General features: G+C 40.0%; 1 protein-coding gene and 1 non-coding gene across 2 annotated transcripts; both read right to left on the bottom strand.

The window, feature by feature from the left end:
* Window positions 1-26818: 26818 nt before the first annotated feature.
* LOC122641387 (L-ascorbate oxidase-like) lies at window positions 26819-42558 on the bottom strand. The gene is made up of 5 exons (XM_043834597.1): window positions 42258-42558; window positions 41991-42083; window positions 41699-41911; window positions 41270-41464; window positions 26819-27798 (listed from the first exon to the last, which is right to left on the bottom strand). Exons 1-5 carry the CDS (start codon window positions 42516-42518, stop codon window positions 26839-26841), a joined length of 1722 nt encoding a protein of 573 aa, XP_043690532.1. The 5' UTR covers window positions 42519-42558; the 3' UTR covers window positions 26819-26838.
* Window positions 42559-51828: 9270 nt separating this feature from the next.
* LOC122644397 lies at window positions 51829-51935 on the bottom strand. Its single transcript, XR_006330328.1, has one exon. It is a non-coding gene; the product is annotated as a small nucleolar RNA R71 (small nucleolar RNA).
* Between the last annotated feature and the right edge of the window lie 20154 nt (window positions 51936-72089).

The raw sequence follows: 72089 nt of genomic DNA, 5'->3' as shown, positions 1-72089 counted from the left end.
GATTCACGAGCGGAGTCGCGACAAGTGGATCCGTTCGTTCGTCTGTTCGTAGAATTTTAACAAAACAGAACCACGAGTTTTAAAACTTACTTTTGGCTCCAAGGAAGGGACATAACCGCAGGGAGAAAAAAACTCTATAGGGACTTCCGTTCAAGCTTCCCTTGGGTAGTTTTTCTTGTAATCTCAAGCCTCAAGGTTCAACTCTCAGTTGTTCAAGATATGGCTTTCTTCCCATTTCTACTTCCTCTTTTCTTGGATTTGGGATGAATCATTTCAAGGTGTGATCATGTCTTGATTTTGCTTGTAATCCCATGGCCATGTACACCAAATCCATACCAAACCGATAGGAACTAGGGTTTTTGGGTATAAATCATGTCCTATTTGATCGATGGCACTAAGTTTTTTGATCCTTGTTTGATTATTGCATCTTTTATAAATTTTCAAGTCTTTGCAAGCATTTTAGAGATTGTTGCTATGTTCGTCAAGTCTAGTTGAATTTTACTTGGATTATGTTCAGGTTTTGGTTGTGGTAAAATCCTCAATTCACAATATTTTGGGAAAACTCTCCAAGTTCAAATCTAATTCTTTTACATGCCATACAATCTCATAGAAAATTATCACATTGTCTTATCTTCAAGCATATTCCCTTGTATATATGATTATTGATAAAATCCTTAGAATCTGTCCTCTTCTCTTTAGATAAATAATTCTTGTCTCTTGTTGAGGTATTTTCATCCAGTAACTTGCTTGGTTGTCATTGCTTGGAATGTAAGGTAGCCAAAAGTACATGTTGTTCACATTGATCTCATTATTCACATCCACGCACTAAGAATCTCACATGGATTTTACATGTGCATTGATCTTATTCATTTCTCTTCACTCCAGACATCTTCCTATGGTTATCATGTCTCATTTTCCCTTATATACTCTTGTCACGATACAGTTTTCATATCTTGTAGACATTTCACTTCTATAATTTTATTTGCCAAGTAAAAAGCTTAAATTACCGGGGTAAGATATGCCACAATAGGGGCGAGGGAAACATCAAATGAAGGTAACAAACACCTAAAATAGGTTGGTTAAACCAAACAGAGCCAAAAATCCTTTCTGGCTTGGGCGGTTTTATGCCTGGTTTTACTCAAATATGAAACCACAGGTAAATCCGCCTGAGACTAAAACTAGAATAAACAGCCCCGGCTAAGCACGGATTTTCAGGTGGTTTTTACCTAGGCTGAAACCGTATGTAAAACTGTCAGGCCTTTTTCTTTAAATTTAAAGTCCACGATTTAAAGGCTCATTTTTTCCCTTTCAAAATACAACTCTAAAGCTCTAGAGAAACCCCAACTGCGACTGTACTTGCTCTCTTCTCACTCCTTGGTGGATTTTAGTGCTCCAAATTACTCCTCAACAACATCCAATCGCATTCAGGTAAGATCTCTCTCTCTCCCATCGATTTCTTTCTCTTGGAGAAACCCCAAAACACGATTCAGGTTTTGGAAACTTCGGGTTTTTGCTTCCTTTTTGTCTAATAGGCTGTTTTTGACCTAATCTTAAACATTTTCTCACCATATACAGTCTATGTAAGGGCTCGAACACAATCTTGGCATCAAATCCAAAGATTTGGGTTAGATTTTGGAAAACCCAACCCTTAGACCAAAATTTTTGTTCTCTTTTGCCACATTTGAATTGGTTTTACTATGTAGGCTTAGTCTACACTATTTGAATTGTCACAAGCCATTCTTACCTTGATTCTCAAGATTCAAAATCCCAATTACAAAATCTGAAAATTCTTTTTGAAGCTCAAGGCATGCTCAATGATCGAACAAATCTACTTCTTGTTTGAACTTACTACTTTGTATAAAATATCATGTCCTAGGCATAATATAACCATGAATCTTCATTATTTGTCATTGCATTCACATAATGGCCATGCCTTTCCTTTTTCCCCAACTTCTTAGATCACAATTTGATAAAAATCAGAATTTTCTAGCCTAAGAATCCTGCTGTAATTTAATTTGCTTTGAAAGGAAAAATAAGGGGCTAGGTTTTGAACTTCACAACCTTACATTGATCATCTACTTAGGCCTTAGCATTCAAGGTACTAATTTGCTATCAATCTTGGCTTTTAGCTGCAGGTTAAATAATCAATGGCTCCAAGAACACGGTGTGCATACGTTGAACAAGTTGCACTAACTGTGCTAGATCCACTATGGTTTCAAAAGATAGAGGACCAAGAGCTTTACCAAGACTACTTCCGCTTAAAAAATATAGTGGAAGGAGCGGAATGTAGTGTTGGATGATCTCAAAGCATACAAGGTGGAACAGAGATTCGAGGCATTGGGGTGGATCAACATTCTCAATCTCCCTGAACCATATTACCCAAAACTCATCCGACATTTTTGTGCAAATCTGGACACCAAGAACCCGAGCACACAAAATTATCGGGTAGTCTCATATGTCAAGGGGGTCCCTATTGCCTTCACAACAGAGCAACTAGCAAGCATTATTAATGTGTCTATTGCGGGAGCAAAGACCTATTGTTCATCGGGAAGGAACCCATATACCTTCATCAAGCGGGAGGTATTGACATTCTGACGGCTATCAGGCAGCTAAACCTGCGAGTGGTGGATGGCTTTGATGAGGTCACAAAGCAACTCTCCAACCAGACTCGGCACCTAAAGGGTACCGAGAGGGGTAGATGACATCAACACCTTTCTTGGTCGCGGTGGTGGCAGTGGCGCAAACAACTAGCGCAGCTTTCTCTCAACAAATTGAAGTTACCTCGGATCAGTTCTTCTAGTTTCTTGTCTTAGGATAGATATTTGTGGAGCTCTTTTACTTTTCTTTTTTTTTTAGTTTTTTTTTTTTTCTTTTGGAAATGGTGGACTTGTATATTTAATCTGAGATAAACAGAATGTTTTGATTTGGAACAAATGGGATCTTGCATTCTGAGTTGGGAAAGGCACAGTTATGCCCAAACAGAGAATCTGAAACAATTATGGTGTTTAGATTGGTATCTTTTGATTGAGCAGGATGGAGTCATATATTTTGTTAGAATGGATGAAATCATGAATGTTGAAATGAGAAGGATATGGTTGCCTTCTAGGAAGATTTGGAACAACTGGATATTTGTAATTAATCTTATATATATATATATGTATTTGCTTAATTCTCTCTTGTTTAAATCATTGTTGATAATTGTTGTTGGTTATGATTGATTCATTATTGTTTATGAATTATAGCATATAATTGCCCATCTATGACCTACTTAAGACTCAACCAAGCAATTACATAGTTGTAGCTTAACAGCCTATGGTTCAAGTCCTAAGTTCTATGTTGCCTATTATCTTTTAAGTTCTTGTTTCACCACAACTAGTCTTCTCCCATGTCTGCACACAATCATTTATGTTCTTGAAGATTTTTTTTTTGTTTAGAACCTAATTGTGGAGAGTAAATCAAGAGTCTGCGAGACTATGGTCGGTGCAGAGCATCATTGCTCTGATACCACTCTGTCATGCCCCCATCCCAACGAGGAATAAAATACATTATAAGGGGTGACTAGGACGACGCGTGTCATCCCATTAAGCTATCAGGATCACTGACATAGTGTCCCAACGCACAGTCATAACCAATATTAAAGCCATATAATATCAGAGTGCGGAAAGGGAATATTACATTCCAAAAGATCAATAGTTTTGCGAAAGCGTATAAAATCAAATAGTTACAAGATGTTCAAAGGCTAATGATAAATATTGTAATTAATACATTTCCCAAGACCATCTAATAACTATCAATAAGGGTATAACAGTAAATGTTTATACATGGGCTTTAAGCCCTAAAATAATAAAAGGGGAACAAGTCCCAAGTATCCTCACGCCATAGGTGCAATCGTCCCAAGGACACCCATCGTCATGTTCCTCAAACACAGCTTCCTGCTCCTCCGTACCTGCACCATAATCTAAAAAGTGTGTACACGAGGGGGTTAGCTCCATTGAGCCAATGAGGGGATGGGGATGCACAACACACATATCACATAGTCCAATGATGCATGCATATGTTAAATAAAATTTCCACCTATCATCACAACTAACTCAAAGGTATATGCTACTATGACAACTTGGGAAATACTGTAGGTCACTTAACTTATCTCCACAATGAACCTCAATTGTCACTAAGGGGTCTACGTCGGTCGAAGCCACAAAAACCACCCAGGGGCAGACCCCGATAACCATTACTACCATGACTGGCCTCTCCCACCTCCACAGAATTCAGAGTTCTGGTTACCCAACACCTAAACCCCTGTTGGTAAGGGTCGTAGCATAAGGGTGCAAAAATCCTAGCCGCAAATATACTACATGCAAGTCCTAGCATCCCGAGAGGTATTCCGGGTGCATCAACTTTTCATTTGGTTTAGCACCCGGGTACCAGTACAGCACGGCACATACAGTTTAATATGAAATTCAATCAAAGATATTATATATATATATAATCCGAGGCTCCGGCACCGGCGTTCACCGACACCGTAACCCAATAAGAGATGGAAAGCAACCACAACATCATCATATCAATCATTTAATAAAGTATGCAAATGCACAAACCTGCTTAATAAATTATACTAATAGCATGATACATAATGCAAATATTAGTAATAAGTCCAAACAACCAAACCCACTCACAATATATGTTATGCTCTGATGTTATAAGTTATCGCCGCGATTAAGTAACACATCACAAGATGGAAATTTAAACCTAAAGAAAGAGTGAGAATAAGGTTAAATAAGTAAAGGAAAGGATCCCCAAAAGGTATCTCATAAATCATTTAAGTATAAGGTTTCAAAGGCAGGGTGGTTTTATGGGTGGTCTCATGCCCAATTCCTGCAACCACATGTAAATCCTAGCTAACCAGGGGCTTAGGAAGGTCTCTAACAAGGGTGATTTTACGGGTGGTTTGTTGATGAGCACATTTATGTGTGAAATCTTAGGGCATAAAGCCTACATTTTACCACATTGGACAGAGTTACTCGGTGCTTTCTTGTGCTTTTCAGGGTTTAGTGAATTATTGTGAAAATGGATGAGATGATGCTAAGGAGATGTTTTAAAGCTTTTTCAAGGTGTTAATAGTATGGATGCATAGCCCATCGGATCAGCTTCACAACGGTTCAAACGACACTTGATTCCGAGTTGAAACGAAGAAGTTATGGTCGTTTCCGTAACGACGCGCGACAATGGTGTACAGGGGTTTATTTATAATTATTGACAGTCGGACGGGGACAAAGTGAAGCGGAAGTTCGGATTCCAGGGGCCTTAACACAATTATCAGAAGTTACTTTACTGTACCCGAAAGATTCCATTTGGAAGGCTCGGGACAGTCCAACTTCAACTTGAGATATCTTAGGCTCCCTAACTCCGAATTGAATGAAATTTGGGTCTATTTTGGGTGATTTTTCGCAAGGAACACAATGGTGAGGCCTATATAAGCACCCCATGCTCCACATTTTTTGAAGGACAGAATGAATATTTTATTTATTCTTGAAGGAATTCTAGTCATCACCCTTACTCTCTCTCTCCTCCAACTTCTCAAGGGCACTTCTGAAATTCTACTTGGGATAGATTTATATTTTCTCATCTATGGAAGGTTGAAAAATCAAAGATGCTTTGATTTTATTGCTTGGAGAAGATATCTACAAAGAAAATGAAGCACTTGTTAGAATTGGAAGTTTATTTTTCTAGAAATAGAAGGTCTAGTAAACAATCTTCTTTTCTTCTTCTTTCTTTTTTTTTTCTTTTTTTCTTAGGATTCAAGGCATTGTAAAAGAGGAAAGAGAAGAGAATATTTTATTTTCTTAGGGAATATTTCTCCTACACTTCCATCTTCTCTCTTCTCCTCTCTTCCACCTATAAATACCCCCTACCTCTCTTATAAAAATTGCTCATTCACTTAGTGAAATTTCTTCTCTTCTTCTCCTTCTAATTTGTGATTTTTGGCTTTTCTAAGTTCTAGTTTGCTTTTATGATTTTTAGTTAATGGTTATAATAGGTTTAGTTTATGCTTTAATTTCAATTTAAGTCTTCCATTGGGTTGTAATTTCTTAATTCTAGTTTAGGTTTTAAGCCTTCTAGTCTAAGTTCTTAAGTTGATGACAAGACTTGCAGATTTAGAAGAGGAGGCCATGGTAAGTTTATGCAAGTATTCAAGATTTTCAATTACATTCATGTAAGTACATCCAGGTTTTACTATCTAAACTCTCAATCTCATTCTCCATCTCCTCTATCTCTCTCTGTCTTCTTCTTCTTCCCCCTTTATTTCTTTTATTTTAATTTTATATGGTTGTGGTTTATGGATGCATTTTTATTCCCTTATTTCTTTTTATATGGTTAGTATGTGTGGCTGTAGTTTTATTCCTTTCAATTCGCTTTAGTTTGATAGGTTAGATGCTCATGTGTTAGGACGCCGATTTAATCCCTTAATTTTATTAGATGCTTATGAGTTAGGATGCATTGATTTTTGTTAGTTTAATTAGTTTAATTTAACACTTTAATTTGGTTCACTTTGCATTACTTTTAAGTTAGTTAAATAGAGTGGCGTATATCTCCTCGTGTTCGACCTGTAGCTACGATTGACCTGTATGCTTGCGGTTTTATTTTAACTCAAATAAGTTTTTGGCACCGTTGCCCGGGAGATTATTGTCTATTTTATTTATCTGATTTTTAAGTAGTTTGAAATGTTTTAGTTTATTATTTTCTCTTCTTTTTTTTTGAAAAAAAAAAAAAAATCAGTTTTTGAAAACCTCTTCTTGTTTCTCTTCTGTTTCAAATAGTGTGCGCCCAATCTAAAGTCCTCCATATGCTTCAACCCTCCATCTTTTGGTGTCCCTCATAGGATTAAGTTACCTATGACGCTACATCTTGACTTGGTTGGGTGGATTGACATGTGACTTATCTTTAGAGGTGACCACTCTTGATAACAGGAAAACGACATAGTGAGAGTGTTGGAAACATAAACGTATAGTAGACTTCCGTTCTACATCAGAATCCATATTGGAGTCGCACATAGGTGGCTATAGAAGACTATACGGGTTCCCTTGCTATCAACCTATATGGCATCCTTACAGCTTTTGAACCATTGTTTCGCTTTTTGAGGGATAGAGATGCACTATCTACCTTGGGCTCCCTCTTGTTTCTAGTTTTTTTTTTTAAGTGTTTTATTTTTCGTTAATTTTTCTAAAGGAGACCTCATATCTATTTAGGTGGCTAAGGTGTGGACTCGTAATTCAAGTAATCGTCTTATTAGAAGACCACCTTCTCTATCACCTTTGACCATGGGTGACCAACAACCCAAGACTCTTAAGGATAGGTTTTACCCCACTAGGGCTGCACAACCCTCATGCATTAGTCTGCCTGTTGTTACAGGGAATAACTATGAACTCAAGACCAACTTCATCAGCATGCTACCCCATTTCCATGGGATGGCTAATGAGGATGTATATCTCTTCCTTAGGGAATTTGAGGAGGTCTGTGTTCTAATTAAGGTCCAGAATTTGACTGATGATGCAGTTAGGCTTAGGTTTATACCATTTGCCCTGAAAGATCAGGCCAAGAAGTAGCTCTATGGACTGCCAACAAAATCCATTAATACATGGGATGAGTTCACCATTGTCTTTTTGAGAAAATTCTTCCCTCTTCACAAGACCAATAAGCTTAAAAGTGACATTCTCCAGTTCAGGCAGAAACCACATGAGTCCTTTTCTAAGTTCATGGAAAGATTTAAGGACCTCCTCTTAGAATGCCCTCATCATGGTTTTGACTTGTGGCAGCTATGCCAAATTATTTATGAGGGTATTGATTATCAGACCAAGCAACTTGTAGAGTCTATGTGTCCAGTAGGCTTTACTTCTTTTTCTGAGGAGAATGATGCATGGACATTCTTAACCAACTTGGCTGATAAGACTAGGGAATGAGAATCTTCCTAAGAGGCTGTAAGGATCACTAAAGGGTATCTCATTGAGGGTATGCCAGCCAAGGAGGCTAAACTTGACAGCCTCATAAAACGGTTGGAGTCCATAGTTCTTAAAGAGTCTATACCAGTTAATCCGGTCAACCAGGGCAACCATGTGTCGGTATGTAGTGGGTGCCAAACCCCTGGACACCTTTCTGAGGAATGCCCCAATACCTTGGTGGGCAATTTCAGCACTGAGAATGTAAGTGCTCTCAACCAAAATAACCCATATAGCAATACTTACAATCCAGGATGGAGAAATCACCCAAATTTCTCATGGAATCAAGGGAACCAAGCAGGCCCATTCAACTTTAACCATCAAGGCCAGGTTAGTGCCCAAAGGCCCAACTATGCACCACAAAGCCAAGGAATGTCTCCTAACCCCTTTCCCCCTCGTCCTCATCCAGGACCTTCTATTAATTCTGCTAGGCCTCCTCTCCTTGCACCTTATCAGCAACCCCCAGGGTTTACCAATACAGGAGAGGCAACAAGACTGAATGAGATGGACAACAAGATAGCTCTTCTCATGACAAGCCACAATAACATGGAAAAATAACTCACCCAGCTTGTCACAATCCTGCATGAGAGGGAAACAGGGAAGTTACCTAGCCAGCCTGAGCCAAATCCTAGGCATCAGGTTCATATTCAGCAAGGTACCCAAGCTCCTCCAACCAATGTTGCACAAGGCCAACAGCACCAAAGGCCCTCCAGACAGGTATATGTTGTTTATGCTTTAAGGAGTGGCCATGAGTATCAACAGGCTAGTGCACTTCAGTCTTTACCATCTCATACTCCTGTTGGCCCTTCCCCTTCTGAAGAGGCCATTAAAGTGCCTACTATTCCAGGTTCGTCTGATGAACCTAAAGATATACCAGATGATTTGGTTGAGGAAACCGAAGAGGATTCTATTGAGGAAGTTAAAAAGATCAACCCTGAAAGAATTTATATCCCACCTGCCCCTTTCCCAAATAGGTTGGTTAGCAAGAAGTCTCCTTTTGTAGAGAAGATATTGGATGTGTTCAAACAGGTTCAGGTGAATATCTCCTTGTTGGATGCTATTGTCCAGATCCCCGTTTATGCTAAAGTCCTCAAAGACTTATGCACCCAAAAGCGGACCACCAATGTGCCCAAAAAGGCATTCTTGGCTGCTAACATTAGTTCTCTAATCTCACAGCCAGTAGCAGCCAAGCATAAGGATCCTGAAAGCCCCACCATCTCTTGCACTATAGGCCATACCACTATTGATCATGCCTTATTGGACCTTGATGCAAGTGTGAACTTCTTACCCTTTCATGTCTACTAACAACTGGGATTGGGAGAACTGAAACCGACCAAAATTACTCTTCAACTTGTAGATCGCTCGGTCAAAGTTCCTAAGGGAATGATTGAGGATGTCCTGTTGAAGGTTGGGGAATTTATTTTTCCTGTGGATTTTATTATTTTAGATACCCAACCCATTGTCAACTTCAAGGATCAAATCCCAATCATATTGGGTAGACCATTCCTAGGTACCAGTAATGCTTTAATCAATTGCAGGAATGGTCTCATGAAATTATCTTTTGGCAATACTTCTGTTGACTTTAATGTGTTTAGGTTGGGCAAGCAGCCTGACATGGATGAAGAGGTGCATATACTTCAAGGATTTCCCGATGATATTGATACGTTCTTTGAGATTGATTTTGATTCAGGATTTCAAGAATGTATGCAGGAATTGGAGGGTGTTGATGATACTCCCTTATCTGAGGTCTAGAGCATCCAACGACCTTTGGAGCCCCTTGGACCCCTATCCACTTCCATTCTCAAATCCTCTATTATTGAGCCTCCCACATTAGAGTTGAAGGCATTGCCCTCCAACCTCAAGTATGCCTTCTTAGGACATGATCATACTCTTCCTGTTATTATTGCTTCTGATTTGACTTCTATTCAGGAAGAAGAGTTGATTAAGCTTCTAAAGGACCATAAGGAAGCCATAGGTTGGACCATGTCTGACATCAAAGGTATTAGCCCCTCCATTGTTCAACATCATATACATCTGATGGCGAGTTCCAAACCTTCTAGGGAACCCCAAAGGAGGGCTAATCCTGTGATGAAAGAGGCAATCAAGAAAGAGATCCTAAAATGCTTGGATCATGGCATCATTTATCCTATTTCTGATAGCCAATGGGTGAGTCCTGTGCAGGTTGTGCCTAAGAAAGGAGGAGTCACTGTAGTTGAGAATGCTAATAATGAGTTGATTCCAACCCATATCCAAACGGGATGGAGAGTGAGCATTGACTATAGGAAATTGAATGCGGCAACTTGGAAGTACCACTTCCCCTTGTCTTTTATTGATCAGATGTTAGAGAGACTAGCTGGCCATGAATATTATTGTTTTCTTGATGGTTATGCAGGCTATAACCAAATTTCTATTGCTCTAGAGAACCAACACAAGACCACTTTCACATGCCCTTATGGAACCTTTGCTTACTGGCGTATGCCTTTTGGGCTTTGCAATGCCCCTGCTACATTCCAAAGGTGCATGATGAGTATCTTTTCTGATATGGTAGAGCACTTCCTAGAGGTGTTTATGGATGATTTTTCTATTCACGGCTCTACTTTTTCTAATTGCTTGCATCATCTCTCTTTGGTTCTTAAAAGATGCATAGAAAAGAACTTGATCCTGAATTGGGAGAAGTGCCACTTCATGGTAAAGCAAGGTATAGTTCTTGGTCACATTGTGTCCAAAGAAGGGATCAAGGTTGATAGATCTAAGGTGGACCTTATTGCCAATTTACAACCACCCAAGAGTGTGAAGGACATTAGATCTTTTCTTGGCCATGTAGGTTTTTACAGGAGATTCATCAAGGACTTTAGCCAGATAGCTAGACCTCTCACTTCTCTTTTGGCAAAGGACTGCCCATTTGATTTCTCTTCTGAGTGTCATGATAGTTTTGAACAATTGAAAAGAGCTTTGACCTCAGCCCCCATTATTCAAGCTCCAACTTGGACAATTTCATTTGAGTTTATGTGTGATGCCTCTGATTTTGCTATAGGGGCTGTTCTTGGGCAAAGAATCAATAAATTGTCCTATGTGATTTATTATGCAAGTAGGACTCTTAATGATGTATAGCTTAATTATACCACCACTGAGAAAGAATTTTTAGCTGTTGTGCTTTAGAGAAGTTTAGGCCCTACTTGGTTGGATCACATGTGATTGTTTATACTGACCATGCAGCTATCAAATATCTTGTGCAGAAGAAAGATGCCAAGGCTCGCCTCATTAGGTGGGTTCTTTTGTTACAAGAATTTGATCTTGAAATTAGGGATAAGAAAGGGTGTAAAAATTTGGTTGCAGACCATCTATCCCGGCTGCCTAATTCCTTGACTGTTGATTCTCCAGTCAATGAGAATTTTCTTGATGAGTATCTGATGGCAGTGTCTAGTGAACCTTGGTTTGCTGACATTGTTAATTATCTGGTTGCGGGTGTGACACCTGCACATTGGTCCACCCAAGATAAGAATCGTTTCTTTTCACAAGTTAAGTATTTCTTTTGGGATGATCCTTATCTTTTTAAGACCTGCCCGGATCAAGTAATCCTGAGATGTGTCCCTGATCATGAGCAACAATCTGTCTTATCTTTTTGCAATGATCAAGCTTGTGGAGGCCATTTTGGGCCTAATAAGTCTGTTTAAAGACGCTTTTACTTATTGCAGGGCATGTTCTTCATGCCAATCCTTAGGGCGTCTTACTAAGAGAAATATGATGCCCCTCAACCCAATTCTAGTGGTTGAGGTGTTTGATGTATGGGGTATTAATTTCATGGGGCCTTTCCCTAACTCTTTTAGTAACCTGTACATATTACTTGCTGTGGACTATGTGTCCAAATGGATTGAGGCAGTTGCTTGTAAGGCCAATGACCACAAGGTGATTATGATTCTGAAGGAGAACATCTTCTCCCGTTTTGGTACTCCCCGGGCTATCATTAGTGATCGAGGCAAGCATTTTTGTAATCGGCCTTTTGAGACCCTCATGAAAAAGTATGGTGTCGTCCATAAGTTGGCCACACCCTACCATTCCCAAACCAGTGGCCAGGTTGAGGTTTCAAATAGGCAGATCAAGCAAATTCTTGAGAAAACCATCAACCCGAACCACAAGGATTGGTCTAACCAGTTGATAGATGCGTGGTGGGCCTATATGACAGCCTTCAAGATCGATCTTGGTCAATCTCCGTACCGTCTGGTGTATGGAAAAGCATGTCACTTATCTGTAGAGATTGAGCACAAGGCCTTTTGGGCTATCAAGAAGCTTAACTTTGACCTACACACTGCAGGTGCCCATAGGAAACTCTAACTATCTGAGTTGAAAGAGCTTAGGAATGAGGCATATGAGAATGCCTGGATTTACAAGGAAAAAACCAAGGCTTTTCATGATAGGCACATTTTGAGAAAATCTTTTGAGGTAGGCCAGAATGTTTTGTTGTACAATTCTCGTTTGCATATCTTTCCAGGTAAGCTGCGTTCTAGATGGGATGGCCCCTATATTGTTCAAAAAGTTTATCCTCATAGGGCTGTTGAAGTCCTCAATCCAAGTACAGGAGCTACTTTCAAGGTCAATGGCCAAAGATTAAAGTCGTACATAGAGATGCCTACTCCAGTTGAAGAAGAGGTCATGGATCTCCATGAGCCTCTTTACCTTGACCCCTAATATCCTGGTATGTATCCCCTCCCTTGTCCTTATTCTTTCTTTTCTGCATGCATTGAGGACACTGCATGAATTAAGTGTGGGAGGTGTGTTGGACTTTAATTGTGAATTTTGATTGTGGCGATAGTTTTTGGTTATGTGCATAAGTCTCTTCGATTTGCAAAGCGAGAGTGAGAGGGAATTAGGTGCCCTCCTAGCATGTAAAATAATAAAAAAATCCCTTTTCAAGGATGGTAGTTGGTTTGTATCCGGTGATGGGGATTGAGTTTGAAAATATGAGTGCTACTTCATGTGATGGTTAGATTCCTCTATGTGTTTATGGACCCCTTTGATCTTTTGGCTAGTAGTTGAGACCAATTTGTTTGTGGCAAGGCATGAAAGTGAAAGTGACTGAAAAAGAAAAAAGAAAAAAGAAAAAAGAAAAAAGAGAGAGAAACAGAAAGAAAAGTGGAATTCCTTGGGACTAGACAGGGCACTGTGCCTCATGAAGCAGGGTGACTTGATCGAAATTCCTTGGAAGGAAACTCAAAAAAAAAAAACTCTTACATCAATGTCTCAATGTCTTATGGATACATGCAAAAAGCAAAGCTACCAAGTATTTGGGTGTCTGGTGTATGCTCCACCATGTCATTCAGAGAACAGTAGTAGAATAGAAAAAGAGTTTGTTGTTGAGAAAGAAAAAAAAAAGCTTTTGCCTTAATGCCTGAAAAAGAAAGTATGGTAAAAAATACTCAATGCCTAAGTCTTTGGTTCCATCAGTGCTATGAGTGGTTTACTTGAAGGTGAGTAGTGTTTAGAAAATATGAGGAGATCCCTTGACCTTGATGCATGCTTGTTACTTGAATTGATGTGGGGTGATAAAATTCAAGTATGGGGAAACCTTTGGCTCCTTAATCTTTAGTTGAGTATTTCTTTGAGATTGTGTGCCCTATCTTACTTATGCCATGAGAAAAATTTACACCATTCTTTTTGATTTATTGAATTTTGGGTGTATATTCACTGCAAACACCCACGAGACACAACTCGTCCACTAGGGGTAGCCTAGGGGTTGAAAGGCTTGTTGCACATGCTAAGTGCAACCGTGATTCCTACGAAAGTGAGTTAGGATTATTTTTTTGCATTCTAGGTTAGTTTATCTTTTGGTTTACTTGAAGACAAGTAACGTTCAAGTGTGGGGGAATCTAATGAGCACATTTATGTGTGAAATCTTAGGGCATAAAGCATACATTTTACCACATTGGACAGAGTTACTCGGTGATTTCTTGTGCTTTTCAGAGTTTAGGTGAATTATTGTGAAAATGGATGAGATGATGCTAAGGAGATGTTTTAAAGCTTTTTCGAGGTGTTAATAGTATGGATGCATAGCCCATCGAGTCAGCTTCGCAACGGTTCAAACGACACTTGATTCCGAGTTGAAACGAAGAAGTTATGGCCGTTTCCGTAACGACGCGCGACAATGGTGTACAGGGGTTTATTTATAATTATTGACAGTCGGACGGGGACAAAGTGAAGTGGAAGTTTGGATTCCAGGGGCCTTAACACAATTATCAGAAGTTACTTTACTGTACCCGAAAGATTCCATTTGGAAGGCTCTGGACAGTCCAACTTCAACTTCAGATATCTTGGGCTCCCCAACTCCGAATTGGACGAAATTTGGGTCTATTTTGGGTGATTTTTTGCAAGGAACACAATGGTGAGGCCTATATAAGCACCCCATGCTCCACATTTTCTGAAGGACAGAATGGGTATTTTATTTATTCTTGAAAGAATTCTAGTCATCACCCTTACTCTCTCTCTCCTCCAACTTCTCAAGGGCACTTCTAAAATTCTACTTGGGATAGATTTATATTTTCTCATCTATGGAAGGTTGAAAAATCAAAGATGCTTTGATTTTATTGCTTGGAGAAGATATCTACAAAGAAAAGGAAGCACTTGTTACAATTGGAAGTTTATTTTTCTAGAAATAGAAGGTCTATGTAAACAATCTTCTCTTCTTCTTCTTTCTTTTTTTTTTTCTTTTTTTCTTAGGATTCAAGGCATTGTTAAAGAGGAAAGAGAAGAGAATGTTCTCTTTTCTTAGGGAATATTTCTCCTACACTTCCATCTTCTCTCTTCTCCTCTCTTCCACCTATAAATACCCCCTACCTCTCTTGTAAAAATTGCTCATTCACTTAGTGAAATTTCTTCTCTTCTTCTCCTTCTAATTTGTGATTTTTGGCTTTTCTAAGTTCTAGTTTGCTTTTATGATTTTTAGTTAATGGTTATAATAGGTTTAGTTTATGCTTTAATTTCAATTTAAGTCTTCCATTGGGTTGTAATTTCTTAATTCTAGTTTAGGTTTTAAGCCTTCTAGTCTAAGTTCTTAAGTTGATGACAAGACTTGCAGATTTAGAAGAGGAGGCCATGGTAAGTTTATGCAAGTATTCAAGCTTTTCAATTACATTCATGCAAGTACATCCAGGTTTTACTATCTAAACTCTCAATCTCATTCTCCATCTCCTCTATCTCTCTCTATCTTCTTCTTCTTCCCCCTCTATTTCTTTTATTTTAATTTTATATGGTTGTGGTTTATGGGTGCATTTTTATTCTCTTATTTCTTTTTATATGGTTAGTATGTGTGGCTGTATTTTTATTTCTTTCAATTCACTTTAGTTTGATAGGTTAGATGCTCATGTGTTAGGGCGTCGATTTAATCCCTTAATTTTGTTAGATGCTTATGAGTTAGGATGCATTGATTTTCGTTAATTTAATTAGTTTAATTTAACACTTTAATTTGGTTCACTTTGTATTACTTTTAAGTTAGTTAAATAGAGTGACGTATATCTCCTCGTGTTCGACCCGTAGCTACGATTGACCCGTATGCTTGCGGTTTTATTTTAACTCAAACATTTGTCTCAGAACATGAAATCGCATCTAAAATCGACTTTAACAGGGGCTTATTTAGGGGGTTGTTGCAAGGGTGATTTCTCGTAGGTCTTGAAATCGCATGTAAAACCACATACCTGTAGAATCAAAAATTAAAAGGTTTCTCACTAGGGGTTCCTTTCTCAAGGGGTTTAAAGGTAAGGAGGCTTCAAGGAAGCTTCCTCCTAGGTCCATTAGGGTTCTAAGACCTCACTAGGTCCATGTATCCCAAAGGGTTCAAGAGGAAAACCAAGGAGAACCTAATCTATAGCTCAAATAGGGTAGAAATCCTAAGTCTTTCAATTAGAATGAGATTGAGAGCTTTAGAGCAAGCCATGGAGTAAAATAACTCCACAATAACCAAGGCTTAGAGATTCCATCGATTTCTTGGGTTCCAAGAGAACCCTAGGTCAAGTCTTTCCCATTTCCCAAACCCCAAAATCCAAAATAAAAGAAGAGAGGTGGGTTTTAATGGCTTACCTACCCTAAGGAAGTGGTGCTCCACGTTGAAGGCTCCAAGAAGTGATCTTCAAGCCTCCAATCAAGATTCTCCACCCTTCTTCCTCCTTTTCTCCTTCCTTCTTTCTTCTTTCTTCTTTCTCCTTTCTCTCCTCTTTCTCTCCTCCACGATTTAGGTTAGATGAGAGAAGTAAAGAGAAATGAATGTTTCTCCCCCTTTAGTCTTATTTATAGAAAATGGGCCTTGGGTCCTTTAAGTTAAATGGGTCAAGGGCTAAATGGGTCGATCCAAGTTAAATGGGTCATTAAGCCAAATGGGTACTTTAAGTTAAATGGGTCACCCAAATTAAATGGGTACTCTAAGTTAAATGGGTCACCCAAGTTAAATGGGTACCTTAAGTTAAATGGGTCAACCTATTAGTTCTAAATAGGAAAGAAGTCTATCAAAGGGGGTCTATTAAAGGGTGGGGTCCACGTAATAATGGAACACAAGTCCCTCACACTTTCCCTGAGGTAAGTGGGACCCACAAATAAAATTTTCCCAACTCAATTAAAATAGCTCGGGCAGTCCAAACCTTGACCCGCACTTCGAGGGCATCAAGGGAAAGGGTAAATAAATAAAATTAAGGGCTAGAACTTACTTTTTCCTTGTCATGGTTTGTCCCCTATGACCCCGAATAGTTTCCTCACAGGCAAACCCGTACTGTGGTCAATAATTTTGTAACTGGGTTTGACCATCAGTGCGAACAGCTCACCAGCATACGTGGCAGTGATAACTACACGTCACGGGGAAGAAATAATAATTAATTATGATCCGGGGTGCGGGTATAACATCCTTACTGTGGTTCGATACACCCACAAGACGCTTGGTAGTTCCTCGACCCACTTCCCTTTGGCTCCCTCTAGCCTTTTCTTAACCCCTTCTGGCAACGTTCTGTTTATCACCTCCACCTGACCATTGGCCGTGGGTAGGCTACTGAAACAGGTCGATAGTCAATGTTGTAGCTCTGGCAGAATGCTCTGAACTTAGGGTTATTGAACTGCTTCCCGTTGTCTGAGACTAGTATCCTTGGCACCCCGAACTTGTAGATGACGTCGTCACGGACGAACTTCTCCATTTCATTCTCTGTTATTTTGGCCAATGGTTTAGCCTCGACCCATTTGGTGAAGTAGTCTATGGTGACCACCAAGTACTTACGATTTTTAGATGCTGCTGTGAAGTCGCCTAGGATGTCCACCCCCCATATGGCAAAGGGAATGGGGTTAAGGATCGATGTCAATTTGGTGGCGGATAGATGGGGTACTAGGGCGAACAATTGACATTGCTCGCGAGTCTTGGCATACTGTATTGCTTCTTCTTGCATCCGTGGCCAGTAGAACCCCTGGCGGAGGACTTTGTAGGCTAGAGCTCTCCCTCCCATGTGGCTTCCGCATATCCCCTCATGGACCTCTGCCAGGGCGTACTTGGCTCCCTTGGGTCCTAGGCACCGGAGTAGTGGTGCTGTGACCCCCCTCTTGTATGGTACTCCATCCACGACAGTGTACTTTACAATTCTCATCCTTATCTTCCTTGCTTCGACCTTGTCTTCTGGTAAGACGTCATTCTGTAGGTAGTTGAGTATAGGGTCCATCCAGCTAGGCCCCTCTTCAATCTCATTGACCTGCTTCTCCTGATATGTTGGCTCATGCAGTATTTCAACATAGACGGCACTGGCCAGGTTTCTGAGCTCGTCGTTGGCTAGCCTGGATAGGGCATCGACGGTGGCATTCTCGATCTTGGGAACCCGAACCATCTCGAACTTCATGAACTCCCCAATCAATGCTCGAGCACGTGCTAGGTATGATGCCATTCGTTCGACCTTCGCCTCATACTCTCCATTCACCTGATTCACTACAAGCTGGGAGTTACTCCGGATGGATAGGTGTGTGACTTGGATGGCTTTGGCTACTCGGAGTCCCGCTAGTAATGCCTCGTATTCTGCTTCATTATTGAATGCTGGGAAGGTGAATCGGAGAGCATACTGAATTCAGAATCCCTTGGGACTGGTGAGTATGAAGCCAAACCCACTTCCTACTGCATTACTCGAACCATCCGCGTACATCTCCCATGATCCCCGATCATGCTCCTCTGGTTCTTCTGCTTCTAGCTCGATCTCAAATAAAGTGCATTCGGCGATGAAGTCTGCCAAAGCTTGGCCTTTGATGGCCGTCCTTGGTTGGAACCTGATGTCATGCTCACTCAACTCTACTACCCAGGCTATCAATCGTTCGGAGACACCTGGCTTGTGGAGTACCTTCTTCAGCGGTATATCGGTGAGGACTATGATAGTATGGGCTTGGAAGTATGGTCGTAGCTTCCTAGCCGTGATCACCAGCGGGTAGGCTACCTTCTCGATCCTTGTCTACCTGGTCTCTACGTCAATCAGGATGTGACTGACATAGTAGATGGGTCTCTGTATCCTACCCTCTTCCCTCAACAGTACTGCGCTTACCGCGACCGGGGTGGCGGCCAAATAGATTTGCAGCTCTTTATTGGGTTCTGGTTGCCCAAGTAGTGGTGGATTCTCCAGGTACTCCTTTAGTTCCTCAAACAATTTTTGACACTCCTCCGTCCATGCAAAGTCTTTTGTACTTTGGAGGTTCTTCAGTGTCTTAAAGAATGGCAGGCACTTGTCTCTCAATCGCGACATAAACCTTGATAGGGCTGCGACCCTTCCATTCAACTTCTGCACTTCTCTGACTGTCTGAGGTGGTGCCATCTCTTGGATGGCCTTGATCTTGGATGGGTTGGATTCAATTCGAAGACTAAGACCATGAACCCTAGGAACTTCCCTGACGTTACTCCAAAGGCGCACTTTGTAGGGTTTAGCTTCATCTGGTTCCTTCTCAGTGCCGTAAATACTTCCTCTAGGTCAGCCAGGTGTTGGTGGGCTTGGACGCTTTTCACGAGCATGTCATCCATATACACCTCCATGTTGTGCCCAATCTGTTCCTCGAACATCCATCATCTGATCGGTGGCTCATGCGTTCTTCAATCCGAACGGCATGACGCGATAGCAGTAGTTCTCCTTATCCATCTGGAATACGGTGTAAGACTCATAATCCTCATGCATGAGGATTTGGTTATACCCAAAGTAGGCATCCATGAAGCTCAGCATCTCATGGTCGACAGTTGCATCGATCAGTAGGTCGATCCTGGGTAGTGGGTACTCGTCTTTCGGGCATGCTTTGTTTAGGTCAGTGTAGTCGACGCACATTCTCCACTTCCCATTGGGTTTGGGTACCATGACCACGTTCGCGAGCCAGGTTGGAAACTTTTCTTCTCTGATGAACCCTGACTGACTTAGTTTCTCGACCTCTTCCTTGATAGCTGCCTATCGATCGAGGGCGAAGTTCTGCCACTTCTGTTGGACGGGCTTTTTGGTCGGGTCTACGTGTAGCCGGTGCTCTGCTATGGATTTGGGTATGCCTAACATGTCAAAGGTCGACCATGCGAAGACATCCATGTTTGCCTGGAGGACGTGCCCCAGCTCTTCCTTCTGTTTCTTGCTCAATAACGAGCCAACCTGTATGACCTTGAAAGGGTCATCCTTGCTGAGTAGCCATGGGACGAGGTCCTCCACTGGCCTTCCTCTTCTATCTGTTAGTTCATCCCTCTGGTCGCTGACCAGGTTCTCCACGCACAGTGCCATTCCACGTGTGTTGCCATTGTTTTTCTTGACAAAGGTAGCATAGCATTGTCCAGCCTTCTTCTGATCTCCTCGGACTTCTCCTACCCCATTCTCGGTGGGGAACTTCATCTTCAAGTGGAGTGGCAATACGACTCCTCTAAGGGTTATCAGAGATGGTCGCCCTAAGAGGCCGTTGAATGACACCACGAACCTGACGACTATAAAGTTCACCATGATGGTCACTTGTCGAGGGTGTTCTCCGAAGGTGACAGGCAGCTCTATAGTACCTCTGATGGAGGCGGTGGCGCCCGAGAATCCATGGAGGTAGGTGGGCTCTGGCTTGAGTTGATCGTCCCCGAACCCAAATTGGCGGTAGGCTTCCAATGAGAGCACATCCACAGACGCCCCTGTATCTATCAGCACCCTGTGCACTGGTTGGTTGGTTATCTCCACCTGTACTACTAGGGCATCCTCATGTGGAAAGCTCACACCTTCCAAGTCTGCATTCGAGAAGGTAATTACCGTCTCAGTCTTAACTTTGCTTCGCTTCTCTGCTACTCCCACGAATCTGGCATGGGCTTTGGCCTTCCTGGTAGACTCTTGCCGCGGTCCTCCAAGTATGGTGAGGAAGGGGGCTCCCTTGGTGCCACTTAGCTCTGCTACATCTCTCCTTTCTTCTGTATGGTCTCTCTCCTTATCCCGATCTGTCTTCCTTTCTTCCCTTCTTGGTTCTTCTCTTTCTCGATCACGACCTTGGTCTCCTTGGCCCGAATGGCCGTCACGTCTTCCTTTTATGTACTTGTTCAAGCTCCCTGCCCTTACAAGTTGCTTTATCTCCCTCTGCAGTTGGTAGCAGTCTTCTGTGTCATATCCATTATCCTTGTGGAAGAGACAGTACTTGTTAGGGTTATGCTTCTCAGGTCCTGGTATAATGGGTCGTGGCCAACGGAGTAGGTCATGGTCATGGATTTGCATAAGGATCTGGGACCTGGTAGTGTTCAGTGGTGTGAACTCTGGGTTGCTTGCTCGCTCGCCCCTTTCTGGGCAACGACCGCTCCTTCCTGATGGGAGGTTGCCCTTCTCCTATCGACGCTTGGTCCTCGACCTCTTTCTTTCTTTGCGGTCGTCCGACGCTGACCTTTTGTTATCTTGTGGCTTGGCTTCGATCACCTTCTTCTGAGCCTGTAGTACCTCAGCCATGTTGGCAAACTCGTTACACCGCTCCCGAAGCTCCTTCATGGTCCTAGTCTCATGACGTGCCAGGTCTTTAATCAAGTCTAGGTCCCTGATGCCCCCAGCCAAGGCTGCATGTTGGGTCTGGTCGTCTAAGTCTCGGACCTCCAGGGACTCCTTAGTGAACCTGCTGACATACTCCCTGAGGGACTCTCCAGGGTTTTGTATCACATTTAGTAGATTGACCGTGGTCTTCTTCTGCTTGACACTGCTATGGCAGCAGGTGACAAATTGTTCACACAATTCTGCGAACGAACCTATCGACCTCGGTCGTAGTCTAGAGAACCACGAAATAGCGGCACCCTTGAGGGATGCAGGGAACGCTCAGCAGGAAACCACATCTGATCCCCCATATAGGGTCATCATCCCGTTGAAGTAATTAATATGGTCATTAGGGTCCGTGGTGCCACTGTAGAGTTCAAAGGTGGGTAACCCGAATCTAGAGGGGAGTGAGGTTGACATGATCTCTTCTGAGAATGGATGCTGTCCGGGGATCCAGTGTGTCTCACCCTTGGTGTGCTTCTTCAATCCTTCCAGCTTCTCGTCCAAATCTCGGAGTCTCTTGTCTAGCTCTTCATCCTGTGACTGTCCCTCACGTCTGGCCGGACGTTCACTGCGACCTCGTTCTCGTCCTATTCTTGAAGTCCCCTCCCGCCTTGAGTGTTGGCGGGATGGTGAATGGTCACGTCACGATGAGCCCTGGCGTGAACGTGAGGGGCTTTCTTCTCAATAGGACTGGCTTCGCCCTGGTGCGTAGCTTCCCCCTAGTCGACCTTGGAACACCAATCTCCTAATTAAGCCTTTTGAACTGGGTACCACGGATCGGTGTGATGATGTTCTTCCACAATATGACCGTATTGGGAGGTCCGTTATTCTCCTGGGATGTTGGGAGGGATCCCCCTACTACCTGGTGTACCTCTCTGACCTATCACCCCTAGGAGGTGACCTCCCGGGGCTCTGCTCTTGTCAAGGGACAGGATCTGTCCTTGGTGCTAGCAACGCCCTGCGATGATGGAATGTTGCACGTTGCCTCAAGTAGTCTCAAAAGAGTCGCTGGTCATTGAGGATCTGTCGTTGCAAGTCATTGATTTGACCCACAGTCGTCGGTCCAATAGGGATCAGGTGTTGGCTCCACGGCTGCTTCAGGGTTGAGGTCAACTACCTCAACTTGTTGGTTCTCTGGGACCTCCCTCTCCTGAGAGACAGGGTCATTAGCTCTACGACGCGAGCTCTCTGGAGGAGGTGATCCGTTCCCCCCCTCGTAGCATTGTTGGTGGAGGGAGCGGTCTTCTTACCCCATGGTGCCATTGAGTGATGGTGGAATCGAGCTAGTAGGTTTGATGGCTAGCATCGTTCCCATAGACGATGCCAATCTGTTGCGTCAAGAAATCGTCTGTGGTCCCTCGAGTGCCGTAACCTGCAAAAGAACCAGGGTGACAAAGGAGAACCGGTGTGGTTCCGGCCTAGGACTCTCCGATGCCTAAGTTAGACCTCTCTGAGCAAACAGAAGAATAGTTAGAATTTAAGATGATCTGAGGGGATGGAGTACCTTCCCTTTTATAGTGGAATGTGGTGGTGTGGAGAGTCCCAGTCGATGGCGAGTAGTTCTCGTACTTCATAGAGTTCATGGGTAGCAGGGTTCTTCCTTGATTGGTTGTCCCCTACAGGAGGTAGTGTCCTTGTAGAGCTGATTTACCTAGCGGATAGACGTTGATACGTTGTTAGATAAGGTGCCTGGTGTTTGTGTCCATCTGGGACTGTAGAGCTGATAGGCAGTGTTCTAGAGTCCTGGAGATGGTGCATGTCTTGTTGATGGCGGCGGTGGTACCTTGATCTTAGATCAGGATCTATGCTCGGGGTCTGATCTGTACCCCAGGTCGGTCTTCGCCCGTACTTGTCCAAGGTCACTCTTGTAGGCTGTCCGCACCCAAGGGTGGTCATGTGGATCGGCACCCGAGGGTGGTCATGTAGATTGGCGCTTGAGGATGGTCATGTGGATCGGCGCCCGAGGGTTATGCGGATCGGTGCCCAAGGGTGGTCATGCGGATCGGCGCCCATGGAGGGGGTAGTCATGTTGTCCGCGCCCGTGGTTGGTCCTTCACTGGTCCTGTCATGGTCCACCTCCCTGGGCCGGGACACGTGGCGGCCTCTGATTGGTTGGTGTGAATTTGGGTTTATCACCATCACTGGAGCAATATTCAAGAAATTGGTGGGGTCCTTGGGTTTGAGATTTGATGGGACATGTGCGTCGTTGGCATTCTTGAATCTTGGGCTTTAGTAGCATCTCTGACTCATCGAATCCAAGCTTAGTCTCCTCTAGTCCACCACTCGACCTGCGCTTTACTCCCCCAACAAAGCTCTCCTTGACTTATTTCCTTCAAATGCTGACAACCACTTCATTTTCGTTGTCTTCAACTCAACTTTCTTATCCGAGATCTTCCTCATTTGCACCCAATGAAACTCCGGTTAAGATTGCTGCTACAGTGGATGAACTGCCGAGTTATGAAATCTATCTATCATGCCACTCTCTGACAGAGATGAAATAGGTTGCTCCTCCACTTTGTCCCCTTCCTCTTAGCCTTAATCTTCTAAGAATAGAATTAGATGGGCAGAAAGTCTAAGACTAGAAACATAATATACAAACAATAAATACAAGAATTGTCTGATTAGTACGGTGAATAATTTGGCGCTGAAATATTCTTTTAGAAAGAAGTACACCAATATGCGTCCTCTTGTGATGTCTGAACAGTAGATAGATGGTAGAGTTGAGTCGCATCAAACGATGCTCTCCTTAAGGTTTTTAGTTGCTCCAATTCTGCAATTTGGATTGACCATGCATCTATACCCCCAAGATAAAATAACTCTCTAATCACATAGGTTGCAGTTCCAAATGTGATTGATTTCAAAGGGAGTCTAAAGGCTATATCCACTAATTCATCGACATTGCACTATGGTAGGGAAGAAAATATAAATTAAAATTGCTTCTAAAGATGTTTTCCAATGCAATTCTTAGAGAATGAGCAAGACCTCCTCCCTTTATGTAAGAGTGGAAGAGACACCACTAAGAAATGTCTCCAAAAGATATGCCCCAAATCATCTCTTTCACCATAAGGCTTGTTTGTTAGCCATTCAAACAAGTCTTCCAATAGACACTCATTAGCTATTTAGGTGTCTATTAGTAAAAGACTCAACCCTCTAACGCACCCAACAAAAACGTATTTTGAATCTTTAATTAAAAAACGATTAAAATTCCAACAAATCTTCTTCTTCTTATTTGGCAATGTTGTTGTCATTATCTCCATCTTATTAATTTGGTAACGTCATCGTTATTCGAAACTCAAAGAAGGAGCTATGCTTGGGTTTGCTTGAAGTAAGGGTACGAATACCTACACAGTCGGAGATGAGAAGAAAAGGGGCAAAACTGACAAAATGACATAAGTGGTGAGAGAAGGGCAGATATTGTTTTGAGTAGTTTTTTAATTGGAGCTTTGTTATGGGTAGCCTGGAAAAACGACAGTTTGATGGGTAATTTGGTAAACCAACAAAATAAATGGGTCAAAATTATGAAGTATCTCATTCGAAATTATAATATTTTTATATTAAAGGCTTGTATGTTTTTCGGTTGAATGATATGAAAACCACACATCATCAAAATTTTGGTAAAAATGCGAAATTTTGTCTCATTTTTCAATTATTCAACCATTTCATTTTACCAAGCAGATTAGTCAACATTTATATGTTTTGATGTAACAACAGGATCTTATTTGTAACAAATAGTTTTGTTGGTTGATTAATTGGTCACATTTTACATGAAATGGGATTGAAATCTTGCACTTTTTACATATTGTAATGAGTTTCATTCTGACATCGTGCAAAACCGAAATATTTTACAAAATCTCGTTGAGACCTTAAACATTGCGCACAACCCAACCTAGAAGTTAGACCTCATAAGATCATCAAAATTTGGAATTGAAAGGATGCAACTTCTTTAACCCATTGCCCTCTCGAGAACTGGAAGGAGAGTATACGTAATAGTTTCACTATGTTTCTTATGTGATGCCCCACATTTCGAAACTAATAATTTAATATATTTTATTGTGGTGCTGGTAGGGTAACCCAGTGAATTTTTATTCGCTGCTGTAATTGGAGCGATGCTGTGCACATCGTGCGGTGCAGAAGCGGCCATGTGTGCACAGCGGGCCCCACTGTGCGCACATGGCCGCTGCTGCACCGCATGATGCACACAGCAGCGCTCAAGTTACAACAGCGGATAAAGGTCCGTAACCCAGCGTTTCGGCGGAGCCCATATATGGGCCGAATTATTTTGTAAGTTTATGGCATTATTTATTAATAGTTTATGGCATTGATTTATGAGTGAATATATGTTTATTACTATATGTTGATTGCTTAATAGAGCTCAATGTCTTATGATTAGTTTTTATTGATCTTATCAATTTTATAGATGCGCAATTACCTTGATTTAATTTGATTAAGCATAGATTGATGGTTTGGTTTGATGAAATTGATTGGGTTCAATGTAGAGAATGATTCAACAATGGTTTGATTGATGGAATGGGTTCATTTTGGTTTTGAGTTGAACCATGGTTTGTTGATGATCCGATTTAAGTGGGACTAGGTTATTTGTGATTTGAGGTTTTGATCAAGGGTAACAATGGAAAGGAAACAGTTAGGTGAGCATGCATTGCATATGTTCCTATTGGCCATGAGAGTTAGTGGGAGATGGAATCTGTGATGGGTATTTTGAGAACTTACCTAGGACATGAGTGAAATGTCAGTTTTGCCATTGAGTGTTTGGTGTGTTGAAGTTGATCTATAGAACATTGATTTGTTTATTTTATTCATTCAACTCTCAACAAAAGAAAGTGCTGAAGAATCAGAATTGTTACAGTTAGAGAAGGGTTAGAGAGCTTTGAAGGGTGACTATGTTGCTGAAAATCCAGTGTTTTAGAAGAGATTTTATGTTGTTGAAGGTACAAGATGGAGTGAATATGGTTCATAGCAAAGAGAATGACTTGGGAATACTATTGTTGCAATTGAAGAGTTTTTAACCCAAGTTCTCAAGTTATGCATAGAAGTTAAATTTTAAGGTTTTTGCACCATGATTCTGTTTTCCTAATTCATATCGTATCTGACTACAGGATTCCTAATCTCTACAGGAGTCTTATAATTTCTTTAAGTTTAGTCCTACTATATTTCGTGTATCCTTACTTGATGATAGAGTTCTACCTTGTATAGGAATTAGACTAGGAATCAAAACTTTGTACTTGTAGAGTTATGAATCAACAAAAATCAAATAAAATATCCTTGTGTTCACATGGGCAAAATTTCTCTAGCAGCTGGGATACCTGTACCCCTTCAGAGATAATTTCATGCAATTTTTTTTTTTTTTTTTTGAGAGAAAAAATGAATTAAAAATTCTGAATTGGTTATCCCAGTGGCTCAAAGACACTTTTCTCTTTGGCTGTGTTTGGTTTTAAAGAAATTAGAAGGAAAGGAAATGAAAATTTTCCAACATAAGATTCGGATGCAAAAGTGAAGTAAAATTTAATAAGCAAATATGAATGATTTGGAGTTACTGATATAAATTTCACTTCCCTTTCCTCTAATTTCCCTAGTGACCAAACAGAGCTTCTAGTGTTTGCCCTTGCTAGTCTCAGGATCTCTTTTGATTAATAGTTTTCAGAACCATATGAGCCATATATTGCTCCACAATCCACATAGATTTGTTAGTTAGCCTGCCAATTCCTTAATCTTTGGTTTTCTAGAAACCAAAATAATTCATATACAACAATAAGTTATTTAAGTCATCTGCAATATATATATATATATATATATATATAGAGCTAGAGGAGAAAAAATATATAGCTGTCTCATTAGTGCTGACCGGTCATTAGCATCTTTGCAGTCATTCCACAAGCTATAGCATCATTGGGTATCTTACCAATGTGCTCAACTCCTTCAGCAAAGATTACACCCATACCCATGTGCAAATGTGGCTCTATATGGCAATGGAAAGCCCAAACTCCAGGATTATCAGCAACAAACCTTAATGCTGTCCATCCATAGGGGAAGATCACAGCTGTGTTCCTTAATGGTGGATTCTTCAAGTTAAACTTCTTCATGTCTGTCTTCTCATTGAACTTACCTTCTCCATATCCTAACACCCAGAAGTCATGCCCATGTAAGTGCCAGGGGTGTATCTCACTAACATTATCTGATAATGCATTTGCATTCTGAAGAATTACATCAATGGTGCTGTGCAGAGCAAACATGTAAACACCATTCCCTTGCGTCGAGTTTGGATTGATTGGTGGCCTCATAATATCATAGTTACTGCCAAAGTTCTCTGGTGGATTCTTGTTAAGGAATGCACCTTTTAAACCAAATTTCATGGAACCCAGATAAGGTGTAGAGGGTAATACCAAGGAGACATTATTGATGGACCACTTGGTGTAGCCATTGATCTTGTTCTGAGTGTTGAGGAGAACAATCCTTCTAGTAGCTTGGACTGGAGGTTTTGCAGAGCCTTGCAAGGCAAGGATTTTGTTGGAGAAGGATTTACTGTGGTCATAGTCATTCCAGGTAGGAGTAATGGGAGGTGGTGAGGCTGGAAGCTTTGATACACTGTTGGGGAGATAGTTTATGAGGGTAAGGCCTTGTGGAGTCTTTGGAAGCCTTCCTCTTACACCTATGGACACCCAATAATTCATACTTGGGTTCTGGTCAGTGGTGATTAGAACAGAATAGCTCTCACCAGAGTAGATGTCAATGTCATCAACGGCGAATGGCTGGACATAGTTCCCGTCGGCTTCAACGACCAACATTTTGTGATTCTGAAGAGGTTACCATAAACAGATGTTAGAATAAAGGAACATGGTTAATTTGGGCTCATTTTAGAATTAATAAAAATTATTATCCAAGTAAACATGGGATTTTATTTCTTCCCTTCCATACTTAAAGTGATAGCAACTTGTACTTTGAAACAACTGGAATCAGAGAGAGAGCGAGAAAGAGACAGATTTCTTATTGAAATGCACTGCTTTTTGGCCCTGGGAAGCTGAAAATTTCATGGCGTCTGAGAACAACTACTCAAATGTAGAGGGTATTGGTTTTAAGAGGTCAGCTATGGCCGCTTATGGGCCAAGGTTAAAATAGGTCATTCTTCATCCTACAACTGTGATTAGGGTTTGGTATGGCCCTTAATGTGTTCAAATCCGAATCAAGATCAATAATCCATTTGTGGATTCTTGACCAAGTAGGCTGCCCGTTGAGATAAGGCAAATCAATGAGCAGGATCAATTTGATAAACTATGTTCGAAATTATAACTGGGCACAAAGGTTTGGGTGGTTTTGGCTTTTAAACAATTATACTTAGACCTATCCTAGTGAAAATATTAAACTCACCATGTTGGGGGCTCATGACCCATATGTAACGTGGGGGTACATATGTTTCATGTACACTTTACACCTTCTATTTGCTAAACCTTATATTTCTCTAAACTTTCTATTTCTCTTAGGTTTCTATTTTAGCTAAGTTTCTATTTCTGTGTAATTTGGTTTAGAAAGGTTTCTCTTCCATGTGATGTAATCTTTCTCTTTAAATAATACAATTGAGAGGGGGAGAGACAAGCAAGGAAGTCAGCGACTTCTCTTTGCAGTCTCTCCCATCATCTCCTTCTCTTCTTCTTCTTCTTCTTCTCCTTCTTTATCTCTGGTTTATTAATTGCTTTATTGTTACATGGCATCAGAGTAGTAAATAAACTAGAGATCGATCCTCCTTTCATGTGGTTTTGAGAGTCTCTTCAGAGACAAGAATCAATATTGTCTGCAGCATTACCTATGCTGCCTACTTGCTGCTAATGTCCTAGTTCTTCACAGTACACATATGAACTAGGGATTCTTCTTGTCTATCATTGCTACTTATGAAGATTTCAAGCTATTAAAGTCAGAATTATGAAGAATATGTCTGCAGTTTCTATATCTAGGAATTTTCTTCCAGAATATTGAAATTCAAGCTGTTTTTTTTCCCTTGGTTCTCCTACACAATCAGGCTCATATTTTGGGGTTTATCTCCCCTACTACAGTACCTCCTTTGGTTCTCATTTCAGGACATTCTGACCTCCAATTCTGCATTCGTAAGACTACACCCTGCCGGCAGAAGCTAATACATGTGTTTGATATTTTTTGTTGTCTCTCTTGCTGTCTCTACTGCCTGCTACTGGTTTTGACAGATTCTGTTGTTCAAAAAACCACTGTTACTACCTGCTACTACTCTTTTATTGGTTCTGGTCCTCTATGGCTGAGTCTAAGCTTCCCACTGATGTGTTACATATTTAGATTACTACTATCAAGTTGAATGGTGTCTCTAACTACCTTCTATGGGCTCAAGCTGTCCAAGACATTCATGCCAAGGGTAAGATCAAGTACTTCACTGATGACCTTCCTATCATTGATACTAAGGATTCTACTACTGCTATTGCTCATGATGATTAGATGCGTGAGAATTCTACTATTAAAGTCTGGTTATGGAACAGTATTGAACCTGCCATTGCTGCTAATTTGATGTTTCACACACTTGCTAAAGGTGTTTGGGAAGATCTTCGTGAAAGCTACTCCCAAAAGAAAAATATTTTCCGCACCTATGAACTTTATGAGAAACTGTTCCACTTCTCCCAGGGTGATAATCTCTGAATGACTACTTCAGTACATATAAAGGATACCTTGAAGAGCTCCAGGTATATTAGCCTCTCATTACTAATCTGGAGCAATTAAAGCAACAACGGGCTGAGTTTCATGTTGCCAAATTTTTGGCTGGTCTTCACCCTGATTATCAAGCTGTCAAAAGTCAGTTTCTTACTAGAGAAAAGGTGCCCTCTCTCAATGAGGTCTTCTCTCGCTTGCATCGTTTAGTTACTACACCTTCCACAGTCACTCCTTCTGCTCCTGCTAAGGACAGTTCTACATTCACTGTTGCCCAAGGCCAAGGTTTTAGTAGAGGCCGTGGTCAGTACCGTGGTCGTGGTAGTGGTTCTACTGGTCATGGTACAGGTGGACAACTCTTTGAAAAATTCTCTCGCCAGTGCACTTATTGTGGGAAGCCTAATCATACTGTTGACACTTGTTGGGCAAAACATGGTCGACTAGAGTGGGCTAACGAGTTAGTCAATACTGCCACCGCCAACATTCCTGCTGATCACATCATTACTAGCAACTCCACCCCTGCATCTACATAGGGGTTTCCTCCACTGGGTCTGTTTCACGTGATGGCTAACAAAATTCTCAAGCATCTCCAACAACTTGAATCTACATCTTCTTCCACTTCTATAGCTACCTTAGCCCACACAGGTAAATCCGCTTTTATTTCTTCAACTTCCACCCTGTGTATTATTGACTCTGGTGCTTCCTGCCATATGACTGGTAAGTCTGACCTATTTTCTTCCATTTCTAAACTTAATACTTCCTCCCCTGTTGTTCTTGTTGATGGATCTTCTACTAAAGTTACAGGTCATGGGGTGGTCTCTCCCACCTCCTCCATGAACCTTTCTCCTGTTCTTTTTGTTCCTAAAATGCCTCTAAGTTTTTTATGTGTTAGTCAACTTACCAAATCCCTTCATTATTCCATTACTTTCTTTCATTCTTATTGTGTTTTTCAGGACCTTCGGACCAAGAGGACGATTGGTGGGGGGCTTGAACAGTCCGGACTATACTATTTGGATGGCACTTATCCTTCTACTACTACTGCTGCCTCTTCTAGTGTATCTCCTCTTCAGTAGCATTTTCATCTTGGACATCCCTCCTTTTCCACACTTCAGTTGATGGTTCCAAGTTGTCATTCTCTATCCCATATTGAGTGTGAAGCATGTGAATTCGGGAAGCATCATAGCTCTTCGTTTTCTGCTCGTAGTGTTCCCCGTAGCTCGTCTTTATTTTCGTTGGTTCATTCTGACATTTGGGGTCCTTGTCGTGTCAAAAATAGGTTAGGATTTTCTTTTTTTGTTAGTTTTGTTGATGACCATTCTCGGTTAACTTGGGTCTATTGTTATAGGATCTATCACAATTTCTTTCAGTGTTTCATAATTTTTATAATGAAATAAAAACCCAGTTTGATGCATCTATTAAAGTTTTTTGTTTTGATAATGCCCTTGACATCTCTGACTTTTGTTTATCCAAAGGCATGATTCATCAAACGAGTTGTTCGTATACTCCCCCAACAAAATGGGGTTGCCGAAAGGAAAAATAGACGTCTGTTAGAAGTTGCCAGGTCCATTATGCTTCACATGCACGTTCCAAAATTTTTTTGGTGTAATGCAGTCCTTACTGCATATTTTCTTATTAATCATATGCCCTCATCGGTTTTGGACAATCAGGTCCCTTTTTCTGTTTTACATCCAAACACACCCTTATTTAGTCTCCTGCCTCGTATTTTTGGTTGTGTTTGCTTTGTTCATAATTTACATCCTGGTGTTGACAAACTATCTCCTCGTGCCACTGAATGTATTTTTCTTGGTTATTCTTGGACTAAAAAGGGGTATAGGTGTTATGACCCTATTTCTAATCGACAATTTGGAACTGCTGGTGTTACCTTTTTTGAAAGTACTACGTATTATTCTTCTTCTACATTGCCTCTAATTTTTCCTACAGATCCTACCCTTGCCCCACCTCTTCCAGTTCCTACTCCTATTACATCTGCCCCTCCACTGCAAGTATACCAGCATAGGCAGCACCAGCAGCTTCCAACTACTATGCCATCCTCTACTGCTGTTCCTCTTCAACCCACTACCGATTTGGCTCCTTGTTCTACAGATCCACCTGACTTACCAATCGCCCAACCGAATGGTATACAAAATTGTACTCAGAAATCTATCCCTACTTATCCTATTGCTCATTTTGTTTCCTTTTCTCATCTCCCTTCCCACTACCGTTCCTTTACCTCTTCCTTATCCGCTGATGTTGTTCCTAAATCCCATCATGAGGCCTTATCTCATTTTGGGTGGAAGGTAGCTATAGATACAGAGATGGATTCTTTGTTATCACGTGCAACATGGACACTTGTGGATTTACTTCCTGGTAAGGATGTTGTGCGTTGTCGTTGGGTTTACACCACTAAATATAACCCAGATGGTTCGATTGAGCGCCTAAAGGCACGGTTGGTTACTAAGGGATATACTCAAACATATGGTGTAGAATATTTTGAGACTTTTTCCCCTGTTGCCGGGTTGAATTCTGTTCGTGTTCTCATTTCTTTGGTGGTCCTTCTTGACTGGCCGCTCTACTAGCTGGACGTTAAGAATGCTTTTTTATATGGTGATCTTCAGGAAGAGGTTAATATAGAGCAACCTCCAAGGTATGTTGTTCAGGGGGAGCTTTCGGGGAAGGTTTGCAAACTTCATATGGCTATCTATGCGCTAAAACAGTCCCCATGTGCTTGGTTCTATAAGTTTAGCTCTCCTGTTACTCGTTGTGGTTTCTCACAATGCTATCAGACCACTCTGTATTTGTTCGCCGACAAGACTCCAAAGTTGTGGTTCTTGATTTTTATGTGGATGACATCATTAAATCCGGTAATGATGCTACTGGTATCAGTGAGGTGAAAGTCTATCTTCATCAGCATTTTCAAATGAAGGATTTGGGCTTTCTTTGGTATTTTCTTGGTATTGAGGTTCTTCGAAGTAAGAAAGAAATCAACCTGTCTCAGAGGAAGTATGTTCTTGATCTCTTGTTTGATACAGGTCTACTAGCAACCAAACTAGTTGATACTCCTATGGATCCGCATAACAAATTAGGCTCCACTGATAGTGAAGACTTTGAGGACCAACATCAGTATAGGCGATTAGTTGGAAAGCTTATCTATCTCACTGTCACTAGGCTAGATATTTCTTTTGTTGTTGACATGGTTAGACAATTTAGGCACTCTCCTAAGAAAATTCATTGGGAGGCAGTGTGTCGTATCTTACGGTATTTGAAGGGAGCTCTAGGCAAGGGGCTCATCTATTATCCCCATCAGAATGTTGACATTGTAGGCTTTTCTGATGCTGACTGGGCAGTTGCAGATGGTGATAGACGTTCTACTATAGGATATTGTACCTTTGTGGGAGGAAATCTAGTAACTTGGCATAGCAAAAAACAAACTACAGTAGCTAGATCCAGTGCAGAAGTAGAGTATCGGGCCATGGCATAAATTGCAGCTGAACTAATGTGGCCGAAATCTTTTCTTCATGAGTTAGAATTTCCAATCACTCAACCCATGTAGATGTTCTGTGATAATCAAGCGGCTATCTACATTGTAAGTAATCATGTTTTCCATGAGCGAACTAAGCATATTGAAGTTGACTGTCACTTTGTCATAGATGTTGTTTTGAAGAAGTTGATTGTCACTCCCTTTGTTCCTTCCACTAGTCAGCTTGGCGATGTCTTTACCAAGCCTTTGTTTGGCCCTACTTTCCACAATGGCTGTTTCAAGCTGGGCATGGGTGATTTGTATGCTCTAGCTTGAGGGGGAGTGTTAAAGTCACCATGTTGGGGGTACATGACCCATATGTACCGTGGGGGTACATATGTGTCATGTACACTTTACACCTTCTATTTCTCTAAACTTTCTATTTCTCTAGGTTTCTATTTTAGCTAAGTTTCTATTTTTGTGTAATTTGGTTTAGGAAGGTTTCTCTTCCATGTGATGTAATCTTTCTCTTTAAGTAATACAATTGAGAGGGCGAGAGACAACCTAGGAAGTCTGCGACTTCTCTTTGTAGTCTCTCCCATTGTCTCCTTCTTCTCTTCTCTTTCTCTTCTTCTTCTTCTCCTTCTTTATCTTTGGTTTATTAATTGCTTTATTGTTACAGAAAACAATGTGGGTCCAACTAAGTCCAAATGAAAATCCAAAAGGGTGTTAACTAATATGTTCTTGATAAACTAGTTACATATGTGTGAAGAAGATGCATTTTCCATCGAAAGGATCCTGTATTCATATCCTATACGGTGTGCTGCCCGTAGCGGCTTGAATGGCGCATTAATAGGGTGCACTACAATGATCGCTTTACCCCTACCCGAGCGCCTTGCCCGAGCGGGGGTAAGGCAGTCATTACAGTGTGCCCTACTTGTGCGCTGCTCAGGCCGCTACGGGCAGCACACCATAGACAATCTGGATCCAAGGATCCTCTAAGACTTGGGCCTGTTTGATAACCATTTAGTTTCCAATCCGTTGATTCCAGGTGAAATTGATTTTTTCTGATTTCATGATTTTAAGAAGTAGAATTGCAATTTGGTAACAGTGTTCTCTTCATAAAAAAAAGTTCTCATATCGATTCCGGAACAGAAAATGATAGAAATCAGTGTCTGGTGTGCACATGACAAAAAAAAAAATTTATTTCTACACCAACTAATTACGAAAATGCTATCGAACTAATTTAAATACTATTCTCTAATTTTATACTTTCTCAATATTTACCAAATTGCCAATTTTGCACACACACATTGATACGTACAAACGTATGGAGTGAAGAAAAAAATAGAGAAAGAGATAAATCAAGGAGAAAAAATAGAGAAGTTTGGTTTTACCGCTGGACAGCTGACCGATTGGGAGGTAGCTGATTTTTTTTCTGAATATTTCTAAGAAATTTATTCCAAAAATCTACTTTACATTAGGTAAGTTGCATTTAAATAAAAATACATACAAGGATAACTACCCACTAATTAAGTATCCCAATTCTATAATAACTCATACGCATCCAAAAATAACTCCTAATAACTAACCCTTTTCGGATAACTGCCTATAATATACCTAACATAAACAATAACAACCAATAAAGGGTTCTCTACCACGTGTGCACATAACACATACACACACAGAAGAAGAAGAAAGTTTTTATTTTTCAGAATCAGAGTGAAGTTATTATTCAATCTAAAATATGAGATCTGAAATCGCTAATCACTCTCAGTTTATTTCATAGAAAGTAAAAGTTTACATACATGAGCACATTAGCAGTTCCACAGGATATATTGAATTCCATGGGGAAAAGGGGGAGGGGGGTTTAATGTCAAGTGACACAACGTCAAAATTGTGCAATCTTTTTCAAACATTAACAAGGACTAAGTATTCCTTATGCCACAGTGAAGGGGAATCCCTTGACCGTAAATAGTGGGGAGGGGGTATGTTCGATCATTCGTAAAGAGGAGGGGATGTTTTGTTAGGAAAAACTCTATTTGAAGAAAGAAACTTCAAACTGCTTTGAACACGATCTCGCTATCTAAAAGGAGATATTTTCCCCACACGACAAATTCACCTTCAGGAATCAACAAAGCAATAGAAATAAAACACAGAACTCCTTTTAGAGATACTGAATTGCAAGAGAGAGAGATATTTCGTTTGAACACAGTACTTTTATTTTATAGAAGTGGAGCACCTCTTCTAAATAGACATATCTATTCATTTTGTATTTAGACCATTAGATCGATTGCCATCCGATCTAACGGTCCAGATTAAACTAGAGATGAACCTGTTCACAATAGTCATATTCCATTAAACGTAACCGTAGGATTTTCTAATTCGACGGATCTGATCATTTCAAAAAATCAACGTACCAGATCAGATCGCTTGCATCGCGATGCAAAAGTGCTAAGTGCTAACTGCTAAGTGCGTGCGTATGCCACTAACGCCTCTACAGCCCACTGCCCACGCCGTGCATGCGCGTGTGCGAACAGGTACGCCGTCCTCGCATATACACCGTAGAATGTCTTCCTTTTCCGGTTTAATTCAAGAGATAAAGAAGGTAATATAATAATTACCATTTATAACTCTTGTAGTTTTCCAATGTGGGACTAAAGCACTTTTCCCAAAGTAACAAAGTATTTATTTAATCTCTCATTTTATTACAATCTATCTAACAATCCCCGACTAGATTGTAATAAACATCTTAATATCTCTAACTACATAGTTATGTATACGAAAAGGTTGACTTGGCATTAAACCTTTAATTAGTGTAAGTATTTCAGAGTTGTAATGTAGAATTTGGTTGACTTAGCATTAAACCAATTCTTATAAATATTAAAATTGAAAATACTACACATACAATTATGAATGATTCTATGTCAAAATCTTTAACATAGTGGCACTCTTACGGCCCTGTGCTCTATCCTGAATTCATGAACACTTACAAGAATAAACCCTGAATTCTTATTTAGAAATGGCACCATTTTAGTATTCATATAGGTAGGTTCTTCTTTAGTATCTCTGTTATTGTAGATACTCTTACTTTACAAAAATCTTATTAAAACTTCATAGAAGTTATCCTCAACTCAATATTTGGAAAAGGCTTCTTAACCATTTTTGATTGAACACAGACTTCACATTTATTTTTATTTTCATGCTTATAAGAAATTAAACTTTGTTTTGACATATTTTTCATGTATCTAAGATTCAAGTGTCCAAAAAGAGCATGTCATAAATTAGAAGAACAATCAATCAAGTAAGCAGAACTAGAAACCATTTTATTAATACTGAGCTTAAACATCCCATCAACAGAATAACCCTTTCCCACAAAGACACCCCCCTTGGATAATATCATGTTATCAGACTCAAGAACGGTTTTAAAACCATTCTTACAAAGCACACTAGCAGAGACCAAATTCTTACGAATTTCTAGAACATACAACACATTCATTTACTTCAATTTCTTCCCAGAAGTAAATTGCACTTCAACACTTCCTTTTCCCAGGACCTTAGCAGAATTGTGATTCCCCATTAGAATATCTTGTCCTGCAACATCCTCAAAGGTCTTGAACTGTATCTTGTCATTGCATACATGAATTGTTGCTCCTGAGTCAAGCCACCAATCTTGAGATTTCACCACACTAGCCATATGCAATTCAGTAATCATACCAATTTCCATCATTGCGACTAGATCTTGTGGTGCAGATTCAACAACATTTGCTTTGTCTGGAATACTACTGTTTTTTCGATACTTGTAATCAAGAATGTAGTGACCCTTTTTTCCACAATGAAAACATGTTCTGTCTTTCTTGTCTTTGCTGCTATTCTTGAAAACTCCCTTTTTATTGATCTTTAGTTTCTTATGAAACTTCTTAACTCCACTTTGTTCAACAGTGTTCACTTTAGAACCAATGACCAAGCCATCACGAATTCTATTCTCTTCCTCAATTCGTGGATGCTTTTCGAGTTGTCCAACAGACAAATCTTCTATCATATGAAGAAGTTTCTTTCTGTAATCATTCCAACTGGGGGGAAGTTTAGATATAATCGCCTCCACTTGGAGTAAATAAGAAACTTTGATTTCAAGATCAAGGAGTTTTCCCACTATAACTTAAATCATGAAATTGATCCATAATACTAACACCATCACTCATACTGAATTCAAAATATTTCATGGTGAGAAATTTGCTCATACCTATTTTCTCAGTTTTGTATTTCTCTTCAATCTGTTTCCAAATTTCATATGGTGACTTGATTGGCGTGTAGTAATCATAGAGATGATCTGAGAGACTATTTAGAATATATCCTCTGCAGATTAACTCATCTTCTTCACGCTTATTTCTTTTTTTCTTCACAGCATCAGTGTCCTTATCAAACGGTTCTAGTAATGGTTGCAGCGCAGAACTTAACAAATAAAAGATCTTCAGACGAGTCAACAGGAACACCATCTTATCTTGTCAGCGGGTGTAGTTGGTACCGTCAAAACGTTCGAGTTTGACGAAGTCTGGGGACATCATCATCTTCAAAGCAGCGTTGTCTAATCCTCCTTCCATGGTAACAAAATATCTCCTTTAAATTGTTAGAAAAAACTTTGTTTGAAGAAGGAAACTTCAAACTGCTTTGAACGCAATCTCGCTATCTTAAAGGAGATATCTGTCCTACACGACAAATTCACCTTCAGGAATCAACAAAGCAATAAAAATAAAACACAGAACTCCTTTTAGAGATACTGAATTGCAAGAGAGAGAGATATTTCGTTTGAACACAATACTTCTATTTTATAGAAGTGCAGCACCTCTTCTGAATAGACATATCTATTCATTTTGTATTTAGACCATTAGATCGATTGCCATCCGATCTAACGGTCCAGATTAAACCAGAGATGAACATGTTCACAACAGTCATATCCTATTAAACGTAACCGTAGGATTTTCTAATCCGACGGATCTGATCATTTCAAAAAATCAACGTACCAGATCAGATCGCTTGCATCGCGATGCAAAAGTGCTAAGTGCTAAGTGCGCCACTGCCCACGCCGCTCGTGTGCGGACGGCTATTCGCATATACATCGTAGAATGTCTCCCTTTTCCGGTTTAATTCAAGAGATAAAGAAGGTAATATAATAAATACCATTTATAACTCTTGTAGTTTTCCGATGTGGGACTAAAATACTTTTCCCAAAGTAACATAGTATTTATTTAATCTCTCATTTTATTACAATTATCTAACATGTTTTAGAACCCTAGAATGGTGGCTGAAGTGTTGAACCCTTCCCACAGTGGAGGAAAACTTTCTCCTAAAGATATCATGATTCTATCAAAATCATGTTCATTTAAAACCGAACTTTTCTTATTAGTGTGGTTTCGGATTTACCTTTCCCACACCAAAACCAACTCAACCCGAACCAACCGATTGACATCTACGTATCATTTAAACACACTTTTTTGCCCTTTTTTTAACTACGATGAATTCACATACTGAAAATGAAAATTTCAAGTCTCTTTTTCTAGTACTTTCCCCCCCAATAAACATCCAAATTACAAGTCCTTTGCCTTCATAATCAAAACCCCACCATGTATTCATCAAAAAAAAGAAAACCCACTATGTACGTGTGCTAGTGGACAGCAAAGATACCCAATTTTTTTTTCCTTTGCCATAAAAGGAAAGGCTCAGAAAGAATGTGGAACAACAACGGTTTTTTGGATGGCAGATGCACTATCACTATCATGGCTCTATTAATTGCTAGTGGAGCAGAGATACCCAAAATTTTGTTCCTTCGCCATCAATCTGGACCGTACAATGTGCCATCCATTAAAAACAGTCCACATCCAAGAAAGGTGGCCCCCACCCCGAGTCATGAATGATCAAGATTCTCTTTTTTTTTTTTTTTTTTTGGTAAACAAGATTCTCAATCCTTAGCTAAACGACATTGGAGAGGCAGACAAACTATCGCCATAATCGAAACCAATCATCAATATATATATCATGATTATTTTGGATCCATCATTACATTACATGTGGTCAAGGACCACCTCAATACGATGAGCCTGGAAATATCCTATACTTTCCACCCCATAATGGCAAGTAATAATTGGCACATGGCAATGCCAATAGTTTGGCAATGGTGGTGGCTAGCTGTTAAAACTGAGTAGGAAAACATTGGTGATTTAATTTTTATAAAAGAATAATTAATGTAACATTGAGGGGGTTATTAATGGAGGAAGAATTCAATTTAGTTGAAAATTATAATAATTAATAATTAATGAAAGATATTTTCAAAATTATAACAATTAATTGAGGGGGGGGTTATCGATTGTTCAAGGAATAATGGATAATATTGTAAATGTTTTTTTGGTAAGATAAGATGGGATTATTTTATACATTGAAAAATGGGGTTTTATACATTGTTCAACGAAAAATGGGATTATTTTACTTTCTTTATAATTTCTAATTTCTAATTTCTAATTAATAATTAATAACAATTATCTCTTATTGAATTTATCTGAAAAAACGTGAGAAAACTGAATAAGGAAACGATTGGTCCATTAATTTTTATAAAAGAATAATTAATGTAACATTGAGGTGGGGTTTATTAATGGAGGAAGAATTTAATTTAGCTGAAAATTATAATAATTAATAATTAATAATTAATGAAGAGTATTTATTTGGGCTTTATTGATATTGTTGAAAGGTATTTTTTGTATGAAAAGATTTGCCATGACTTTTGAGTTTCTACATTTATAATATAATATGATATGATATATATATATATATATATATATATATATATATATATATATATATATATATATATAGATTTATGTATATGAGAAAATTCATTTAAGTGGCTTGGCCTTCATAATATTTAAAAAAAGTATATAGTGATACTAGTATAGTAAATACAATTATACATATTTTATTATTATTATTATACAAATCAAAATGAGTTTTTAACCAGATTTTTATTGGAAGACAACCTAATCCCAACATACCTTGTACAGTATGCATTAACCATGTTCCAACTAGAGTAATAATGAAGTAGATACATATTACAACCATACATTACCTTTACATAAAGTGATTGATTCAAACAAAGGATTGGGTTGTTGGAAGAACATTGGAGAAGAATCTCCCTATTGACATTCTCCTTCCCATATCTTCTTGAGCTTATAGATTGTATTCTACCAAAAAAAAAAAAAAAAAAAAAAAAAACTTATAGATTGTATTGTTATCCTAGGTATATTTCATATAACTTCCTTTTTTAAATCATATCTAAATTAATAACCATGAAGGAATTTGAAACAATATGTATATTTTATATAAATTGATTAGTTCTGAAAAACAAATTTTTATCGGAGATTGAAGCAACACTGTCAACAATCTCGTTATGGTACACCTTCTCACCCAAAAAAAATCTCATTAACATTGTCCTTTCTCTCTATTTTTTTTTGGGTATACTCAACATATGAAATTATTTGTGTATGAATTTTTGGGGTGCTTTTATCATTTTGCACCTTTTGGGGAATTACAAAAAAAGTAAGAAAGGGGACAAGAGGTTCAATACCTATCTCATATGTAGATATACCTATCTTGTATATTTCCATTCATGCTTTTAACTATAGTGGCTTGATAATCTTTGATTATTTCAATACTCTTGTTTTGGAATTTTGGCAAACTGGGATCGAACAAAAATTTAATAGGTGAATAGAGGACCTTGAGTTCAGTCCCACATGAACCGTCTCGTGGTAGTTATTGAAGGATATGCTATTCTACTTCTAGGTGAGGGTGTGCCAACTCCCTCTCACTACCTTATTATTAAACAAAAATAAAATACTATTTTATTATTAATTAGACAACGAATACTTTGTATAAAAAATATATTTTTTCCCTTTGGTATGGTGCCTTTATTTTAATATTTTTTAAAAAAAAAGTTATTCTCTTTGTAATACTTTGAATAATATATAAAAATTAAACAATGGGTTATTTTTAAGGTAAGGTAATTTATAATTCTCCAACTTTTTCTTTATATTATTACCATTATAAAAAAGAAAATAATGAAGATCTAGAATTGAAAATTTAAGGTGATCTGATTTGCTTACCCCAATGGCGAGATTTAGAGAAGCAAGAGAAGTTGTGCTTGTAATTCTCAAACGATATGTCTTATTGGGTAGCACATGGAGAAAGTGGGGTGCGCACTGCCACTTTCCTTTTAAATCACATGTCTCCGAGCTTGAGTTACTATAATGCCCCGCAAGGGAACAATTATATTGGCCCTTCCCATTGATCAGCAGAGACTGTAGAAAGATCAGACATGAGATCCGTAAAAGGAATATTATATTATATTAAATGAGTGACAAAGGAAAACCAATAGGAAAGCTGTCCAGCACTTTTGTATTATATTGACTTGCTTTTATTTCTTTTCTCTGTTTAGAGATCACAAAAGAGATGGAAGGGTTGAATTCAACTATTGGTCACATCCAGATCAGAAGGAATTGAAAAATAAAGAAAGACAGGGAAGAGAAGCTGACCTGAGGCTCATAAATCCATCTAAATGGAATTGAAGAGAGACCCACTTCTTGTTCATGGACGTTTTTGTGCCACCAATCACTTAGTAATAGGTTGAACTCTCCATCGTAATGGAAGGGCTCCTTCTCACCATCTGCCACTTCCACTATGATTGATCCATACAACCCTGCTGATCTTTGCATTCCATAGTGGCCATGGTAGAAATATGTTCCAGGCTACAATACCACCCATGAAATCGATCATTGATTCAGAGAAAGAGTGAGAGAGAGAGAGAGCGAGAGAGAGGGGGGTTACCTTATCAACTTTAAACCTATAAACAAAGGTTTCTTCTGGATTTGTAACACACTGTGAGATGGATGCAGTTCCATCTGCCCACGGTGTCCCAAACTGTTATAGATATCAAGAAGAAGCATCATTAGCTAGACCAACTTGTTATATATTTGTGTTTGTGTTTGTGTTTGTGTGTGTGTGTGTGTGTGTGTGTATGAGAGAGAGAGAGAGAGAGATAGATCGAGAGAGAGAGAGAGAGAGAGAGGAAGGAGATTATAGTTGGTGTAGAACCTGTCTGATTCCATGCCAGTGAATGACGACACCCTCAGTGTGGAGCTTGTTGGTGAGTTCGACATTAATAGTATCGCCGGTTTTTGCGTGTATTGTCGGGCCGGGAAACTGACCATTTATCCCCATCACAACGTTCTCAATGCAGTCCGGGGACCAGAAGAGATAACCCACCTCCCATTTGAAGTGCCTGATCTTGGGAGCTGCTAAAGAGAACTGAAGAAAGGTTGAGAAGAAAAACAAGATGCAGAGAAGGCTTCTCATGGCCCTTTAGCAATAAAATGATACCAAAATATGATAATGGAAAGAAGAAGAAGAAAAAAGTAACAGCAATGATAATGGGAATATTGTGAGGTGCTTATTGAGTTTATATAGACAGTTAGCTCTACACAGATCACTCTTTTTGTGTGGGAATTGTGATGTTACCCTCTACAGTGTACAGTTGTGGGTATATATTCCTTAACTTTTTTTTTGTTGTTGAATATATTCCTTCTAATTCACGCAATGTGTACATAGAGATATAGTACCGGTCATTTTCAGCTGCGCATTCATGGTTCCTTTTACATATCAGTAATAATATACTAAGTTCTTTTATATATATAGAAGTAGTTTTCTGTCCGGGTCTATGCCAGCACTCTCATGTGTCTATCTCTCTCCTCCTTAAACAAGGGGAGCAGAGGTGTCTTTTCACATAAAGAGGAGGGAGATAGACTCATGGGAGTGCTGGCAATGACCACACTCCCTGACAGAGTTCTTTTTCTATATATATATCATACTATTATATAAGTGCATGAACTCATGCTTCGTGGCTACTTTTTCATTTGACTATTTCATCCTTCTTTCTTATTTAAATACCATCTTCTCTTCATTATCTCTCCCTTTGTTTGTTATTATATTTATCCTTGAAATTGGTACCCTTAGGTTTTTTTTATTTTATTTTTTCTTAATTCTTAAACCGTTTTTTGGTCCCCTTTTATTTATTTATTTCCTGAAATACTTTTCCCCCTTCTTTCTTTAAATACCATTTCATACGAGATTTTCTCTAATTTGGTTACCAAAAGATTCTCTCTTTTTCTTCATTAGAATATCATAATCCTTTATAAAAATATCATATCATATTCTTCCTTACTCACACGAGATCTCTCTCTTATTCTCAATTGCAGAAAATCATATTGTTCCTTCATTCTCTCTTCTTCTCTCACTCACTCTCTAAATTTCCTCCCGTGACTCTTTCCTTCTGTAGATCGCCATCACCACCGCCATGTCTCCATTGCTCTCTTCAATCTCTGCAAAATGGTACTCTCTCTCTCTCTCTCTTCCCCACCATCTCCAGGACCTTGATTGCAACCATCTCCGGTGACATCCCCTATAGAAAATTATCACCACCACCCGGACTCCATTACCTTTTCACCTATGCAGGTTGGGACTTGGGGTTAGCCTTTAATTTCACTCCCTGCCCTTTCAGCACTATGGATTAGAACATGCCATTAGACATCAATGGAGATTGCAGAACAACGTCATATACTTTTGTCTTTATTTGGAACAGATACTATTACCAAAGTTATGGCAAAGGTGCTTCGAGCTAACGACCTATCCTTTCTCTTTATTTGATTATGTGTTTAAATAACTGGAATAAGGTCTCACTCAAGCCTTATTATGGAGCTTTGGCTAATCAACCAATGGCGTCCCCGTCTCCTTCCTCTACCTATCGAATCTCATTGCAAGCTTCGGTCCAAACCTTCAACAACCAATGGTTTCCCCTTTTCCATCTGAATACAGGTTGTCTACTTCTCTTCTCCATCTCAAATCTCATGTACCATCTTTCTCGTTCTCTTTCTCTGCTTCTTCAATGTTGATCTGTAATTTGGGTTTTCTGTTCATCTTTTATTTTTATGCTTTTTGATTTGGGGTTTTTCTTCTTCTTTTTCGGTGGTTGCTCTATAAATACTTTTACCTACACCTACTACTTCAGTGACTCGGTTGACCTTTCCTAGATGGCTCTCTTAAATTTCATTGTCCTCGTTGTGTGAAGCTTGAACCGAAACAGAGAAGAGGCGAGCAATGAGGACCCACTACAACCAACCGCTACTTCTCCGGCTTTGTATCACTCCGACAAGAAGGTATGTGTTTTAATTTTTTGTGAGCATTTTCCAAATGCTAAGCTTCTTTACTTTCTTAGGTACACCTGAATGTGAATCCAATCTACATGCGCAGTGTCTTAGAATTTTTTATGTATCATTATTTAAAATCATTCCCACAAGTACTCATCAAAAACATTAGTACCTTATTGTTTGATTCCCCAAAAGCACTCATTAATGTTTTTCGTAGGATTACTTCTTTTATATGTAATATGTACAATGTAGCATTTCTTTGAAGTAGCTGTTCATATTTGTACTTAGAGAGAGAAAGAGAGAGAGCGCAGAATAATATGTTACTTCACCATTCATTTTAAAAAAGTAAATGCTACAGGATGAGAGGGTTTTTTATGGACATGCTTTTCTGTAAATATCCTAAAACTGTACTGACCATTTCTATACCTACTATTGATTTTAGGATTTCTCTCCCCCGCCTCCCTTCCCCCCCCCCCCCCATACTCTTAATGGCAATGCTTTTATGTCTAGGTTTGTGGTGCAGTTATGAAGGTTTGTTTGATGGGTAAGCTTCAGGTCCCTCAAAAGGGTGTTTCGGTATCTTCAACTTGTAATCTGTACGAGGAAAAGAAGGATCTCTTTTTATGTACACTAGAAATATCTAAAAATAAAGGAGAACAATATGAAGTCTTCGAAGGATCTGATCTTAGCATTTGGAATCCTATTATTTTTTTCATTTTTTCATCTACATGAACATTACTAAGAAAAGTATTTGAATGTTTTTTTTTTATTGGTTGGACAATACAGTAAGATTGGGATCCAATATGTTTGAAACTGTGAAGGGAAAATTGAATGTGGGGCCAGAATTCTTCAAGGAGGTGGGATGGAGAAGGTATTCAAATAGTTTTTCAGTGCTACAGAAGGGGAGAAGCTATTTAAGGCCTCACAATGCTATTTATCAACAACATTTGATCCTATTGCAGGGCTCCTCTCTATCTCCATTGAGAAAGTTGCCTTTTGCATTGAGAGGTCTCTTACATTTTCTTCTCCAACTTGGAGTTGATTGGAACACCTTATAAGGTAATTCAGACACTCTTTTCTTTTTATATATGGAAACTTCTTAACCATGTTTACAAATTAATTCCTTTAACTCATCTCCACAAGCTCTCCTCCCCTATCTAATATCTCTTCTCTCCACTCACATATGGCCATATGTGCATTTGCACGTGCAAGTACTATTTTTTCCATGTACAAAAAGAATACTTTGGTTGTCTATCTTCTAATTGCAGGTTCAAAATCTCTATTTCTAATTTTACTTTTGATATGTTTGCTTTTATTTAGATTTAGTCTTGAATTTTTAACTATATGTGGACTTCAAAAGATATAGATTAAAATTCTTGAACTCTATTCGATTAGGTGTAGCGACATTGATACCAGCAAAATAAGCAAGTAGAGGTTTTCATTGGCAATCTTTCTTGTTAATAGCATTCTTCATTTCCTAATTTCACAAGTATTAATTATGGGTCTTTAGCTCAATTGGTAGAGTACTTGGGGTGTGGAAAATGATTTCATACTTCAAGAGGATGGTGGTTTGAATCCACCAAGTTCCTTATCTATGTTTTCATCTTAACTTCAATGGTAGTGTCATGGGAATTGGTATTTTATGATGTAGAGAACCCATTAGTTTACAAAATTGTTTTTCTATCTAACTTGTTTAATTTTGACTATAGGTTCTTTGTTATTTTATAGTTCTTACTGCATATTTTCTTTAGGATGGCTTTGTTAGATACTAGTTCTGTTATCCCCATAAATTCTTTTTTAATGATCTTTATAGATTATTAATCCATGTTGTACACTTAGAGCTTGATTCTCTGTCTCTCTCTCTCTCTCTCCCTGTCTCTCTCTTTGTCTCTCTCTCATCAGACTCTTTTGGTTCATCCTATCTTATTAGCTTAGCTCATTCTAAATTAAAATGAAATACTCCTTATTAAATACTATTTTGTGCATCTTAATACTATTTTGCACGTTTAGAAAGTCTCATTACATTATAAAACCACCACTTAACAAATGCTTACATGTGCATTTGCACGTGCATATTTACTAGTATATATATATATATATATATATATATATATATATATATATATATATATATATATATATATATATATATAGGGAGAATGTTCTCTGTACCGTAGCGCAACCTGGGCCCAGGCACATGGGCAGCCTGTGCAGGGGGGTAGGGTGGTCATTGCGCCCACCCCCATATATAGCCCAAATGTTATTTGTGCCGGGAGCGTAGGCTGCTCCCAAACACATGGGGGTAGGCGAAATGACCACCCTGCCCCCCGAATGGCAGTCCCATGAGTCTAGGCACAGGTTGCGCTGCGGCACAGAGAACATCAGCCCATATATATATATATATATATATCATTGAGAGTCCTTCTCAAATATGGACACTCAATGACAAAATCTTCTATCCTTTGGCAAGAATCACATATGATATGGAATTCCTTATTTATTAGATGTTGAGATCCACTTGTAATCTTTGAGAAACCGACTAGGGCTCTCTACTATACTTGTATTCAAAGCATTGTAGCGGATTCTCAAGGAAATACAATGACATTGATATGGTATAATAGAGCCACTTTTTTGCTCCACCGAGCATACCGATCCTCTTCTCTTATTCTCTGATAATTCTGGAATTTTTCTTCCCTAGTCAGTGCTTATTGCTACTATGTCCACCGGTTGATCTCAATCCTCCTCCATAGCTTCATCTCTTCAACCTTCCACCACTTCTCCGCCCCTCACTTTTCCTGCCGCTAACCACTTTCTCTCTATAAAATCAACCTCTACCAATTTTCTTATCTGGAGAAAGCAGATTGTTCCGTTTTTAAAAGATCAGGGACTGTTTGGGTTTCTTGATGGCTCAAACCCTTACCCGGCAGATCCCGTGGAAGGCGCTGCTTGGATCAAACAAGACTCGCAACTTGTTAGTCTCATTGTGGCCTCTTTATCGGAAGACATTGTTCCTCTTCTCTTGGACAAAGAAAGCAGCCACGAATGTTGGTCCACTTTACATGATGCCTTTGGTTCTGCTTCAACAACTAGACTTATGTTGCTCCATCTCGATCTACAAAATTTGCAACAAAAATCTGATGAAAGTGTCACCCTTCTCCTCCAGCGTGTGTAGACACCTCGTTTTGTCTTTCCCCCGGAGGTTGCTCGTAATGATGATAAGCACCCTCTTCTCTTGAACAAAGAAAACAGCCACGAATGCTGGTCCAATTTATATGATGCCTTTGCGACGAATGTTGGTCCACTTTACATGATGCCTTTTGTTAAGCCCAAAAATACAGGCTAATTTGAATTTTTGGATATAGGTCCGAAACCCGAACCCATACTTGCTGGTGCCTTGTGGTGCATCAGCTCAATGATCGAGATGAATGATGCAAGCCCGGTAGTAAGATCCTACATACCGTTAAGAAGGCGAACACCAACTCCTTGCAACTGTACAGTTCACCACCAAATGTATAGCCTAAGGTAGGTATCACCCCTTGATTTCTAAGGCCCTAGCCGAATACATGATACATTAGGTCTAAGAAGCATGTAGGTGAGTGGTCACGCAAAGTCCTTGGTCTATGGTTGATCTGACACAAAACAGCAGAGTGCTTTTAGTCTGTTTTGGGGTTGAGATCTGACTAGGGTTATGATTAAGTTCTAGTCTCGGTTGAGCTTGGATCATCCAAACGCTCACGTGTCATGATGAGAACTCAATTCCATACATGCATGATTAAATCCCAACTTGTAAGTCAAATTCTGCTACTCTGGCAGATTGACCCCTGTTTAATTAAAATGGTATAACTTCATCATCCAAACATCATTTTCTTTGATTCTAATTATGTTAGAAACTAGATTCATAGAGCTTAATTTTATTAGAAGAAACTATTGTCCAATTCTGTCTGTAGGTGATCTGGAATTCCACTTTAATTTGCTATCATGTATTGAATTCTTCTATTCGGGCAGATTGACCCCCGTTCAGTTAAAATGACATAACTCAACAATGTGAACATTTATTTCCTTGATTATTGATTTTTTAGAAACTAGACTCATATGGATTCATTTGGTTAGAATAAACCATTTTCTAATTCTCCCTCCAAGTGAGCTGGAATTCCACTTCAAACCCAAACTTTCTTGCTGTTGCTGTCTCTGGTCGATCCAGATCAACCAGTCCAATGGACCAGTGTTGTTGTCATGTGTAAATTTCATTCCTGGTGTGTGGGGCCCAGTGTCTCGCACCCCGACTCATCTCCCCGTGCTTCAACCAACCCGTGGGAATATTGTCCCGATAACATGACCATGTGGGGCCCACCTATAAGCCTATGAGCATTATGAATGGACTCTAGAATGTGTTTTGGTCAATATGGTCCCTAGCCAAACAGGACTTAATGCCAGCCTCTATATAAAGCCCACTCTCACTTCGATCACACCCCTGTTCATTTCATGGAAAGAAAGAAAAGAGGAGAAGGAGAGAAAGAAAGAGAGGAGAGGAGGAGGAGGAAAGCTTGGATCCTTCCTTGTGTTTGGGATTCTTCAAGGTAACCTTTCTTTAGCAAGTTCTCCTTAGATGTTCATGCTGTCCATGAGTTTTAGCATGATCAACCTTTAATTTTGTTGTGTGACAATGACCCATCATGCGTACTTAAGAAACTCTCATGGATTGCTAGCTTAGGAACTAGGATCCTTGCATGCATGTCGAAATCTACCATTTTTTACCCATCATCTGCCTTCCTCTTAGTAAATACATGTTTTAACTATAACTTCCAGCCTTTGATGATCAATCCTCATGTCTATAGCAAGCTTCGATCATGTTCTATGGTGAAGGACATGCTTTCCTTTGAGTGCATGATGAATCCATTACCTTGTGTACGTAACAGTATTGTTTTGGAGTTAATCAAACCCCTCTGTAATTGTTTTCTGCTAATTCATAAGTATAAACCCATATATCTTGACCATGTGGGCTATAGATCACCAAAAACTCCATGCATGTCCAATCTTGTTGTTTGGATATGTTGGTTATCATGGATGAAACCTACCTATGCTTCCTGATCATCCTTGATGGCCATAGATCAGTAGAACCAAGCCCAAACAATGCAGGCTTTTAAAATTTTCGAGCTGATCACTGGTCAATTGCCACTAGTCGATTGGATGGACTAGTACCAATCGACCACTACCAAAAACCTTAACCAAATGCAAACTTGGTCAACCATCATGTGGGAAGCCTTTGTGAACCATGTCGAAAACCCATGCCATTCCAGCCCTATATCTATTTATTGGAAACAATTTGACTCTAGGGAATGGTGTTTTGGTCTATTGGATAAGACCATGACCCAAACTGTGTAGGAATCACTAAGCTACTACCCAGAGACTTTTTGGTGAGAAGCCATATCCAAATCAATAAACCCTTTTTAGTTTTTGCTTCTGTAACACTATTGGTCGATTGCCACTGGTCTATTGGATGGACCAGTACCAATCGACCACTACTAGAAACTTGACCCAGAACTGAGTCTGATCAGTCCAATGGCCTAAAACATCATGTGGGAGGCCATTCTAATGAGCACATTTATGTGTAAAATTATTCCATTTAATTATGTATTTTTATCTACTTAGAATGGAGCTACCTTGGGTATTTTTTGTTATTTTCAGGTTTAGGTCATTTTATGCGATTTCATGCTATTTTGGACTATCGGGCATCGTATCTTTAAATTTACACATAAAGTGGTCCAGTTTCTTTTCATGATTGCGAAGAGGGCTGAATTTTGAGCAAGATGGACGTATTACATTAAAAGTACACATCAATTTTGAAGTCCATACATGTGATTTTTCTTTTTGGGCCAGAAAAGAATAATGGGCCAGAAAATGAGTTGAAATGCAAGCTCGAGCCCAGAACCAAGGAAGGATTTGATGCAATCTAGGCACCAGTCTACCCATGGATCGACTCACATATGATCAAGGGTGAGATGGGAAGAAGTTTCACTGAAGACCCATGGGCATAATTGTAATTTCAAAAAATTAAGAAATTTTTAGAAGATATCCGATATTGGGTTCATATCGTCCGGAATATTAATTGAAGCAACTTTAATTCTCGAATTGGATCCATCCGGGGCCAAGATGGAGAGATATTTTCAAAAAGAGAATTTTGATCAAATTTATAATTTAGATTAAATTCTCTCTCTCTCTCTCTCTCTCTCTCTCTCTCTCTCTCTTCTTTCATCCCACTATGGTTCTATCTCTCCCATATTTACATATCGTTGTTAGCTTAGATTCGTTTCTTTTGTTTGTAGTTTAAAATCAGATTTATTGCATTTTAATTTTCATCACTTTCATCTAATCATTTTAGTAATTTAGCCTTCCAGTTCCCCGTAGATCGATCCCTTACTTGCTACTTGCTAGATTAATTTAGGGTTTTATATTTGACCGGTTAACGACACGATCAAATTTTGGCGCTGTTGCCGGGAACCGAAGCACAGTTTCTAAGATTGATTGAGCTGTTTTGTGTTACTTTGTTTTAGTTTTAATTTTATAATTCCAAAATTTTTATTTTTATTTTTAATCTCTTTATTAGGTTAATTTAGTATACCTAACATTCTCTTTGTTTGTGCAGGAAGTCGAGTAGATCAAGTAAGGACAAGCTGTCCGTTTGGTTTACTTTTAATTCCTAGACTTTATGTAATTAGGGTTATTTTATGTAATTTTTTTAATTCCAGCATTAGATTGGGTGTTTAGGTTTAATTTTAATTCCCCCAGCCCCTTAAGATCATATGTGTAACCGTTCATCGGGGGCAGCAAGTGGAATTGCGCAACCGCTAACACCAAGTAGGTATTTTCGTTAGTTTTAAATTAGTTATTTTTTACTTTTTAGTTCTGATTTTATTTTTATTAAGTGTTTTTTTTATTAGTTATCACATTTTAATTTACTAGTTTTAAATTATTTTTTTTTTAATTAGCATGTTCAACTTGTGTTGTGTTTTATGCATGGTCGACGTTCTTTGCACCCCAACCTGACTTCCCTTGACTTAGAAATAGAGCAATCTAATAATAAAATAGGTGACGAAAACCAGCCAGGAAGACCGCTGAGTGAGTACTTCACTCCAACTGCCTATACCCCTGCATCTTGTATTCAGTTGTCTGCCATTCAGGTTGCTCAATATGAGATCAAGTCCAGCATCATACAGATGTTACCATCCTATTATGGACTTGCTAATGAGGAGCCTTACAAGCATCTTGATGAGTTCTTAGAGGTGTGCTCTACAGTCAAAATCCAAAACCTCTCTGAAGATGCCCGAAAGTTACTCCTATTCCCATTTTCCTTAAAGGACAAAGCCAAACACTGGCTTCATTCCCTAGATTTGGTTACGATTTCTACATGGGCGGGGATGCAATAGGAATTTTTAAAAAAAATATCCCCCATTGGCCGAACTAATAGCCTTAGAAGAGTCATTACTAGTTTCACCTAATTAGAGGGTGAACAATTTCATGAAGCGTGGGAGAGACTCAAGGAATTACTTAGGAAGTGCCCCCACCACGCTATCCCAAAATGGCAGTTAGTCCAGTGCTTTTATGATGGCCTCCGTGATCGATATAGGCAGATGGTAGACTCCTTTTGTAGTGGAACATCTATGCACAAGAATGAGACGGAAGCATGAGATCTTTTTGAACCCTTAGTGAGAATTCCCAACATCATGTTTCGGCCTCTCGGACTGAGATTCCACACATAGGGCAACCAAAGAAGGGTGGTCTCTATGAAACCAATCCAACTGTAAAGATGATTGCCAAGGTTGACATGCTGTCTAAGAAATTGGACTATTTGATATCTATAGGGTAGCATCCTATGTCCCCTTTCCCAACGAGTTTTCCTCCACCCAATCAGACTGAAGCCTGTGCCCTATGTGCTAGCCCTAGTCACTACGTGACAAACTGCCCTACGGCTGCACAATACCTTGAGTTTGTTCAGGAACAGGTGCAAACAGCTCAAAGTTTTCCTACACCGGGTAATGATCCCTTTTGCAATAATTATAACCTGGGATGGCGAAACCACTCAAACTTTTTACAGAGAAACTCAGTACCTAATAACCCTCCAAACCCACCATATAGGCCACCATTTAATGTTCAAACCAATGCCTATATGGGTGGACAGCCACCATATCCTCAACCCCAACAGGATCAATCCTTTAAAGAAAATGTGCTAAAAGCATTAACTGGACTCGAGTAGAACACACAGTTGCTTCACTCACATACTTAGTCCATTAATGAGCTAGAGAACCAACTGGGTCAGCTAGCCAATGCTATAAGTAGGAGGGAGGTTGGCCAATTGCCAAGTCAGCCAATAGGTAATTCAAATAGTCAAACGGGTTCAGGGCAGGAAAAAATTCAGTCGGTCGCAGTCCTGAGGAGTGGCAAAAGGCTGGAAAAACCTGATGCATCTTTAGCTACTAATGGGACGTTGCCCACTAGTTCTCAAGGTCAGGGAGAGGCTAAGTCAACCCGAGAGAAATCCGGTGGTGATGTCGACATACATGATTCCATTATTGAAGCACCACCTGTGAAACCCACTTATCAGTTCCCAAGGAAGGGGCTGCACATTCCTATTATGGAGGGACCATCACCTGATTCTTACATTCCAAAGGTCCCTTTTCCCCAAGCCTTTTAGACACCGTCTTACCCCCTTCAGGGTAAACAGGGTGAAAAGATGCAAGAGATGATCGACTTGTTCCAACAAGTTCGCATCAATCTCCCCCTCTTGGATTCTATCAAACAAGTTTCTGCTTATGCTAAGTTTTTGAAAGACCTCTGTACCCAAAAGTGTAAGTTGAGAACTCAAATCCCTAAGATCGTCCATTTGACTGAACAAATTAGTTCGGTAATTTTCACCCACCTACCCCCTAAGTTTAAGGACCTAGGTGCGCCTCTTATTTCTTGCATAATTGGAGATCTCTCCATCAGTATGACACTACTTCATTTAGGAGCTAGTGTGAATATCTTGCCTAGTTCAATCTATGACAGATTTGGTTTAGCAGATTTGAAACCCAATGAGGTTATCCTTCAATCAAAACACCTCGTGGGTTGTTAGAAGATATCTTAGTAAAGATGGAAGAGTTGTACTTTCCTGTGGACTTCTTTGTCCTTGATATGGATACATCCACCACAGCCAAGCTTCCCCCTATCATTTTAGGGCACCCTTTCTCAGCTAATGTAAATGCTTGCATAAATTGTAGATCGGGTGCCATAGACAACTCTTTTGGGAATAAGAAGCTTAGGCTCAATATCTTCAATGCATCCTTAGGTTCCTTTAGAGAAGAAGAGTGCTTTGTGTTGGATTTATTAGACAAAGTTGTGGCTGATCACACTTCTCACATGCTTATTGATGATCCTTTGCAGTACTATGTGATGCTTGGAGTTGAGTCTGAGGCATACACTAAAGAGGTGCATAGTTTGCTAGATTCCTCACCCTCTTTAGAACGGCCACCTTGGACAGTTAGGTTTAAGCCGCTCCCCCCTTTTGCTACATTTCCCCAACCTTCTTCTAAACTGGCTACTTGGTATGATTTGATCCTTGACCCTTCGTGAGTCATCCTGAGTCCAACTGAAGACTCTAAACTTAGCGCTCTGTGGGAGGTAACCCACTATTTTTTCTTTAGCACTTTTGTTTTTTTTTTTTTGTGTTTGTTTGTTTTTGTTCTTTTAGGTAGCTTCTACTGATTGTTGGATGCATTGTTCTACCATATATTACTGATTTCTGGTACACTCCTTCCCTTATCCCTATTTTTATTCATCTGCATGCATTGAGGACATTGCATACTTTAAGTGTGGGGGGAGAGTGTGACCGATTGGCAGATTTTTATTTTTTGGCTTTTGGTAAGTTTTCCATGTCTCTCTGTTACTTTGATGTGAAACGCGGGAGAGAGAGACTTAGGAACCCTAATCTGAAGTAATGAAAACCTTGTTGAGAGGACAGTAGCTAGTATGTGTCCTAAGGTGGGTTTTGACTCAGACAATAAGAGCCCCATCTTGTCTGAAGGGACAGACCACCTGGTTGTCTTGTGTTTCTTTGAACTTTTGGTTAGGAGCTGAGACCAAGTTTAGTTTTGGCATGACATAAAAATTAAAAAAAAAAGAGAGAAAAAGAAAAAGAAAAAATAAATAAATAAAAGTAAGAGTTGAATTCCTTGGAGCTAGACAGGGCACTCCGCCTCAGGAAGCGAGGTGACTTGATTGACACTCTTTGGGGTGAAACCTCTGAAAGAGAACTCTAGCATCACTATCCTTGTGGATATATGTAAGAAGTAAAGCTACCAAGTAGCTCGAGTGTCTTGTTTAGTGACCCTGCATGGCATTTGAGGAATAGTAGTGGAGTAACAAATCGAGTTCATTGTGAAAAAAAAAAAAAGAGAAGGAAGAAATGTCATTGCCTTGGTACAATTGTATGGTAAAAAATGCTCTGAAGCCTAAAGTTCTTGGTGCCCTTGACGTCATGAGTGGTCTTTCTTTAAGTAAGGTGGTGTTTGGAAGATATGGGGAGATTCCCTAATTAGGATGTGTACCTGTTGCTAGAATCAATATTGGGTGTTAAGAGCTTAAGTGTGGGGGTACCTTTGTCTGCTTGATCTTAAGTAGAACATCTTAGTTTCGAGTTTGGTGTGTGCTTCTTACCCATTGTCAAAATTTAAACTTGCAATCATGAATTTTGTGTATATTCCCTGCAAACACTCACGAGACAAAACTCGTCCACTAGGGGTAACCTAGGGGTTTAAAGGCTTGTTGCACATGCTAAGTGCAACCGTGATTCCTACAAAAGTGAGTTAGGTTTTTTTGTTTTCTTTATTTTCTTTTTGCTCGAGGACTAGCAAAATCTAAGTGTGAGGGTATTTGATGAGCACATTTATGTGTCAAATTATTCCATTTAATTTTGTATTTTTATCTGCTTAGAATGGAGCTACCTTGGGTATTTTCGGTTATTTTTAGGTTTAGGTCATTTTATGCGATTTCATGATATTCTGGATTATCGGGTATTGTATCTTCAGATTTACACGTAAAGTTGTCCAGTTTCTTTCAATGGTTACGAAAAGGGCTGAATTTTGAGCAAGATGGACGTGTTGCATTAAAAGTACGCATCACTTTTGAAACCCATACATGTGATTATTCTTTTTGGGCCAGAAAAGAATAATGGGCTAGAAAATGAGTTGAAATGCAAGCCCGAGCCCAGAACCAAGGAAGGATTTGATGCAATCTAGGCATCAGTCTACCCATGGATCGACTCACATGTGATCAAGGGCGAGATGGGAAGAAGTTTCACTAAAGACCTAAGGGCATAATCGTAATTTTAGAAAATTGGGAAATTTTCAGAAGATATCCGATATTGGGTTCATATTGTCCGGAATATTAATTTGAGCAACTTTAATTCTCAAATTGGGTCCATCCGGGGCCAGGATGGAAAGATATTTTCAAAAAAAGAATTTTGATCAAATTTATAATTTAGATTAAATTTTCTCCTCTCTCTCTCTCTCTCTCTCTCTCTCTCTCTCTCATCCCACTACGGTTCTATTACGGTTCTATCTCTCCTATTTCAATTCTCTCTCTCTCTCTCTCTCCCTCTCAAATCCCTCACGGTCCCACCTTTCCTAATTCTATTAAACTTTTCTCTCTCTTTCCTCTTATATCTCTACTTTCTAATCCCTCACGGTCGAGTTCAGAACTGCTACCCACATAGGGACGGGTGGGGACAGATCTGAACCCTCCATGGGGGTGTGGGACCCATGCCCCATGGAGGGGTCTGATCTATCCCCACCCGTCCCTATGTGGGTAGCTGATCCGGATTCCGATCGAGTTCAGATCTGCTACCCACATGGGGACGGGTGGGGACAGATCTAAACCCTCCATGGGGGTATGGAGGGTGAGATACTGAAGAATGTAGGCAGCTGAAGGATGAGATAGAGGCCTTGATTCAGAGAGGTAGATTGAATAAATTTGTGAAAAGAGAGAAAGGAGAAAGCAGCAAACAGGAAAGCCGAGAGCAAAAGGTAGAGGACAAAGGAAAGATGTTAGTACGGAGAGATGAAAGTTCGGGCACACGGGCGCGGCATGCAGAGAACCAACCCTTTAGGGAGATAGCAACCATTTTTGGAGGTCCAGGGATAGGAGGTGAATCTTCAAATTCAAGGAAAAATCATGCGCGGATGGTAGGCCTGACTGAGACAGCGAGCAAGAAGAGAAAAGCCGACCATCGGATAACCTTTTCAGATGAAGACCTGGCTGGTATCCAATCGCCACACGATGATGCCTTGGTGGTGAAGATGATCGTTGCAAATTGCTCGGTAGCTCGTATACTGGTAGATAACGGGAGTTCTGTGAACATCCTGTACTATGATGCCTTTCTAAAATGCAGTTGACTCCGAAGATGTTGAAGAAGATAGATTCCCCCTTGTATGGATTCAACGGAGCACTTGTACAAGTTGAAGGATCCATTGAGCTTCTGGTTGCCGTAGGAATGGAGCCCCAGCTATCCATGGTAACGGTCTCTCTCTCGGTTTCCCTTCTTTGGAGATATATATATATATATTGAAATCTGTCGAAGCCAGAGAGGATTGGATTCTGGAAATTAGCACCATTACCAAACCAGCAAAGCATCTCCATCACCTTCTTCCAACGTTTTCTTCTTGGGCAGCAACTCGTAGAGATTGCCAAGCACACCTCCATGGATCATCGTCACCATTGCTACCCCCTGTCTTTTAGCACCATGATCGGCTAAGTTCTTTCTATCTTTAGGTATAGATGAACTAATGGTGTTTGTTATTTAAAATTCTGGTTTGCATTCTTGATTGCTTGATGTTGAGACCCCATCCCTATTTGGATGATTTTAATTGATATATTTAGTTGAAAAATTCTGTTTCTGTGATTCATTATTTTTCATTCAAGCAATGGTATTCTGTTCTTATGTGGTTGTACCGATGATGGATTATAGCTGAACGAACTAAGCGTGCCAAGCCCTATAAGTAGAGGACGATAGTACTCATCAAGATAGTCCATACCTAGGAGGAACCCTACACTCAGTGGTGTTATTAGACCTGTGGTTATAATAAACCGAAGCATGCAACCGAATTGAATAACAATTCCTTTGGGGATTCGAACCCTAAAGATAGTCTTCTCCCGTATTTATATATCGTTGTTAGCTTAGATTCGTTTCTTTTGTTCGTAGTTTAAAATCAGATTTATTGCATTTTAATTTTCATCACTTTCATCTAATCATCTTAGTAATTTAGCCTTCCAGTTCCCCATAGATCGACCCCTTACTTGCTATTTGCTAGATTAATTTAGGGTTTTATTTTTGACCGGTTAACGACACGATCACATTCATGTGAACCAAATAGGAAACCATGCCTTGTTGCTGCATTTGAGGAATGGGTTGATTGGATCAACCAGTCCAATCACTTGATTAAAACTTGATCAAACCATGTGGAATACTTGAAGTATCACCCTGGGACCTTATGGTGTGAAGCCATGCCCTTTTCCCTAAAACCTTTTCAATTTTTGCTGCTGCTAGCCCTACTGATCGATTGCCGCTGGTCTATTGGATGGACCCCAATCGACCACTGCTGCTGTCTTTCCAGAATTGAGTTTGGCCTTGGTTTAAAACCTAAACCAAGCGTACCCCTGTACTCCATATCCATTTAAACATCTATTAATGTTTGCTTTTGATTTAATTAACCCTAGGCTATAACAACTTCCCCGGCAACGCATATCAAAGTGCTTTTGAGAACCGACAATCTTTCGAACAAGTAGATCTTAGCCAACGTGAGTGGGAATATGTCATTCATGTAGGTGTAATACTATGGTATGTTATCTTATTATAAATGAATGTGTTATTTCATTTCCTTTAAATTATTGTCTTGAAATTTTGGAACTGTGAATGAAAATGTTGAGATGCTATGTTATGATGAAAGACATATTATTGAAATCGTTAGACTAGATGCCGTATTCGGCTTAGAAATGAAGGGTATGGTGTGCCGTAGTATGGGATGCAGGAGCACTGTACACTTCATACTTGAAATTGCTAAATTAGGTGCCGTAGCCGGCTTGAAAATGAGGAGTATGGTGGCTCGTAGAATGGGATGCGGACGGCACCACTCAACTCATAGGATGTCATATAGAAACATGTAGCTAGGGTTTATCACTACCCGTACTATGAACCCTTACCAACAGGGGTTAAGGTGTTGGATACCACAAATGTGTGAGGCCAATGTCCTAAGGGGCATTGCTCGGTCGGTTGGCTCAGCGGGTCATTAGGACAGGTGATGTCTGTTTGCCCATCAGTTAATAGGGTTGGTGGTAGCACAGTGGTAACATAGGGGGTTGGTCGGGCTGACCTTGGGAAGGGATGCTGGAGCCGACTGGTCTCCTCCGACAACTCAATGGGTGTATCGCGGGAAGGGTTTAGAAGCCCGCACCAGGGATACATGTATTGGGGATTGTAGTAATACTTACTTTTCTAGTGACTCAGATTGTGATGTTAGGTGGACTAGATAATAAAATCTAATCTCATGCATATAGGATCATTGTGTTGCGTTTGCATGCATGATTTATTACTCACTCATTGGGTTCAGTGGAGCTCATTTCTCGTGGAATCTTTCTTTTTAGGTGATTTTGCAGGTACTGGTTTACAAATGGGAGATGAAGTTGTTGATGGAAATGTTAACCTTCCATACTCTACGGTCCTGTGAAGACCATGTGATTATATAAGCTTCCTTTTGTTGGATGTGTAATTATCAGGATTGTACTTTTGAGCATAAATGGATATGTATGTGGTATAATATAGGTACTTGGGATTTTAATGTAATATAATATAATCTATCTTTTGGGTAGTTTTTATCTTCCATTGCCCTCTGATATAATTTCATTATATATCTACCTTGTTGGTGGTTTGTGGCATGTAAGTACTGCTTTTGGATCTTGGAGATTGGCAGATATCGTGGGATATCTGGGTCGCCCGCTTAAACCTCCTAGGGGGTGGTTTGGGGTGTGACATCTATGGTTCTGCTTCAACAACTAGACTTATGTTGCTCCATCTTAATCTGTAAAATTTGCTACAAAAATCTAATGAAAGTGTCACCTTCTCCTCCAGCGTGTGTAGACACCTTATTTTGTCTTTCCCCCCGGGAGGTTGCCCATAACAATGATGAGCACCCTCTTCTCTTGGATGTAGAAATCAGCCACGAACACATGATGCCTTTGGTTCTGCTTCAACAACTAGACTTATGTCGCTCCATCTTGATCTGCAAAATTTGCTACAAAAATCTGATGAAAGTGTCACCCTTCTCCTCCAGCGTGTGTAGACACATCATTTTGTCTTTCCCCTCAGAGGTTGCCGGTAATGATGATGAGCACCCTCTTCTCTTGGACAAAGAAACCCGCCACGAATGCTGGTCCACTTTATATGATGCCTTTGGTTCTGATTCAACAACTAGACTTATGTAGCTCTATCTTGATCTGCAAAATTTGCTACAAAAATCTGATGAAAGTGTCACCCTTCTCCTCCAGCGTGTGTAGACACCTCATTTTATATGTCCCCTCGGAGGTTGCCCGTAACGATGATGAGCACCCTCCAAGGCCTAGAGCCGGTGTATCTGTGGTGTAGCATCAGTGTGCACTGTCTAAATTCGTATACTGATCGTCCTTTCCCCTTTATCAGATCCCAAACCAGAGCCTCCAAGCCCTCCAAGAACCCCTAGAAATGCTAGCCCTGACCCAGACCTACTTGGAACCAACCTGGCCCAAATAGTCCAGACCACCCCCATTGACACTGGAACCTAGGTCAACATTCAAAGGTCCCGAGTCGACATCGAACCCACCTGCCCTAGACATCAAGCCATGACCGTTCACTGTCTAGCAGTACATTTCTACTATCTAACTTACTTCAACATTCAGACATTGACAATCTACATTCAAACACAAATCCTTGATGTCAGGTACTATGCATCAACAACCACTCGATGTCGACCTTACCCTATTTCAATGTCGACTCGAGCAATTTCAATGTCGATTCTCTGCAATTTCGAGAGCCCAAACTTGCCATGTTTAGTTTTGATTACAATTCCTTTCGTGACCAAGTCTATTTTTGGCACCTTGAATCTTAATCTTGGCTCCCTTAGGCCCCAAGAAACACTTCCTAAGGTAACTAAATATTTGCTACCTATCCATTGGTCCTTACCTTGACTTTACACCCACCGTCGATGCAAAGACCCCCCATTCGGACGATCCGGATCAACCCAACCATCCCTACACGAATTAGGGAGTGCACACACCCCTCTTACGTTGAGGAGGGTTACACAATCCTTACATGAACTAGAGATGGCCATATGCACCTTGCTTGCTCGCCCCTCTCAAGTAATTTTAAGCCTCTAGCCTTGGGCCTCTCACTTGGCCTTAGTCTTTTGCCTCCCCCCACCTCCTGAATGCTTCCACTACCTACTTGAAGCTTCAAGATTCAAAGCCCAAAGACATCCATTCGGTGATTCGGCTTGGACAACAGAGTGCTGCTTACAAAATGACAAGAGAAGCCCTCCTACAAGCGGCGATATTTGCTCTATGTATAAATCTCCTGAGTTACAAAAGGGAAACCTCCGCACCTTTGTTTTCATTTAACTAGGTAAGTTCCCCTTGGCTTCTTAATCCTATTTAATACGTGTCATTTTTCTCTTAACTTCCGTCTTGCATCTCCTAAGGAAGTGTGATCCCATTTTTCTAGATGGTGATCGCACCTCTTTTTTCTCTCTTCATCTTTATTTTCTTTTATGTTGTATCTCATCTCTTAGCATGCAAGCATCTTTTCACATGATCCCCATCCCTTATAGTATAAGACTCTTCCATGTGTTCATTCTTACTAATTCTTTCACATGCCATGCACGCATGTTTCTATATTTTACTTTCAATTTCCATGATTCACCATGCATATGTATTAAGTCGTTATTTTGGCGTACGTATATCCATTGCACCACCATATTTAGCTTAGTGTTAATCATGCTTAGGTTTATTTACGATTTGAGTTTCTCGTCATTTCCTTTTATATTCTTGTATACTAACCCTCGCCTTGCAGCCGAATCTCCGAGTATGTCATTCCCACCCACCTTTGCACTTTATTTCTTTATGATTTTTGTACCTTGCATTCCCCCTTGAAAGCATCCCATTGCCTATGCCTTGCAATAGAAAGAATGGCAAGTCTGGGTGGACTGAGGTGCCTAATACCTCCACCGGACCATAACTTGACATGTACCCAGACCAACAGATCATTTGTCCTTAAAAGGGCATTTTATGAGAGTCTATACATTATAATCTTGGGTCCTAGACCCTTCTCACAATGGCGACTCCTACATTCAATTCACCCTTTTCTTTCTCCCTAAAGAGAGATGAGGTGGAGGACACGTGGCGATCCCCCGCCATGTCATTCTCCTCACAGTGGCGACTCCACTGGAGAAACTCTTACTTGTGTAAAATAGGTCAGACTTTTGATGTACTTGGTATATATGTTGTACTATTTTTACATGTTTTTCTTTTCTTGTATGCTTTTGGATGCTAACTTTTATGCACTAACTTGCATCATATTTGCATACACTTTCACATGGCTTACCCTTGGTGAAACTACAACTCTTAGCACCGTACCATTTGATATATTAAAGAGGCTTGCACCGTCGTACTGCTTAATCATCTTACTCGTAGGAGTGATGAGAGGTATATAGGAGCACCTTGCTAAGGGAACCCTTTTTCGGTCTTATTATCCTCTAACCAGCATGCATCATGTAGGGATCTAGAGCCCAACGCTTAGGTCACGATACACTAACTTTAATATTATTTGAGAACCAAACCAGCACTTTGTTGACCTTGTTCTTAACCGGCCTAATCAACCCTGATCTCATTTTGGGCCCGCTTCGCTAATTTGCGGCGCTTGATGTGTGGGCCAACTTAGTACTTGATCAACTTAGCACCCACACTTATTAACCCTTATTTGGGATTAGCGTGCTTGTTATGAACCTGTTTGCGCATCATATTGCATATCATACATTTCCTAGTTTGCGCATCATATTGCATATCATACATTTCCTAGTTGGACTAGGATTGGAAGAAGACTAGTTCATGTTTCAAGCCCTCTTGAACCAGAAATGGGTGATGAAGCAGTCCATACAGATATTGAGGAATTGAAGACCCAGATACAACTCTTAGTAAACCTAATGACCAAGATGGCAACAAGTGTCCCTACTCCAGCCTGCCACAAGCTAGCTTGGATCAGAGTCATACACGACTCCATGGAGGATCTTCGTAAAACCCTAATCCGGCCTTAGAAGAAGAAGTTATCACATCTGGGCTGCAACCTACTATTTATTTGGTTGAAACCCGACTCCTAAAGCAAAAGGTTGAGAAATAAGAACACGCTATAAAAAATGTGAAAGGGGTGGAAGACCAGATGATCGACTCTGATTGACTTTGTTTCTTCCTTGAAGCACGTTTACCTGAGGGTTTCAAGTGGAAATCTGAAAATTTTGACGGAACCGGTGATTTACGAGCCCACCTTAGGGTGTACGTAGGCCAAATGAGAATCAAGAACTTTTCTGAATAGCAAATGGGTCAAGCATTCCAAATGTCCTTAACTGGGCCCGCTTTGAGATGGCTCATGTCCTTGGACTCTTCTCAAACCTGCACTTGGGATGACATGGTGAAAGCCTTTAAAAACCAATACTCATACAACACTGAGATGGAACTGACCCGTCGAGATCTAGAGACCATAAAATAAGAGGCTAACGAAGGGTTCACACATTACCTGATGAGGTTCAGGTCCAAGGTTGCACTGATGTGGGATCGGTCCATAGAAAAAGAACAAGTCAAAATGCTCATTAAGAATCTCCAAATGTCGTACAAGACTCATTTGTTTGCTCAACCCTTGACCACTTTTGAGGCCTTGTTTGAAGCGGGCCAACAAGTTGAAGATGCCTTGAACCCTCCTGAATTGATTCAAGGGAATCCTAAGCAAGGCGTGATGTTGAACAACTAATGAACTGGGGCTAGTTATAAGACCTTTCCAAATAAGAACACTAAGGTGAATGAGGTGGCACCAACCATAGAGGCCCCACTTTTGATTGAGAACAGTGCCCCAAGGGCAGGTGCAAACCAGCAGAGAAGACGGTTCATAGATGTAGGCATGCCATTGAGTCTAGTCCTTAAGAAGTTGATCCAGAAAGGACTCCTGAACAAGATTCAGCCCGCTAACTTTCCGAATCCATTACCAAAATGGTATAAGCCCAACCTCTTTTGTGAGTACCATCAATAGAATGGGCATTCGATCGATAAGTGCTACCAAATGAAGCATGCAGTCCAAGATCTACTTGATGAGGGGAAGTTTGTGGTCCAATCAAACCAACCCAATGTTCAAAATAACCCCCTTCTACCACACGATGGAAGCTCTAAGTCCATTAATAACCTCGAGGAGGAGGATCGACCCATCAATCTACAAGCCTTGATTACACCGGTCGAGGGTTAATCGGATTCCCCTGTCATAGAATTGACTGAAGAGTTGGTCCAAGCCCTAACTGCTCTCGTTCTAGCGGAAGCCCTACCTGATGATAAACATAGAGGGGTTACTAGTGATGAAGATTCTCAGGACTGCGGTGCAGAGCATCCCCTTCAAGAGGAAGAGATTCCCATTGATTCCATACCTGAAAACCACCAAGAGGAAGAGAACCAGGAAGGTTATTTTATCGATGTGACCTCTAATGAGCAATATTATGACCCACCTCATGGTTTACCTAATAGCCCATTTGGAGATGACTAGCCACTTGATCAAACCAAAGAAAGGGACGAGGTTGCCACAACCGTCCAACAATTGGGACATACAATTATAGCACTTGGGCATGATCATCAAGAACAAGATGAAAGCCTATACAACATCCTAGAGGAAACTTACCACATCATAAAAGAAGCTGACTCATCTCTTCGGACCCATGTCACAAGAGGCCCTCACCCGTTTGGACCTCATAGTCAGAGAGCTAACTAGCAATATGAATGGGTCGAAGACATAAGGTCAGTACCAGGTATAGCTCAAGAACCCAAAAATCTGGCTCAATTCATTAGAGGGCATACTAGGGACATGGCCAATCAACGACAACACATTCAAGCATTTCTCAGAGAGCGTTAGAACCAAGATAGAGATTTGAACCTCATGAGCTGAAACATAATAGCAGCCTAAAAAGAGCAAGTTAAGACCCTGCAAAACAAGCTCTAAAGGATGAACGAGTGATATTGGCGAATGTGGGACAGGCACATCGATCTTTGGAATAGTGACCGAGATCAAGTCAATGCCATTAATGAAATCATCCGAGGGTCCAATATGTATATTCACACAAATGTACCTGGAGAACTCGACCTGAGCTCAAGGCGACAAATTAGCCTGCCTTTCCCTTGCCATGGAGATGAGATCTTTGATTACTTCAAAAAGTTAGATGAGGAGACTTGGACCATCGAGGCTTTAGTGTGGGAAATGTGTGACAAGCTTCAAGAGCTAATTGTGTCTACTGATGAATCCGAAGTCAACATGATCATCATAAGTGATGGGGAACAGACGAGTTGGATTAAGATGTCGACCACCTTCTAGCCTAGTTTGACTCCAAGCTATATTTCCCGTCTGATGAAGAGTGCAATAATGCCAATACAAGGAGTGAGAAGAATTTCAAGCCGGCCCGACTCAATGTTGACAACCCAACCGAGTTGGCAAGGAATCAAAACTAGAACCAAAATCAGAACCACACCACAATTGAGCCAGAAAATGAGGTTCTAAAGCAACTCAAGAAAACTCAAGCCAACATCTCAATATGGGGTTTGTTAATCGATTTTCGAACCTATAGAGAGGCAGTACTAAAAACATTGGCTAGCGTACATGTGCCAATTGAAACAGAACTAGCCTAACTAGCCAACATAGTGGGAGCACTGTATGCGGTCAAAGCAGTCATGTTCTTGGACAAGGATCTTCCACCTGAAGGACCAAACCATACAAAGGCACTCTATTTCACCATTAACTGCAATGGAAGTCGAATCCTTCAGGTCTTAGTGGACAACGGCTCACCCCTAAATGTCTGCTCACTACAAACCATTCAGCACATAGGGATTGACCCATCATAGCTACAGGCTTCCACCCAAGGAGTGAGAGCCTATAAAAATACTAGAAGGAATGTCATTGGAATTTTGAACACCGAGATTATCATTGGCCCAACCAAGTTCCATGTCAAATTCTAAGTCATCGACATCCCTTCATCTTTCAATATGCTCCTTGGAAGGCCATGGCTTCATGCAACTGGGGCAGTACCATCCTCTCTCTATTAGAAACTCAAGTTCTTAGTCAAAGACAAGGTCATCACCATTCTGACCAATCCAGAAGTAATAAGCATGCTTTCCAATGTAGAGGCTAGCAAGGAATTAGACTCCCAATTAGCCAGTTTTCAGTTCGACATAGTGTGCACTACGTACCCGACACAACCCCTGAGAGAAGCTTCCTCTTACTCACCTAAACAGTCACAATGTAGTAGTACCAAACATGCTCAAGAAAATGGGGTATTTTTTGAGTATGGGCCTCGGAAGTTCGCACCAAGGAATATCTGAACTCATACTACCCTCTCACAACAAAGAGTACTATGGTCTAGGTTACAGCTCGACCAAAGAGGATTTCTTTCAACGGGTCCAAAAAGAGAAATAGAAGAGAAACGAGGCTTACATGAAAAAGCTATACACAGAGGACTCCGAGAAGTACAAGAGGGTAAAGAAGTCAAAGAGCCCAAAAGCTGAGGTAAGCATCACTACACCTTACCCTAGAACTCTCATTGGGTATTTCATCAAAGAAGGGGATACCCTCCCTTATTGTGGATTTAACGAACCATGGTACGATGGAATTTCTCCACAACTAATGTTAGGTCTTGAAATCTTCTTTACAGATCAAATGGAGCACCAGGGTTTTCACTTGTAGGGTCTATTCCTACACACAAGCCCATAATTAGATTAGGTTAGGGCATGGATGTAACAAAGTTGGGGAGTAGAAAGGCGGTAATACGCAAGAACCTCAGTCAGGAACTCCTGAACAAGAAATCAGAGTCCTCCTATGAAATACTCCCAATAGAGGTAGACTTCCTCCCCAAGTGGGTCACACGAGGAGTCCTCTCACCCAGGAGACCTAAGAGTAATAGAATCTAGAATGTGTAACTTATCACTAAAGGAAACCAACTCATTAGAAGTCATGGTGCTGGAAATCCCCTTAGCAGCCCAACAAGGGAACTGGTCTGCAAAGGCAAGGCCAAGTCCCCGGGGGATTAGGGGCGACATCCCTAAAGGATGAAGGGGTTCATCCCTTGGAACCACCTTTGGGGGATGGTCAATACCGACGGAGCCAGAAGTAGAAGCTTCATCGGTAGGGCCAAAAATTGGGGGAGTCAATCAACCTCCCTGAGGGGTATACCTGCCTAAGGGCAGTGGCAGCGGCTTCTGCCACAGAGGACGTGTCTTGGCCAGAAGGCGTCATTAACAAAGGTTGCAGAGAAAGGAAGAAAAGACAAACGAACATAAATGCAAAAAAGGAAAGAAGCCTTACTGGTTTGAAGGTACTCAAAGAAAAAATGTAAGGATTGCGGCGGCGATCAGGAAGGTGAGGCATCGACAGGAACGAAAGAACGATGTCTAAGGAGAAGACGCAGAGCTTGAAGAAGTCCACCGAAAAACACCCAATAGCAGAAGACACAATACAAAGAAGATGAAGAGACAACGAAGAAGGAAAAGGTTTTAAACAAAACCCCAACCGATCTAATCAAGGAGCATTTAATGCCTCAAAAGGTATGCCAGGCATTGAAGGGACATGAACGGTTTAGTTGCCACTTTTTCATTATGCGGTGCAAGAAAGGACATGGCACACATTCATTCATCCACCTATCAGCTCACGTCCCACCAGGCAATGCAAGGAGTGACAGGTCCATGAGCCCACCCTACCCTAGGATCTGGTGAACTATGCCATAATGATGGTGCCCTACATGCCACACATTAGAGTTAAGATCGAGAACTCTCCACCGCTCGATCAAGAGTGGTGGGAGAAGAAATTCAAACAAGTTCCCAATGCTCGATCGAAAGCATTGACGGTTTGAGAAACCTCCATCGCTCGATCGAGAGTGGTGGGGGAGAGAAATTCAAACACTTCCCAATGCTTGATCGAGAGCGTTGAAGGTTCGAGAAACCTCCATGGCTTGGTCGAGAGTGGTGGGGGACGAAATTCAAACAAGTTAGGAACAAGTCCCCAACGCTCGGTTGAGAGCGTTAGCAGTTCAAAAAATCTCCACCGATCGGTCGAGAGTAGTGGAAGTGAAAAACTCTTATCACTCGAGTGAGGAGTCCATGCAAGATCAATAAATTAAATAACCAAGTACTTAATTGTTAGTACAAGCCTCCACCGCAAGATCGAGAGTGATGGGGGAGAGGTTCATAAGAATTATTCATAGGAATTCTCTAATGCTCGATCTAGAACATTGGCAGCTCAAGAAGTTCTAACGGTCTGTCAAAAGTGTGGAAACAAGCGGAAGGTCCAAAAGAAAAAGTTCTATTCACAATAAAACAATGTGGCACAAAGTATTCGTTTTATTAAGATCATCAAGTCGGGCGACATAAGTTATTAAAAAGGATTATTCCCATTTTTGAGTTACATTACAAGAGGGAACGAGGCCTGAATAAGACAATTCTTCAACGTCCCGCCAATCTTCAAGGTCTTTCAAATCTTCAGTGCCTTGCTGATCTTCAAGGTCTTCCAAATCTTCTTCTAGGTTTTCCAAATCTTCGGAGTCCTCCCCAAAATGATCAACACATAGAATTGCAAATTTTAGGCCATGTGAAGAGAAGCGAATAGTGTTAGGGTTTAGGGTTTAAGTACAAGGTTGCTTAAAGCATTACACCCTGAGTATCTAGTTTGGAATACCCAGACTGCTGCCTCCAGCTAGTATTTATAGAAAAATTAGGGTTTAGGTTAGATGGGCTAATTACTAGATTGCCCCTCACAGCTTGAGTATTAATACAAGTAGGATTATATTAGAACATATGAAGGGATATTACATAAATATCCTTATAATCTCCTCCTATGTTCTACATATATCTACCACACATGTATAAAAACCATTGTTCAATCAGTAATTGAATCAATATAAATTGAATAAATTGAATATTAATAATCCAATAAATCAAATAAGTAATAAGAAAACTTCAAAAAATAAAACTAGGGTTTTAGGTCAAAACTAAACCCAACAATAAATCTGAAGTTCCACATGCAGGTGACTAAACTAAAAGAAATAATCAAAAGGAAAAGTCCTTGCAATCCATGTGACTTTACTCATCAAGTAAGTCATCCTCATCGAGATCCAGGTTCAACTGTTATCCTCCATCTTCGCCATTCTCTGTAACTTGTCAAATATGAATTTCATAAGATAATATGAATTTAATCATTTGCACAATAGTATCTAGTTTAATAATAAGAACTTAGTACATTCCATATATGGTTGAAGGTAAATCAAAAACAATAAGCATCATCATCAAGTTTCTTTACAAGAACTTGATCTTATATAGTCTCTATCACAAGGACCATACCATGTTTCCATTTAGAATACTGTGTTCGTCATATCAGTTATAGATTTATGTTGTATCATCAAATTTGGACTGGTACACCATACTATGAAAGACATGTCATCAAATTTGGAATGACATACAGACTAGCACAATATCATTGAAACATATCAGACATTTTCCATATTCCTTTGTGGAATAACAAAGTAAGAAAACTTCACATGAAAATTTGCTACAACATCAAATTTGGAATGGTTTCACAAACCCCCATACTTTGTAACCTGACTAAGTTATCTGAAACATGCAAACTGTCCCGAATATTTATCAAGGCTAGATGAGATTCAAATAATTCAAAATAATACTGGGTTAGGTTAAGACCTGACTAAATGGTCTTTAACCCCATCTCCCCCATAGTTTTGAATGTTCGATCATTGTTCAATCCATTTGTAAGGGTATCTATCGTATTATCCTTCGATCTCACATCAATCAAAGTGATAATCCCTTGTTCTGTTCGATAATTCAGCATGGCCTATTTCAGCCTGATGTGTCTCTTCTTACCATTAAAGAGTGAGTTATTCACTATCGTCTTTGTTGCTTGATTATCACAGAATATAGTTATGGAGTTTAACTTAAAACTCTACAATGGAATATCCATGATCAGATCCTTTATCCACTCTGCTTCATCTCCCGTAGAAGTTAGAGCATAAAGTTCCGATTCCATAGATGATAGAGTAATACCAGTCTGTCTCTTGGATTTCCATGCTATAGTTCCTCCTCCTAGTGTAAATACATAACCACTAGTAGATCTACTGTCATCCAAATCTGAATCAGAATATCGTTCCAAAGTTGGAGGATGTCCAATATAACATAAAGCATAACCAAGAGTACCCTTAAGGTATCTCATCAGCCTCGTCAGGGCATCCCAATGCTCTTTTCTAGGATTACTAGTGAAACGACTCAGCGTGCCTACCGTAAAGGTTATGTCTGGCCTAGTGTAATTCATTGCATACATGAGACTATCAATCAATTTAGAATATTCTAACTGATTCACGGTATCACCTGTGTTAGGTTTCAACCTTTTGTTATAGTCATAGGGTGTCTCAATTGATTTACAATCATTGTATCCCCAACTAGAAAGTAGCCTCTTAATGTAATGAGACTGACTAAGGGTGATCCCTTGCTCATCGAAGCTTACTCTTATTCTAAGAATGGTGTCTACCACACCAAGATCTTTCATGTCAAATTTTTCGGACAAAGTTTCTTTAATGTCTCTCACTACAGAGAGATCAGAACCTGGAATCAACATTTCGTCTACATACAAGCAAATAATTGCGACCTTGTTTGACTCAGATAAAAAATAAAGGCACTTATCCGAGTTGCTGGTTTGAAAACCAAGGCTCTTTACTATCTTGTCAAACTTCTCATGCCACAATTTAGGTGCTTGTTTGAGACCATAGAGAGATTTGTTTAATTTACAAACTCTTTTTTCAGAACCTTCCATGACAAACCCTTCAGGTTGGTTCATGTAGATTTCTTCTGTTAGGTTTTCATTTAGGAAAGCTATTTTTACATTCATTTGATGCACAGCATAGTGCTCAATAAATGCTATGGCAAGAAGAATCTTTATCATTGCCAAATGGTAGACCAGGGAGTAGATGTCAAAATTATCTATCCCTCTCACCTGGGGGTATAGCCCTTAGCTACTAACTGTGCTTTATACCTGGCTATAGACCCATCCGGATTAAGTTTCTTCTTCAGTACACACTTACACCCTATAGTCTTGGCCCCTCTAGGTAGATCAACAAGATGCTAGGTCTCATTCTGCATTAAAGAGCTCATTTTCTCATAATGACTTCTTTTCATAGCAGTGAGTCCCTAGATCTCATCGCTTCCTTATAGGTAGATGGATCGGCCTCTAGATGGTAGGTCATAAAATCCTCACCAAAATTCTTGGGTACTCTATCTCTAGTAGATACTCTTCTAGATTCTGATTCAGTAACCATTATGGGTTGAGTGTCAGAAACAATTGGTTCAGTATCCATGGGTGATTCAGCAACCATTTCTGCCAGACCAGGCAAAGTCAGGCCTTTATCTCTGAGGAATTTATCTTCAAAGAATATAGGATCCCTAGATTCTATCACCACACTGGTTGATAGATCCAAAAATTGGTCTGCAGCACTGTCTTCTGCACAACTTAGATACACACAAGTGTTTGTTCTAGTTCCCACCTTAGGTCTTCTAGGGTCTTGTATCCTAACATAAGCTATACAGCCCCAAGCCTTAAGAGTGTCATATCTACAGGGATGGTTATGCCATAGTTCATAAGGTGTAGAAGTTAGTTTAGAAAGTGGTAGTCTATTTAGAATGTGATTTACAGTCAACACTGTTTCTCCCCAATAGCAAGAGGGCATGCCAGTTGTCAATAACATAGAGTTTAACATCTCTGTTAACGTCCTATTCTTTCTTTCAGCTATGCCATTTGATTGAGGTGAGTAAGGAGCAGTAGTTTCAAGGATTATGCCCGCAGAGACACCCAATTCCTTGAACTCTGTCAATTTTTATTCTCCTCCCCTATCACTTCTAAATCTTTTAATTTTCAAGTTCAACTTATTTTCTACCCTATTCTTGAAAATCTTAAAATTTTCAAATGCCTCATCTTTAGATTTTAATAGGTATAAATGACAATATCTCAAAAAATCATCTATAAATGTTATCAAATACTTTCGACCTCCTCTAGTTGTGTAGCTTTTAAAGTCACAAATGTCAGAATGTATAAGTTCAAGAAGTTGAGTGCTCCTAGAAACCGATTTGAAAGGTTTTCTAGTTATTTTGGTTTGAGCACACACTTCACATCTGTTAAATCTAATTGAAGTGTCTAATGGTAAATTATGAGTTTTAGCTAGTTTGAGCATTTTTCTATAGTTCACATGTCCTAACCTATAGTGTAGTATTTTGGGATCAAGTGAAGTATGATTAACCTGGTTTATTGTCTCATTAGTTAAACTCAACCTAAACATACCATTCAAATTATAAGCACATCCAAAATAAAAAGAGTTAACAGATAGTGTTACTC

Source organism: Telopea speciosissima, chromosome 10, assembly GCF_018873765.1.
Source record: "Telopea speciosissima isolate NSW1024214 ecotype Mountain lineage chromosome 10, Tspe_v1, whole genome shotgun sequence".
NCBI classification, from domain to species: Eukaryota; Viridiplantae; Streptophyta; class Magnoliopsida; order Proteales; family Proteaceae; genus Telopea; species Telopea speciosissima.
Note: the sequence above shows the minus strand (reverse complement) of the source record. Positions and strands in the feature narration are given on the sequence as shown.

Excerpts from the sequence above, each read along its gene's own strand:
- LOC122641387 (XM_043834597.1), bottom strand. The coding sequence starts at position 42,518 with ATGAGAAGCCTTCTCTGCATCTTGTTTTTCTTCTCAACCTTTCTTCAG. Across the intron at positions 42,084-42,257 it reads ACTGGCATGGAATCAGACAG|TTTGGGACACCGTGGGCAGA; the intron begins GTTCTACACCAA and ends TATCTATAACAG. Across the intron at positions 41,465-41,698 it reads GATGGATTTATGAGCCTCAG|TCTCTGCTGATCAATGGGAA; the intron begins GTCAGCTTCTCT and ends ATCTTTCTACAG.